The following is a 72089-nucleotide window of genomic DNA, read 5'->3' as shown; positions in this document are numbered from 1 at the left end:
GCAAAATGCCTCACATCTCCTTCAAAATGAAACACTGCATTCATTCGAAGCATTTGCATCAAACACTTTTTTCATAATAGTACATTTTTGGATATACCATGTACACACTGTTGTTCTAAATCTAAAGCTCTCTTGTCTTTCATAGGCTTATATCTACATTTACAATGTTCTAGAGTGAAAGTAATCTGCTGAGAGGGGTTGAAAAGTGCACTGTAAACAACAATGCAATGTTACAGTAAAACAGAAAATATTTAGTGGGCAAAACATTACGTTTGTAAGAGTAGCACAGTGTTGTATACAGTAGCATGAAACAAGAAAACAAAACTACAACCATATACTGTATGTAAACCATAGGTATCATTTTTAGAATAAAGAATGTGTGTGTCTGTGTGTGTGTGTGTGTGTGTGTGTGTGTGTGCGTGTGTCGGTGTGTTGCATTGTATGCAAACAAAGTCTGATTGATTTATAATGCTGAAATAGTCATAGTTGTGTCAGTTATGCATAATGTGTTTGCACATGTAAGGAGTGTGTGTGTGACCTGGTAAATAAGTGTAGCATTTTGACTGGTTGTGTTTGGAAAAGGAAGGCAAGTCACTTCCTGTTATATTTGTGTGTCTTAGGTAGAGAATTGTGTGTAGTGTTTTGAAAAAAGTGTTTTATGCAATTGAAAACTGAGTGAAAGGCTGAGAAATAGCTTATGGTTTTGGAGATTTGGTTTGTAGTTTTGCACTTTGAGTGAGTGTGTTTAGTGTTCAGTGTTTTGCAAATCACTGTGTGTATTGTTTTGAAAAAAGTGTGAGGCTGACATTGGGCCAATGTTTTACTCCTTGAGTGTAAGGTTTTGATAACTGTGTAATAATTTTGATTTCAGTGTGAAAGCAATCGGCAAAAACTGTAAAGGTTTCTGTAGCCTGTGTTTTCCGTTTAAGGTGAGAATGCAGACCCATTATCTACAGTAGCACTAAAAAACTAATTATCCAATTTCTCTGCTGCAGCTTGAAAATGTAAGTAAGGTAGCAACATGTGTGTGTTCTTCTCTGTCTTTATAACAGCATTGTGGCTCATCTATAGGGTCATATTGTTAGGTTGGGGTGGTAGTGCTGATGGTAAGGTTTAAGGTTAGAGGGGCAAATTAGTGAATGAAATGTAAGTTATGTCATGAGGTTAAAATGCATCTATGTGCTTGGACAGCGTCACTCTTCCTACAAACTGCTCAGTGCTGTTGCAGAGAAAAGATAAAGTTAGTTTATAGCTTCACACAGAAAGCTGCCCCTATAGGTGACTGCAAAAAAGGCCCTTTTTTCAACCTTGGTAACTCTAGTCTCTCCTTGATAGCTTGATAGTGGTAACTCAATCCTCCTTTTAGACAGGATGTGTGTGGTTTTAATTTACTTTCTATGACAAATGTATTACTCCCATCATACACTACGTGAGAATAAGCCTGTCTTTGTTTGTTAGTAAGACACTACCACCTGGCCTTTGGTGACAGTCGTGAGTGTGTGTGTGTGTGTGTGTGTGTGTGGTGGGGGGGGGGGGGGGGGGGGGGGGATTCACATGTCTGCATCAGGAGTACAGTTGAGACTTCCCTCTCATGTAAATCCTGAGGTAAGCGTCTTGAGCACGTAGCACTTCATAACAAGGGCATTGCCTTACAGACCACACGCGCGATCGGCACCCAGCTAAAGCCTCACAGAGGGTAGAAAGTCCCGTCAATGTGTCTCTGTGTGTGGCAGAGGAAGGGACATGAGGAGGAAGGTCTGGTTTAGTCCTCAGTGCAGCTGTCCTGACCGGGGTGAGGGCCGAGCCATTCTGCACTCATCCAGTCAAACTTCACACACATTACACATATGAACACTGACACATATACGGCACTCTATGTGCAACAGGTTCTAATAAAAGATTGTTTACAGTAAAATATAATTCAGTTAGATAAGTAAATTGCACTAAAGACATTTGTGGAACTTATACTGTATGTGCCCTGAACAAGGATGTTGTGACATTTTGTAGCTCAGTTCTCTATTTAACAGTATGGTAGTAAGTTTGTTTGAAAATAATTTTCTTTTCACCCTTAAAGTTAATTTGCCATTATTTATGTGATTGCCTGTAATTTTCAACAGCAGTGCAGAGGGAGCAATTTGGCCTTATTGCCTTTGGCATCCTTTCACTGATGATATTATCTCTTTAAATGCCTAGTGATGAATCAAATGACCTTCTCTTGTCATGGAGACTTTGTCAATTACCAGTCAATGTTAATTTGTCAATTAACATTCATTAACTGGAAATTTGGCTGGGCATTTTTTTTAAAATTAGTTTCTTTTGTTCATGTGATGATGTTGGGTATATTTTTAGTCTGATTGGCCTTAAATTCATGAGAATGAGTTGCCTACGCTTACTCAAAAATACATTATTTTAAGGAATTAAAACAGTTAAATTTGTAATATCCTGTAATCTGTCTTAAAGTAACTGTATGCAACTTTTAAATGTTTCTGAAACTGTGTAATCGTTCATCTGATGATCATAAATGACATGTAAAAGCAACAGTGAAAAGAATGCTATTTTTCTATAGTTTTTATTAATGCCTTTGCCTGGGTCCAATGTTTCCCACGAAGACACAAAATGATTTACAGCAGGCAGACCCGCTCTACAGTAACACATTCTGACCGGTCACAGATTTCGGCGTAACACCGGAAAAGCCTGTGTTAGTGAGTATCCAGCCAGGTAAAGGTAGCAGGAGATTGCTTTGTATATGCCTAATTCTACTTTAATTTGATTTTACAAGTTATCTGTTGTAGTTATGTAACTTAAATCTACAAAGGAAAGTGACACACAATGGGCGAAAACCCGAGTCAATCTCGGTCGGGCTTTAAACAGATTAAGACAATTACGGGATTGTAAATGATTCAAAACCGACCCTGAATTATGTCTATTTCATTCATAAAATAACTTTACAATGCGGTTGTATGTCAGAAGCTGACATTAAGTTACGTTTTTATTCCAAAGCAATTTACAGTTGCTATATGTCAGAGGTCACACACCTCTGGAGCAACTAGGGGTTAAGTGTGGGAATCGAACCCTGGTCTCCCACACCGGGACTCCTGCACCAAAGGCAGGTGTCATATCCAATGCACCATCAGCACCCCTATATTAATCTAAATTATTATTATTATTATTATTATTATTATTATTATTATTATTAATAATACGTTGTTTGCTACATCAAAGGCTTAATGCTTTGGCTCGTGACACAGTGACAGTGATACCCGGTTAAGCTTATGATACATCCAAAGTAGGCTAAGTTACTGTATGCAACACTTGAAATGCAACGATGCATCTGTAACATATTATCTTATTGTAAATGAATGTTTTTCTGTCCGAGCAAAACATTCATTGCAACTATATGACCTCCCAGTAACGCTATCTCAGTAAAACAGTGGGCAATACAGCACCGTAAAGAAAACACCTTTACAACAGCAGGTGTGGTAAAAACACAACCACTTTTATCCAAATCGGCCGCTAGAATTAACACAAACTGAAAGTTACATATATCCACTTTAACTGAAAACAACTGCAAATGCTAACTAGAAACCCAGGAAGACAAATTTTGTTCTTTATTGTGTGTATTCTAGAACAACAAACTAGCCAGAGGTGAGAGACATTAAAATATATTAATAATTGTATAAGTCTCTACTATTGCTGGTCACTGTTCTCAGCGTATAGCTGGAGGGCCAGAAGTCCCATTTGTTGCCAGGTGCTGGTCGACCATACTTGGTTCAGTGGTTGTGTAAAAGAGTCTGCAGAGCACAGCTCTAATGCCGCATTTCTGGTGGTTAATGGCCTCCCATGAGCCTGCTCCTGTTTTACTGCCCAGCCTGTGAGAGGGAGGATGGGAAAGAGTGATTGCGCCTGAGGGAAAAAGAAGTACAGAAACCCAGAGAAAGTGAGAGAGAGAGAGAGAGAGAGAGAGAGAGAGAGAGAGAGAACAGAAGTAAGGATAGGGACAGAGTTCACAGAATGAAAGGAGAGAGGAATTATGCATTGATATGAGATGGGGAAGAAAGAGGTTGAGAAGGGTAAAAAAGTGTAGCGAGGAACAAGGATTGCGGTGTGAGACATGGTGTAAGGTGACCCAGAACCTTGTAGCCAGTCTGACTCCTGCTGATGGATGGGCTGTTCAACAGGAGATGTCTGACTACTGGAGCTAAAAAGTTGACATTTATCCACACAACATCCTTATGTAGTAGGAAACGAGCATTACATATCAAACAAAAACTGAGTATGTGATAAGTCATTTTCTAGCAATATGGACTAAAGTTATTTTGCAATGCTATCACAAGCACAAACACAAGTAGAAATACAACTCTGACTGCACACAGTCAGCACCCTCAAACATGAGCTATTTATTTCACACGTTCCTGTACGTGTGCAGTGTGTGTGTGTGTGTGTGTGTGTGTGTGTGTGTGTGTGTGTGTGTGTGTGTGTGTGTTTTTACTGGTTTCTGTATGTGGCCTCCAGTGTACAAAGGTCCACCATCAAGTTCAGGGTCACATTTACACCCATTAATCACAGACGAGGCGCCAGATTACTGCCTCAGCTTCTCTGCCATTCTCTCCCATTCAGGCCAGCTGAGGTTGTGGTTTGCCCTTTAAGGTTCAAAATCTACTCATACTCTAACTGCCCACTCTGAATGCTGATCAGCCAGGTCAGCAGTGAACCCATGGCACTGTGGACCATTTTATGGATCCATCGCGATAAACTTGTTGTGTGCAGACTAACATTGCTCAAAGGTTTTAAAAGTTTTTCTAAACGTGTATAGAAGTATCCACAAGGAATAAGAATATTCCATTTCATGTACGGGTGCAACTATAAAGTATAGTATCTTAGCTATATTTCACATGATGAACTTTCGATGAAGTGCTGTAACAAGCGGAGCAGAATATATAGGCAATGTCATGTCTTTAATCTTTGATTTATATGACCACATACTTGCTTATAGGAAACAAAAAATATATTAGAGATAAAGTGATTTTTTAATGAGACTTAAATGATAGCAAAGCTTTCTGTCTGTTTAGCTTGGGCTTTAATAAAAGCCTACAGGAAGCTGTGGTTGTACTTTAGTACCTTAGTTGTCTATAGAGTTGGAGTCAGTTATAGGGCAGAGAGATGAGCAGCCACACCAAAGCACCCTCACTGCAGTTATATATAGAGTCTGTTCACCCCCACCCTGCTCTGGATGTGAATGAGCTGTAAGCAAACACATTCTATACTGCTTACATGACCTGTTTTCACACCCACCTCCATGGTTTGGCTTTTATTTCCTCTTCCCATTTTCACATCTCTTACATCCCTTGTTTGTAGTTAGTGGTTTGGCAAAGCAGTACATCATGCGGTTAAAGAGAAAATATAAAGCACAAAGTGGTCTAGTGGGATAGCTATTAGCGTAACATATCAGTTCATTCCCTATCATGATTGTTGCCTCAATATGTATTAAACATGCATAAATATACTGTTTCCTTTGCAATTTTGATTTACTGTCTTAACAGAAACTTCCAAATGTACACCCCGCTGCAACCAACATTTTTTCCCCCACATATACAACTACAAGGACATTCTAGGATTCCAATTTACGCTGGTAATCTAATGTCATCCTAGGGCTGATGGTCTACAGTTCTGAGTGACTGCTGACCTGTGTTGCTTTCACATTGATTTACAAGTTTTTATTTTGCATTATTAACACTGGACTGACACTCTGGGCCAAACAGCTTTAGTTCTAAAAGTTAAAGAGGAGCAAAAGCAGGAGAGAGAGAGCGAGAGAAAGCAAGAGAAAGAGAGTGGGTTAGAAAAAAGAAGAGATGAGAGGGGGGGACGCTGACAGCAACAGGATGCATGGACAGTGTCAAAGGCCAGTTCAGTGTACAATTGGTCGAGGTCTCCCATGTCGCCGTGAGTGTTTTCTACAGACTGTCTGTGAATGTGTGAGAGGCCAGAGCTGGATGGACACTGTGGCCATTGTACTGAGATGGCTGACCACTCATTTCCTCTCACTGACCAGGTGCTGAGGTCAGACAGATGACCTGCAAGGAGTCTCTCTGTGTTTGTGTGGAAGCTCTTTCACACATGCTGCTTTTACCATGAGTAAACATTTTACTGTTAATGGGTCAGGATATCAACAGCAGAAATAATATACATTTATGATTCAACGTGTGATATTATTACTGCTAAAGCTCCATACTTCAAGAGGTAATGCAAGGACGCTCCAATTTCAGTGCCAATTTCAGATTCCCGCTGAGTGCAAATCACCCCGCATGTCTTGAGAAAATGTTTACACTATTTAAGTTTCCATCTTTATTGAGTTCATGCCTCTCCCCTTCTCTTCCTCTATACAGAGTTAGCTCACAAGGTGTTGTTTATATTGCTCTTTCTTGGTTGGTCCTGGTTATGTGGAGCTCCTGCTGTGTGTATAAATCAACACCTTGTCGCACACACCAGCTTATAGCCACCTGTGACAAAACGCCCAGAGAAAAGAAAAGGGTGGAGTAACATGAAAAATCTGTAAAAAGAGAGCGAGAGAGAGAGAGAGCTCTGTCTCTTTTTTGTTATGCTGTTCCCTCATTATGTGACTCATCTGTAACTGAATAACAAAAACAGTGCCAGCGGACACTTTCCACTCACACACTTTCCATATCCCTGCGATGTACTGACACACACACACACACACACACACACACACACACACACACACACACACACACACACACACACACACACACACACACACACATAAAGACACCAGTCCGCAGTGTCACTAACAGCTGCTGCCCCACCACCCTTGAAACAAAAAAAGGTGAGGACGGGTTAAGAGAAACTCAAGAGTGGGGAAGAATGGGAGACCCGTGTTTTCAGAGAGAACATAGTAGCTAATGTGAATGTGGTTGGAAAGACTAAAACAGAGCAGATTTTTTAAAAGACAATGTGTCAAATTTGACTGGTTTAGTGTGGCCTCAGTAGCACTGTGACAAACCAAAGACACACTCTCTCTCACACTCTCTCTGTGGTCCAGCTTCTTTTCCCATTATGGACCAGCCACCTGACACTCACCTGATCAATCTCATTCGGAATCACAAATGTCACACATCAGCTATCATCACAACACATTATCTTAATGATATACTAATCACAAACATTAAATGGGGGACAAATTCTTAGTATTTTACCACTGGATAGATGGTCTTTTTAAAAAAAATGGGTGGTATGTGCAATGGCGCAAACATATTTGAAATTGGTGCTACATGAAGAGAGAAAACAGAGAAAATGAGCTGTGACATTCCCTTTTTTTCTTTAAAAGGTAGAAAACCTACAACTACCAGAATGCACTCACAAAAAAACACATCACTTGGAGGTTTTTCTGCTGGTTGTTGAGTAGGGAAATCTGGGCACTGGTAAGGTGGAGGAAAGTTTAACATTGTTTATTTACACATACTGCCAACATTATAACGATATAAAGTTGGCTGAATATCTGCAAAGTATCCCTTTAACGATTCTATCTGTCTTGCAATCACTTAAACAAAAAAATATAATAATTTTCGTTCTGATAACTCTCCAGGGTCGGAAATTCCTGTCTCAGAGTATTATATATCGCTGTGCAGTGTTTTGGCATCGGAAAATAATTCAAACTCATGAATCTGTTTCCCCAACTCGATTTCCTGGATCATTTTTCATATCTCACCTACCATATCTCATCTAGCTGAAGCAACACAGCCTTTCTTTTATTTTTTTTATTTTTTTTTACACAGGGCTGTTTTCGGTCTGAACGCCTGCTCAGGGCCCAAAATACGCAGGTCGCAAGGGATAATTGCTAGCAGTGCTCGTGGACACACCTATCTGAAGGTCCTCATCTTCTACAGTCACCTACAGTCCACGCAGTCGTCAGTCCAGTGCAGGTCCAGTTACCAAACATTTCCGTCTCAGTTAGAAATAATAAATAGCAAGGCTGGGCAGGTCAGATTAGAGAGACCGCTGTGTATTTTCATGCAGCTGAAGACAAGGGCCGCATACTAAAGCTCTAATGCCCTACAGATGGTTCCACTCACTTTAGTCATCTACAGGACATATCTTCTCTCCATCCTGGCTATATGATATGCTAAAGATTGACAAGACCTCCGATATGCCTGCGTCAACTTTGTGGGAGGATAGACTCTACAGGAATTCGTCAGGGATTTACCATGTCAGATAATAATCTGCATGTCATAGTCTACAGCGTGCAATCAAGATTTCTCACTAATTCAGAAATGATTAACCATTGACTCTTGCTGGGTCAAATTCAAGGAAACTTTCAGAGTAAAGCAAATACTGTTAAAGAACTGGTCTTAAGATATTTCCAGTCAACAAAAGTCTCTAGGAGAAAACTGTCATTATTACAAGGGAATGTCAAACGTAAATGATTTTCTTCCCAGACTGACTGTTGACATTTAACAGTCACATGGACAGAAGTCCAGCCAGAATAAACATCCTCTCTTTCCATGATTATGACTTGCGTTGTCCTGCTTCTGTAAAACCAACAGCTGCAACAAGTCAGGGCAGGTTAGACATGGATTGAGTAAAATACCTAAAATGATGGTGACTAGACTGTAGTAGAGTCCATCCGTTTTGGCACTGTTTTTCTATTTAAACAGGACGACCTGGGATTATATAACATTCTCTCTCCATCTGATATGCTGAAGCCTGAACAGACGTCTGATAATGTCTTTCTAGACATTCTTGGAGAAGATACTTTATACAGCCATTCGTCATGGATTTACTGTGTCAGATAATGATCTGCCTGTCATAGTCAATGTGCACACAAGAGATGTCACTGGCTCAAGCTGTTGGGAAAAACGTTCATTCAACCATTACCGAGGTTGATTTAATTGCCACCCACCTTGCTACTGTAGGTCAACTTAAAGGAACAAGCCACCATTTGCTATGTGGTGGTGTTTGCACCTATACCTAACACACAGCCATGTGACAGACCGAATGATGTGTCATTTAAATGAAAATATGATATTAATAATAGACTTAATATAATATATAATATTATTATTTTGTAGGTGTTACATGTCTGCATGAGTGCTGCTGGTGGTTAAAATCAGTGACCAGAAAATGTCAAACTATCTAGAGTTTATTAGAAAATATTAAAGACAGAAAAACTGTTTAAAGGAAACACACGATGGAGTGTGGTAATCATGTTATATACTGTATAATATCATATATCGTTGCAGTGAAAAGTGAATGTGGCCATTAAGGTGGTGGATAGATGTAGACTTATTTGCTTTTCACATTGGCATATTGTATTTTTGTCCCATTCTAAATGTTGACCTTTAGTTAACCATGCCCTCAATCTGTCAAATAAAGCAACACATTTTAGAAACAGTTTAGAAACTATTAGAGATCCTTTCCTCCAGACAGTGTTTCCTTGCTGAGAGGTTGTGAACAGGATGGTGACACAACTAAGCGGTTTACTATAAAGACTGTCATTTTGGAAGATACCATTTGATTTATCTAACTCAGACTGAAGCTTCACACTATGTATAATCTTGACATTTTATGTTGTTCCCCTTCACTACACATTAGGAATGGATTTCCTAATGTTGGCACCTGACTAATATGAACTAAAAAATGAAGCTATCCCTTAAAACACATCACTTTTTGGGTAGATAATGGAAGACTAATGCACTGAACGGAGTCACAATAATGTAATAACATCCAATATTGGGATTTTCTTTAATACAATTTTAGATTTTTTTAGAGTACATATTGTAGATTGAACTGCAGTACTGTTAGACCTTTTTGGACTTGTTTTCTTTTTGTTGAAACAGGATGACCTTAGACTATAAACATCTTTCCACTCATCAACTGGGACTAGGTTAGACATTTTTTCATCAGAATTTTATTCCCTCTTTTTTAATAACACACACATCCGTTTCTCTCCTCACTTCTGCATTACCATGGTGCCGGTTGCTAAAGGGCATCTACAGCGTCTCCATTGCGCCGTGCTCTTTAAAATGGAGGTCAAAGCAGTGTCACATATTCGAAATGGCTGAACGCTAATATGCTTGATTACTGGTGAAAGGTCTGTTATGGGCCATGCATGTGGATACCACAGAGTGCACGGAAGTTCACATTTACATCCCAACTTATTAAACAGAACACTCCATTCATTTACTCAAATCTGCTGAATTTACAAACTTTTTAGTTCTTCAGTCGAGCTTCACTGAATTTGAATGAAAAACCATACTTATAACTTTGATTGCTCAACAGTGTCCAATTAAGGCTATTAAGTTTAAATTCAAGCCTGTAAACAGTATAACGTGGTCCACTGCACTTCTGTTGTTAAGCCACTAATCACACTGGAGCCTTGAATAACTGTTTACCAAGTTCACCAACAGTATGCTAATCTGTACAGACACATAATTATCTCTTGAGACGTCTTTCTATCTCTTGGCTCTACTGTTCCTTCAATTTTCTCAGACCAGCTCTTTGGTCAGGCATAATTGTCTTGTCATTTTGACTGATTTAAATGAGATTTTGCTGATGGAACGGGTCATGCATCAGTTCAACCATTCCTCATGTACTTTATTCTATTATAATAATAAAAAATACTTTCATAACAGAAAAATTATTCATCCATGTTGTTTTATGTAATGCTATTTGAATGGGCCAGTCTGTCTGGCTCTCTCCCTGTGTGAAGACAGACAGGAGAGACAGTAGAACACTTAGAACACAGGGACTTTGTTAAGGTAACACACACACATGCGTGCACCCGTGTGCACACACACACACACACACACACACACACACACGCACACACGCACACACACACACACACACACACACACACACACACACACACACACACACACACACACACACACACACACACACACACACACAAACACACTTTTCAGCAATGCGGCGGCAGTCAGTCCCACTCTGTTAGGGGTAAAAACACACAAATTAAACACTGCGTGCTTGTGGTTTTTAATTTAGCGTGCTGACAGCCATCCAATAGTCCTGTGGTGGCACTGGATAACTTTACGACCCTGGTGAGCACAGCTTGGGACAGGGATCAGGACTGACACCCACTTCAGGTTTAACCCCTAAACACACACACACACACACACACACACACACACACACACACACACACACACACACACACACACACACACACACACACACACACACACACACACATTGAATCTGGAAGATCTGAACTACTACTGCAGATGTTGACCATCAATCAATCATTTCAAACACTCATTAGGGGGCATAATGGAGCTCTTGATCATGCAGTCAAAACATTTCTGTAGTAAAATAATAATAATATTGTCAAAAATAAAAATTCAAACAGTTACTCACACACAATATGCCAAGTCTGTATCAGTTGCTGTGGTCTCTCTAATTGACTATTTTAGAACCAAATACCCACTTTTCTGGACAATGTCAATAGCAACCACACACAAGTGCATTGTGTGTATGTGGTTGTACTCTATGCATTTGTTGGGACTTCACTATTGTGCTGACTGCATAGTATTTGAAATGGGTCCTCTCCGCTTTAAATGCTCTGAGTGAAAGGCAGACGATGTATGTGAAGAATTTATGGTTAAAAAAAAAAAACATCTCTTGTATCAGATTACCATAGTTCCATTACGAGTTGTTGAGTAATGAAAGCAGATCTGACTATGTGTCTTGGTGTGGCTTGGTGTCTTTACTATTGATTGGCTGACCCTGTGCTGAGTTGACAGTATTGACATGCTGTCAAGTGTCTCACTGCCATTTGGCTATACTCAGTATGACCTTGGTAGTGTGAGCTGAACATCACTGTGAGGAGAAAAACTGTGTTCAGACCAACATTAGCAATGCATAAAAAAATGTGGCTTCCTCATTACTTTCAGTGAAACCAACACGGGCCCCGTAAAAAAAAGAGTTGACAATATGCAGAAGTACACATAAAAATTGTACTTGCATATCAACTGTCGAGACAAATAAGACAATATTTGCTGCTGGGATAGCTTTCCAGAGTTGTAAAATCATTTCTCATAGTAATATTATAGTATATACTGTGCATTATTTGTCATTTAAAAAACCTTCAAATTATTGGATGTATTATTCAAACTAAGCTTTTTACCTGAAGCAACACACCATTTGTTGTTTTTGTGCACTGCTGTTTCTGGCCTGAATGTAGTCAAATCCAGCAGGAATATCTTGAGTGAGATTTAGTTTTTTGCATTTACTGGAATCTGCACATAGAGCTGATGGATGATATGAGAACATACACATGCATGGATTAATTTACAGTCAGCTGTGGAGATAGGTCTGGCAATGCACGACTACAGACAGACACACACAATGTACATTGTGTGCATTGTGATGATGTATGCTGTCAAATACACATTAACGTACACTGAAAAGAACAGCTATAGGCAGAAAGAAAAAGCACATGGTGTGGTCCACGTGTTTTGCTTTATGATTCTGAATACAGATCAGATGTTCAAATATATGAATCAAGGGAAGTACTCAGAGGTGGCCTTGAAAGCTCCTGTTTTTAGGTGCTGGTTATGTGGCTGTTCCATTGCCGCATGGTGGTTACAGTGTGTGTTGATTAAAACCACATGCAATGCCAAGACTGTGGTTCCATTTCTCTCTGTGTTTTTATGGAAGCTCAATATAAATGGATTGTGGTCTAGGTGCAGTGGACATCTTGTTAACAGGCTCTGACAGTGAACTGCATTAATTTGACGTGATGACACGTGTCTCCACATTGATACTCATTGATATGTTGGTATGTGTGTGTTTCCTTAATGAGGACATACAGTAAACGGGTCATATGAAGTCATATGTTGGACTGTTGCAAAGGAAAGATTTGCTGATCTTCTGGAATAATCTGAATGGTTACCAGGCAGGCTGTTCTACTGTGTACAGCACTTTGGAGAGTTGTAAATCTTTGTCATTTGGGAACCGTAGGCTGTACGTACTGAAGCCTTTTTATGTGTCTGTGGCATCTGGAACACACACACACTCAGTCACACAGTCTCCATGAATGAGTCACGGATGAGTGTTTCTTCGTCGCTGGATTTCTGCGGTACGCCGTTAGTATCCCGGTACATCCTTTCTCCGTAGGGAGACATTCACATCTGTGATTCCCCCACGCACACACTTCATTCACTCTGCATACCTGCCTACCTGCTCTGCCTATCTTGTTCTCACTCCTTGCCAAATATCGCACACGCCCAGGTTCCCCACAGAGGCAGGCAGCAGGCGGGCATGCCTATTGCCAGCCCCTGTGCTCCTCTGAGAGTGGCTGACGTCATCGCCCTTCTCCCAGGTGATTCTGTGAAACACATCAACACTTTTACACACCAATTTGATTTTTCACATCAGACCAGTAACTAAGGAAGTAACTACACACACACACACACACACACACACACACACACACACACACACACACACACACACACACACACACACACACAAGCACAACTGTGTTCATGTTTGAAAGACACAAGGAAAGAGAGAGAGAGAGAGAGAGAGAGAGAGAGAGAGAGATAGAGATATAGAAATGTTAATGATCAGTGGTTGGCAGATGGTAGAGTGATGTAGCGAGGACTGATATTACTGCCCACTTAAACTCATCTGTTGTTACTACAACCCCCAACACTACTACAACGCTGGATTCAATGCACACTCATGCACAGTCTCTCTCTCTCTCTCTCTCTCTCTCTCTCTCTCTCTCTCTCTCTCTCACGCACCCAAAGGCTCTCACTCTCATACACACTCTTTCAGATACACGGAACTCTATAAAAAACATCAATCTGGATTAATAATTGTAAGTGTACACCCTTTTGTTTGTTTCATCAGCATTCTTCCAGTATTATTACAGGGGATTTGATATGTCAATCTCAGGTAAGAGACAGGAAAGTTGTTGTTGGTTATCCATAGAGAAGTCTATTGTCTTCTCATCGCTGATATAATGTTGTCAGGGTAAGGAGTTCAGTGATCGCATCTTTTGTCATGGCAATAAACTGAGTCTCCTTTACAGTTTGTTGGTGTTGTTGGGCTGTGTAACAGATATGGAGACACAACCGGGGGGCTCATGTAATCTCATAACACAACCTGGTGTTTTTGTGTACAACACATCGATGCAGTAACTAGGACAGCAACTCTGTGTGTGCTTATGTGTGATTTATGATGGCAGCCCAGTTTATGGAATTATGAAGTAATAAAGTAAAAGCTTTTATGGAGTCTGTAGAGTCTCATATTAGCATATTGGTCAGGTATTTCAGCAGAATACTCACAGCTCTTGTGTTTCATTTAGATGTGACGCTGGAGGAAATCTTTTCAGTGTGATGTTTGTTTTGCATTTAACATATCATTTTTTTTGTGGGTTTCTGGGCCGTATGTCAAAGTTGCTGTATTTATTTTAGAACTAAAATAAATTACAATTCCGTCAGATATAAGATGACACAGGCGATGACTGATGATCAAATTACTGCATACTTTAGTTTCTGTTGAGCAAGTTGGTGCACATGTATACAACACACACACACACACACACACACACCTGCAAGCACCCCCCCACACACACACCTACTGTATACTGTATACCTTTAGTGACTGAGGATATTTGATCAGATATCCTGCCTCTGTAACTTAAGGATGCATTAAATGACCCCCAACATAACTCAATGCAGTGCAGTGCAGTTCATCTTTACCCAAACATCAGCAGACAGGGGATAGGTTACCCAAACTCCTAAATATCTGCATCAGTGAGACAGAGAATGCATTATCTGTAATGACATAAATGATTCAAATGAGCTCTTGGGGTGGATTGTGATGATGTATGCTATCAAAGGTTTGTTACTGTAGTTAAAGTAAATTTACCAAAGAGTGCTTCAAATAACTTGTGTAAATTGTGCGGTACTCTAAGGGATGTTATTCCTTATGTCTGTATGTGTTAACACACTGATCTTTTAAGTCCCTAATTATAAGCTATGTACAGGGATGTGTTCTCTTAAGTGAGAGGCTGAAAGGCGTGAAAGCTTATTTACTGCCATGCTGCACTGTGGGGACTAGTTAAAGGTGCTGACAGTGGCTCATGCTGCTCCAAATACTGTAACACATACACACACACAGTGAGAGATAAATAGTGCACAGCTGCCCTGTCTCAGGAGAGAGACAGGGAGAACAGGCTACTCTCCTCAACAAGACCACTCCGTACCTTACATGTAATGACAAACTAATGGAAAAAATGAAAGAGAAAAAACAAAAAGAAGGAGTGACAGATTTTCACATTTACTGATACAGTATTAAATCAAAGCCGCACACATGATGCCGAATTACACAAACAGAGAAAATGTCATTTACAGTGTCCCAGCTCCTGCAAAGACGCAGTCTGCTTTCTTGGATACACAAAGTGCTGAATCTCTGTTGAGGCATTATATTTGGGCCAGCTTGAACTGAAAATGCATTGTCTCCTGACAATAAGTTGAAATGTTTCCCCTCACTAGGTCAGCTGTTCCAAAGCTAGAACCATGCACATGGTTTTTGTTTCTCTGGGCACAATGCAACAGAATACCTCTCATTAAGTGTAGCTGACTGTTACCACATGGAGGCAAGGTTAAGATGGGTTGGCATAACTCTTCTGCTACTGCTCAACCAGATCCTGTAAAAATGTGAATGGTTTCTAAGAAAAAAGAGCTGAATGTTTGAACATGAAGTGTGCAAAAACACAACTGTAGCAAGACAAAACAGCTTCTGCTTTTACAAGCTTGGAAGGGACTGAGAGAAATTAGTTTGGTCAGGGAAGTTATGTTATTCTTCGAAATTGCTCTCATCACACTGTGAAATGTCTAAAAGAAGTTGAAAGAGCACAGTCTGAATATCTCAATTTTACATAAATATCTATATACTTGTGTTGCACCAGTGAAACATCTCTGTTGTACAACTGAAATGTAGCTTCCTCCCACCGTCTATTGTCATCAAGCAGGGTGGCAAAAAGCATGGAGTCACTTATGCTATTTCCTCTCATTACACCCTCTTCACACAGTGTTAGGGTCAGCGAGCAGAAGGCTAATTGAGCCTTAAGATAGCTCAAAAGAAATGTGCTACTAGTTTACTCCTACCACAGTCTGTCATGGCATGAACACCATATCCTGAGTGGCTGTTATGGTTTCATTATGAAACAGGCATTCCTTTTGAATGTTTGCTGGCAGTTAAATATTTCTCTCAGCAGAGACTAAGTATCCAGACAGAAAGGGTCATCTGTCAATAGTCTGCTTGGTGTTTTCTAAATGATGTAGACAGAGGAATTCCCAAGTAAGCTTTGCGGTTTTGTTATACTGTACCCAGCCGCACGGGAACATATTTTGACCAGGGGGGACTGCCTTAATGTGACCAGCTTTACGGTGACCAGACGTCCCCGTTTTTGGTGGCCTGCGTTAATAACACATAGCATTGTTATTTTGAGTAAAATGTCTGAAAAAACCTGGGAAAAAGAGTTGATGTCTCATGCTCTTTTTTTATATGGTAGCTTTCTTAAAGTGTTCATATTACAGTATGCTCATTTTCAATTTCATAATTGTATTTATAGGTTGTACCAGAATAGGTTTATGTGGTTTAATTTAAAAAAAAAATATTTTTGTTGTACTGCACATTGCTGCAGCTCCTCTTTTCAATCTGTGTGTTGAGCTCTCTGTTTTAGCTATCGAGTGAGGCATCACACTTCTGTTCCATCTTTGTTGGGAGTCGCACATGCGCAGTACCTAGGTAAGGGACTGTTTGTTACTTATTTCAGGGGCCACCGGAGAAGTTTTGGGATCTTTAGTCAAAATAGACCTGAACATCCCTTCACCAGCAATTGATTTTAAGATGACCCTCCAAAATGACACTGCTTGTTGTGGTGGCCATTTCAGTAGATTTACTCACTTACATTGTTGTGGAAACACAATAAGCATGGAAACTAAATGCACACTTCCTGCATTACTGCATTACTTCAAATACTAAGTTACTCATCTAGTAAACTTAAAAAAATTATTCTCATGAAATAAAACAATAAAACATTGAGACCATTCAGCAAAGCACACTGGGTAATAACAAATTTAACACTGGTTGCTATGGACTTGTCACTAGGCTTCCTCAGTCATTGTATATTTTAGCATAGGTAAAGCTGCCAAAGCTGAACATTATCCAAAACGCCATTTCTCAGACGAGCGTCAATTTGGGAGCTTTATATATATATATATATATAATATCACCGGGGCCAAAAGGATATTTGAGTCGGGTATGGCTGGAGACCTCCCGTCTCAAGCCCTCCTGGCTTGGTGCAGTCTGCAAGCTTTGAGTTTTCAAAATAAAAGCTTGCGTCTGGTCCGTTATGTTTTTGTACGGTGTTTTGGATGTTTTTGAATTAAACAGTACGGCAATCATGCTAATGAATAACATTATTTTTTCATCAGATGTCTTAGTTACAACACAATGGAGCAAGCAAAGCAGATTTGTGTTTATATGTATGCGCGAGCGGGATTTATTAAGTTTGGGAAAGTCAGTTGCAGAGTATGAGGGCGTGCCACGCTAGCAGCTAGGCGAGCATTATAACGTTTTTATAATGCTTTTTAACATTAGCATTTGTCACGGAAGTAAAGGCTGGACTACAATAGAGCTGTTTGGAGCAGTTTGTGAACAATGTTTCCTCTGGAAGATGGTAAGATGGTTTTTCACTTTGTAAACCTATAACATGCACAAAAAAGATATATAACACAATAAGCTTTAAGCTTTAAGGTGAATCACAATTGTAATATATAAGTTCTCTCTTCATCTCTTCTGATGAACTATACTTTAATACAGTGGTCTATGTATGAATAAATTACTACTATAGCTCCCTGAAAATGTCACAGCTGGCGGTATTTTCCACAAAAAGTGAGAAGAATTTATCAAATTATGCTTTCAATGTGCCAGTGAGGACTGACTCAAGGCTGAGACTACGGCTGGGTGATTTGTTGAGAAGGAAACTGGTAAAGCATGTTGCACCATAATAGTTCGCAGTAGGTGAAGATAATACTGTAGCAGTGGCGATTTTAGACCCTTTTTATGGGGGCTCATCCCCCGTAAAACAGTTTAATCAATTTTAGCGCTTCAAGTTAGAGTTTGCAAACTTGTCTGTTAGTGATAGATGGCAAACAATTACAGGTTCAAAGAAACAGGTATAATAGCCTGTGTCACTGTCACCAATGCTATGCACCTGTAACCTGGTCAGGGAAAGTTTTATTTTTTATTTATTTATTGTTTACACCTCATTATCATTTGATTTGATTTTGGTAATCCATAAAGGGACTTTTGTAGTTTTTTTCATATGTTCAATGTTTTGCATTTATCCTCTGTTATAATAATAAATACATATTGTATATTAATTGTTATCCAATGAAATTAATGATTTTTCAAGGCACTGTATCCATTACAGGTCTGATCCTAGAATCGCCCCTGACTGTATGATAGCAAATACACAGAAAAAAGAAAGGAATCTGCAGTATAACACATAGGAGGGAGTCAGCATTGTTATATTTAAAAAGTCACATGGATCCTACTATTTGCTCTTGGACTCTTTTTTAAAACAATGCTGTGTCAGTGTGAATGCTTTTGGTATCAATCTGCCCAACAGGAGGTGCAGACATCAGACATGAATGTCCTCAAGTTATATAACTATTTTCATTCTTAATACAACACATGTTTTTCGTGTCATATTGTACTGATTTCTTAGTTATTGTTGAAACACAATCCTGCTTTTAGCTCACATCAACGTGAAAATGTATCTTAACTGTGTCTAAATCTCGGACCCACTGTCAGTTACTATCTCCAAGGTTATCTTAGAACAACTACCCCCTTCACACTGGCTCAGATTTCGTTCAAGTCACTCCTGGATCCGTCTCAAATTGAGCAACATAGTACACATCCTCCCCATCCAAAGCCCTCCCAGTGCTGACACAGATGGGTGCTCTGCTAGTTCATGCTAGATGACCCATAAGGTGAACCCTTCTGCCCCACCGGACGCTTCTGTTTGCAAACTGTGACAAAGTATCAGATTTACCCTTTTCTGTAGGTGCAGGCAGCGTGGAGGAACAGGGGATCTGGGCATGTTCTTCCATATTATCTATCACACCCCCATCACATCCCTTGGTGCACACATTGACTGACACATGGACATGCCTGCGCGTGCTCTCGCACTCTCTCTCACACACACACATACACACACACACACACACACACACACACACACACACACACACACACACACACACACACACACACACACACACAAACACCAAACACACATTCCAGGAAAACCGGGTGAGTGAAACCCCTCTGTGGTTAGACTGCTGTTCTGAATTAAAGGCAGCCTATGTCATTGAAGGACAAAGCCTTATTAAATTAACTTAAGCCATTATTTGGCGTTTGCTAAAGTCGCTCCAAGGCACAGAATTATATACACACACAGATATCCTAATTAGCTAAATGAACCATTCATTTTGGCGGAGCTTTATTAAGATAAAGTTAATGAAGGTAAGACTAATTAAGACATGATGAATCGACATGTCGGTTGCACTCATTAACACATAATCTAGTGCCTCTCTGTTATCACGCTTATCAGCTTTTACTGCAGAATGACGCCTGGAAATTACACATTAAAGTTTCATCCGACTGTTTTATCTTAGAGATTGACATTAACTGGGACTTCAAGGGAAGTTAGTTTTCTTTAGCTTTCCTTAGTACTTTTACAGATCATCATCATTATTTTTAATTCTGTAACAATGTCTTACAGACCTGCAGAAAAAGAGCAGTGTGCAGCGTGTTGCTTTAGCTGCATAACACAGCTAACAAAGATATGAAGTGGATGACTGGAACTGCTGTTGCCAGAACACAACACAGAGGTCCAAGATTCGTATGACTCCCATCAAGAAGGATTTACCTGAACCAGCTTGACTGAAGAGCTGATCGATACACTAGCTTGCTACTTACTGTTCATGTGAAGCAACTAATCTACCCAGGGTTATGGAGAAAAACAATGTCATTCATTTAAAAAGTGTATTCAGATTTCACTTCATAAGCCTTGAGATGGGTAAGTTTAAGATGAAAAGATAAAAAAAATTATGTTGAAGAGATAGTTGGGGTAGGGTAGGTTTGATGCAGCTAATGTAGCAGTTTCTGATTATCAATAAACATTTCACTGTCTGAAATGATAACTGGAAATGACTTATATTGCTTCTGGGTGGGACTGAACCTGTCAGAGTGTACCGTGAGCTGCTATCTTCAATAAGACACTCGAGCTGACAAGTAGCTTGTTAGATAGCTAGCTTAGATGAGCATTATGTATTTACTCCCCCTGAATTAGTTCTCCTTTTGCATTGAGCATTGGATTGAACATTGGACTCTTGAGCATTACTCCTTGCTGTAGGCTACTTGTATTTGGTGCTATAACATTGCACCATTAACCTATTATTCCTCCTTTGAGCTTTATCTGAATGATCTAGCACACTGAGCACCACTGTTTTAATCACACTTTTACAACTTGCAAGCAGTGGTAATAGTAACAATTACAGGATAAGGCTGTGTGAAAAAAACACAGCGTAGTGTAGACAACAGAGCCAGAGGGGAATTTAATTTCCCTCTACCTTGTTTAGGAAGGGTGGTGACAGACTTTGAGCTGAGTGTCATAATGACCCTGATGTCCTGAGGTGAGTTTCACTTTGTTTTGAGAAGACTCTAAGTATGCCATTAATTCCGGCTCCTCCCCTCCATACTGCGGACCTTTCTCCCCATGGAGTGCAGGGTAAAGGGGTGGGGCCGGGCTATAAGCTTGTCTGTGCAGGTGTGAGTAACAGCAATTAAGGTCACTAAAATTCTCCAAAAGCTCCGTAATACCTCAGTTTCCAGTCACATAAAAGTCAAAAAGTCGGTCAAAAAGGAACAAGAATAGAAGCATCATGCAAAGGCTGCGGCATGAAGAAATATTTCAAATCACAGATATAAATCATAAATAAGTTTGAGTGTTTTTAACATTATTTTAGTATATCCCATGAGCTGTAGTACTTCCGAGATAATATTGAGTTGGAGTTGAGCCGCCTCTTCTCATTTACTGCTAACTCCAACACAACGCAATATATTATGCAGCAGCATGGCAGATCACATACCAGAGAGAGAGAGCCAAGAATGGTAATACACTGCTGCGGGTTTAGTTAATTACTCAATTTAACAATGTAGCTTACATCGTGTTCTCAATTATGCTCTGTTACATATTTAGATTGCTGAAGCTCAGTGTGTCCCTTTTTCCACTCAATTTGATTGTTTTAAACAAACAGGGCAAAATATTCCGTTGTGGTACCAGGTTTGGTACTCGGCGAGTTTGTAATGCATCTTCAAAAGAAAGCATATTATTAACAGTGGAGAGACTGCTGTCTTTTACACGGAGTGGTTATTCACATGCAGATGGTTCCATAGATACGAGAAAAAAAAATGGACAAAGGACAAACACCATAGACCACACGTGTCAAACTCAAGGCCCACGGGCCAAATCCGGCCCCTTGCTAATTTTGATCTGGCCCCTATATACATTTAGGTTCACAATACATTTTGGCCCACCTAATTTTTGAATTAGAACGTTTTTTTTTCGAAATTTTTTATGCTTTTTCCAAACATTTTTGGCACTTTCTTTGACATTTTTGTTGACCAAACTGTAAGTGAGAAGACTATATGAGACATGCAATAATACAGACAAAGATATTTGACTTTTCCCATGACATAAAAGCAATAAACTCTATGTCTGGCCCTTGGTATGATTCTCATTTTCTAGTGTGGCCCTTAGGGGAGTTGAGTTTGACACCCCTGCCATAGACAGTAAACACTGACTATACTTTTGCGAGATCTCGAGTTTTATTTGCGAGATCTCGAGTTTCATTTGCGAGATCTTGGATCCTTGGACCAAAGAGATGTGATCATTATGTCGTGCTACTAGCTAGCGGCTACTAAGGTTACTAAGGTTAGCTAGTGCTAGCTAGCTACTAAGCTACACACACACACACACACACACACACACACACACACACACACACACACACACAGATGCAAGATAAGTGGACCCGCAGCCTAATGTAGTGTAATCATCCCAGCACATCCATCAGGGGCTCCAGTAGAGGAGTGCTAGCTAGTGGCGCTAGCTAGTAGCACAACATAATGATTACATCTCCTTGGTTGTCTAAATACATCCATCGTTTATTTTGATAAGCATTACTAATTAATACATGCCAATGTGAAGTGTTATTATGAACATTGTCGTTGACTGTTGATGTAAATTACTGCAGGCTAACCTTAGTAGCTAGCGCTACTAGCTAGCTACTAAGGTTAGCCTTATTGTTTGTTGGATTTGCGAGATCTCGCAAATGAAACTTGAGATCTTGCAAATAAAACTCAAGATCTCGCAAAAGTATAGTAAGTGTTTGTCCCCAGTACATGTTTTTTTTTTTTTTTTTTTCCTCCATTTTTTTTCTTCTTCGTTTTTTTCTTTTTTTCCCCCTCCATGTCACCTCCGGGGCTCCGTACATAGCTACAGTATAGCAGACAATTAAAACAGGTAACACTGTACAGACCGGCCAAAAGTTTTCAGGAGAGTGGCTGGCATCTCCCTTAGAGATAGGGTGAGAAGCTCAGTCATCCGTGAGGAGCTCGGGGTAGAGCTGCTGCTCCTTCGCGTCGAAAGGAGCCAGTTGAGGTGGTTCGGGCATCTGGTAAGGATGCCCCCTGGGCGCCTCCCTAGGGAGGTGTTCCAGGCACGTCCAGCTGGGAGGAGGCCTTGGGGAAGACCCAGGACTAGGTGGAGGGATTATATCTCCAACCTGGCCTGGGAACGCCTCAGGATCCCCCAGTCGGAGCTGGTTAATGTGGCTCGGGAAAGGGAAGTTTGGGGTCCCCTGCTGGAGCTGCTCCCCCCGCGACCCGACACGATAAGCGGACAAAGATGGATGGATGGATGGATGAACACTGTACAGAACTAGATTAGAAAACTAAGCCCTTGTTAATAATCATTTAAACCCATGTTTACAATACTCAGAGTTGTCATATTCAATGGGTTCACCATAGTGATAAAAACAAAATGATGCATTTATACAATGTTTCCCAATTGGACGGCACATGAAAGATGCAGAACACTGTGGGATGATTAGAGATGGCAGGTGGATGGGCACTCTAACCCTGTTTGATTGCGGGCAGTGGGGCAGATCCATCGAACATAAAAGCCAAGGGTGCACAGGCAGAAATACAATGACTGTGCATGTCGGGATGGTTTTCTGAGTTCCTTTGTTTGTGTTTGTATGCTATCAGCAGCATTATCATAATGTGTCCGCTTACTGTAACAGTGGTTGCCTTCATCTTCGTTCACCCGTGGGTCACTTAAGGCCATTTTACAGACTATACATCTATTGGGCGCCATGATGAGGCCCTTAAGCAGAAGAACACAAGGCTTGGATGAGGATGAGATAAAGGGATTAGGGACAGGAAGGGTGGATAAATGAGATTTTAGACTAGGAGAGCTGTGGCTGTGTTGTGTTTGATGCCTTGGCAAAGACTGTTGTCTAACTAATGTAGCGTGATACACTGGGTACTGAAAGCAGGGCCAAGGGTTCCTTCCTGGGCATGAGTTTCTGGGTTGGAGCTTCTGCTTAATTGGACAGCTGGACCATTTTCCCCACATAGTTTTTTTTACAAAAGAGGATGCTGTAAGCGTCTCTTCTCTAATAATTTCTGCACTCCTCTTTGCGCTTCCACAGATTTGCTCGCCCAATATTGGCATTACTTCAGACAGTGCTTGCTATCTGTTCTGTAATCAGAGATTGAGAGTCAGATATATGTTGTTTCTGTCTTCCCTCCAGGTAACAGCCTTTCTCACTAGACCATGACTAGCCCGGCAGTTATTGATACTTTAGCTAAGGGGGTCATACAATAATACCCCCTTCTCTCTCTGTAGGTTGCAGGGGTTCTCTGTACCTAATATAGAGCAGAAAGTCTTCGAAGTCAGTGAGTGCCCTGTATTAACTTACAGGAATGCAGGCTTTCTACTTAGAAGTCAAACTAAACACACTGTCCTTTCATGATGACTTGTTTTTGTCTGCGGGGCACTCATTTTGATAAATGCTTTTAATGTGACATGAAATTTGATCTGTTAAAAACATGTTTGAAAGAAGTGTTTACATCGTTAAATATTAGGGTCATTGCAGGGCTCTGATAGTGGTCAATTATAAAAATGGAACATGAATCTTAAATGCTACTTGCCACTAGATTATTTATGAGCCGGATGTTAAAAACCTTGTTAAATTTATATAGCTGCACCTGGCAGACTGCAGGAGAAGTTAAAGCATGTGTGTCTTAGGACATACCTGTGGATGAGGAAAAATATAGGAAATAGGTGGAATGAAGGGTGGAGTTGTTAGTCTTACAACAGCAACAAAAACGATTCATAATGATTAATTCTAGTGAAAAATAAATATAAAAAATATATTCTTTTTTTATGGGACTGTACCATGGTAAATTTAGAGTCACCCCCTGGGCTGACTGGGCAGGATAAAAGACATGTTGTGTCACATTTCTGCTACGTGCCCAGCAATAAGCCAAAATGAGGTGCAATTTCCTCTTGACTAATTAGCGTGGAATTGGTGCTGTTTTATTAACCTCCCTCGGGCCTCAGCAAAGTGAGCTTCTAGCTGGAGCTACAGGACACTAGACGTTGTCTGGATGGGTATAGACAGACACAGACAAGACAGGGGCAAAAAGGTGTGAACAAGAAAGGGAAGAGTGACAGAAGACATCAGCCAGATGTTGTTTTCTGTTGGTTTTATACGGGGCAATGTGGGCTGAAACACAAGCCCTTTCTTTGGTCTCATCACTGTCAAAGCAGCAACACATAATGACCTGAGAAAGATGCTTCTGACTTCAGGTAAAGTTAAGATCACGGGCCAATAATCAGCCTTCTCTAAGCTATGCTTTTGCACAATGACAGAGTGAACGCAGTGTTGATTGATGTTCACTTGAAAACACAGATTATTCTCTTTCCTCAAAAACATCAAGCAATGAATGATCCTGTCCTCTGGTTCTTTCTTATCAACCTTTCCTTTTTCACACCTTTGCTTCTTCTTTTTGGTCAGTTTTGTTGCTGTCCATGTTTGGTCCTCCCTTTACGTCTCCGTCTTCCTTTGTCTTTTGTGGCCTTCAGTGATTTAGAGTAGGTAGATTGTATTCAGTCAGGACAGAGCAGTCCAAGGCTGAATGGAGATTATTGGGTTTGTGTCATAGTCAAGGTTCTGATTGAAAGTATAAATCTGGGTGAAGGGATGGAGGCTCATGGATCTCTTCTGTTTGACCTCAGCTTAACACCAGAAGCCCCATTAAAAGAGACACCCCAGATCGATTGATCATGCTCCTCCTTCCCCTGGACTCCCCTGCTATTGACAAGGTCAGTTAATCCATCGTTAAATGTCCGAACACACAATGTTTATGGGCTCAACTGACACTGCTGATGTGCACATTCAGGGGTCAGCTGCGGCAAACAAGGTGATTTAATTAAAATGCACAAAGGAGCATTACAAGGGCATTCAACATGTATAGTCTTTGGGAAGAAAAGTAATCAATGCACTAATGTATTCATTTAGACAAATAGACTTTGACACGGGAGAGCCCATCTCTTAACGTTGGTTTCGGCTTACCATGACCAAGCAGTTTACAGTTATCTAAACTTGACCAAACCTTAACCATGAAGGTGGCGTATCAGAAATGCTCATATGAATCATATACGTAATGGTCATATGAATCATTTTGAAGGGAACAGACACACTATGTCGTCCTGGTGATTGGGATGAACTATTAGAGCTATTCTGACAGACCTAACAGGACTAACTTTAGTTCTGTTCATTTTTTCACTTCACTGATGAGAGATATTGGTTTTCAGGCAACTGGAGTTACAGGCTTAGAGGTTAGGCTTAACCCGGAGTGACACAAGCTCTAAGCCGTCCCCTTTATTTTCTGATCAAAGACTCAGCAGGGATGTGATCCCAAGTCTCCAGTGTTTGTTTTTAATGAAGTCTAACCTTTAACCGCCAATAAGCCCGAGCATACCATGACAATAGTCACTGAGTTTGGCGGTGATTTTGGCTGTTGCATAAAATTTCAGTCAGAGAGTGAAAGAAGTTCCCTTTAAACAGTTTCTTTTCTAGCAAAGCCAATAGAAAATATTGACCCATGATTATTATTTCTAGGGTCTGTGTGAGTTGGCAGAAATGGGTAAGCAGGGAAAGATGCCTCTGTCCTAAGAATAGTGTATCAGCAGGTTGGAACTTTTTGTAACTGGGGAAACAGTAGCTCCTGTGTGTCTTGTGAACTACTTTGCCATTGGCACTGCCCGCAGCGAGGGAAAAAAGAGGTTTGAGTCAGTCACATGTTTTCCTAGAACAAGTTATTGTTATGTCTACTTCCAGAAGGTATACCTTTACATGCTGAGCTATGGTTTAGTGCTTTATGGTTCTCTCTGTCTCTCTCTCTCTCTCTCTCTCTCTCTCTCTCTCTCCCAATCTTTTCCTACTCACACCTTGAGCTATATGCAGCTAACTGTGGTACCCATCAGGAGTGTGACAGAGAGGCAGATAGAGAAGTGTATGGTCATGTCAATTTGGTTTGTTATAGTGTGAAGGAAGTGAACTGTGTGATGGCTAGACCGCTGTCACTCTGCTAAGCCGAGTCAATAAACAGTATCAGTGATGAGTTTCAGCTTGTCTGTCTCCACCACACACAAACACACACACACACACACACACACACACACACACACACACACACACACACACACACACACACACACACACACACACACACACACACACACATTAATACACAAACTTGTGCACACAATATTAACAGAAACAAATTCTTTCTCTCTCTCATTATTAAATCTCATTATACCCTCTCCCCCCTCCCTGAATAGTGCGAGACTCTGCTCTGACACCTGAGCTTTGCAAATGTTGCTGTTTTATTCCCAAGTTATTTATTACTTTTGTACAGTAAATGTGTGAAATTGCAGCAGTTTTACAAACCTTGTAAAATATACAATTTATGTGACAGATGTTGGATTTAATGATGGAGTACAACAGCCTACACAACATAAGTTATAAGTTTCCAGAAAGTGCAGACTGTGTTTCAGGTTTGGTTGTCACTGATGTCGCATTGCTTCTTGGCAACAATGTATCTTTGTTGTAAACTTCCTATTTGTAGTAAGATACAGGGCTTGCTTTGTTGTGATAACATCACATTTCTAAATAACTTTAGAAAAGGCATGCACGTGTCTAAACTGTGCCTGCATTTTTCATAAAAAAATAAACATTGTTCTGTGCTGTCAGGATCTGTGCAGACAATCATCAACAAGCCATTCAGTAAGAGGAATAGTTTACAAATTCAGTTTATGAAAATATATCTGGACAAGTCCTACAGGATCATAGAATAAGTGTGATGGAGGAAGCAATAGCACTAATATTATTCTCCAGTTGATTATAGATAGCTAAGGCAGAAATGGTGCATGACTTAAGCTGCACTGTACGTCTGGTTTGTATCTCCCAACCTTAAAAGCTCTGTTGGGATACCTACAGTTTAGAGCAGGAGCTGATTCACCATGATAGCAGATTGCTATAAAGGGAACACCTCCAGAAGCATATGGAAAACTCTGTCAAGGAAATTAAATATGTCTGCCAAGTGGTGCTGCACAACTTCATCAGATACTTGAAACCACAACTGGAAAGGTTTTGGTGTTGAGCATCTCTGCCTATCTCCAAATATCATTAATACATTTGAGAAAGGTTGGAACTTTAGAACATACAGTGCTTAGAGAGAATATCCTGCAATGAGTCCACACTGATGAAATATTGAGCAAAACCCCGGCTGTGGGGGCAGCGTACTGCAGCTGACCCTGCACTCTAACCTCCAAAGAGGGTAGACAAAAAAATCACATTACATTTATTTCTATTAACAGTGTGGCTTTAGGCTTTCTGTGAAGTCATCAAAAGTTCTATTCTACTAAATGTAATACTGTGTTCATATGTCACCAACTGTACACTGATTCTGCTAGTCTGTACTGTTTTTCACATGGTGAAAAGATGTATTATTTTACACACCAATATGTCTTGAATGACTGCTAGTTATTTTCCACACTGTGTGACTTTATATGACCTATAAGGTTCTGTCACAGCCCCTGTCCTTGTACTGTATGTGTAATGTCTGGGGTACTACATGTGAGTCAGAGAGAGGGGCTTTTTGTTTTTGTTGTTCCCTGTGGACATGAGAAGCAGGTAGCCTGAAGGTTGAAATATTGATGGATGATGATAAATTCATGTGGCTGGTGAAAGAGTGAAGCACATCCACACAGATGCTGTGTCTTTCTTATCTTAGTGTTATTGCCCATTTGTGGAAAACTTGTATTGGAGCGATGTTGTGAATGAAATTGAGTTGGCATTATCGTCATATGTAGCAAAATTTGAGAATGCTGTGTGACTGTATTCGTCAGAGTTTGATATGCTTACAGGATGCATGTTTTCCCTGATATGAACTGGCAGACTCTATGCAGACTCAGTTTTGCCATAGGTGACCCTCTATGCCGCAATGATGAAGACGCTGCACTGTTCCCAGTAATTTATTCATAGCTCTGAGGTTTTTTGCTGGATTTTTCATCCATTTTTCATTAAGAAAGAGTAAATCACCAACAGCATGTAGTTTATTTAGTCATGAATAGTGCAGAATATACTCTGTCTATTTATGCCATATTCCCATGAGTATGCTTACATAGAAGAGTTGGAGTGGAAAATAGTTTTTCCACACATTGTTTGATGGCAGCAATGACAGATACGCTCAAATTGGATTATATTCTAAATAGAACAACTAGCGTTTAGCAGTGGTCAGACAGGATTTCTTGTATATTGTCTCCCAGATGTCCCTGGAGTAAGTAGTTTAAGGCTTGATCCCCCGCTCCCAAGTAAAGAATGGCCTTCCCTTTTCCCTTTCCCTTTATACCAAGACCTGCTGGCTTACACAGCTGGCTTTCATCACTGCATTATTGTGTGTGTGTCTCTGTGTGTGTGTGTGTGTGTGTGTGTGTGTGTGTGTGTGTGTGTGTGTGTGTGTGTGTGTGTGTGTGTGTGTGTGTGTGTGTGTGTGTGTGTGTGTGTGTGTGTGTGTTTTATGCCAGCAATAACCACAATGCCAATACATCAGTCCTGTCATAAGCAGCAACCCAATATCCATGGCAGTGGGGCAAAGCGTCACTGCATTGTATATGTCATCTCGTCTGGGGCATGAGAATAAAATGTCATTCAATGGTTTTTAAATTCTCTTATGGTAATTTATTCCACTCGGGGAACTAAAGGCTGATTAAACACGAAAGCCTTGACGAATCCTTTTCTAAGACCGTTCTTAACAGGCTATTCCATACTTGAACCTGTAATGTTACTCTTAATAGTCTTTATTCATGCACTTTCTCTTTTTTTCCCTTGCATGCTGCCTGTTCCAGTCACTCAATGCTTCCTGTCATGAAGCTAATCTTAACTACAGCTGGGTGGGTGGATACAGGGGTGAACTACGCAGGCTGGTATTGTAAAGGGTAGGTGGGCGGCAAATTTGGTTAATTTGCTTGTCTTTGGGCTTGTGGTTAATTTTGCTGAGCCAAATCCTCTCATTTAGAGGATTATGTTCCAAGGCTTGCGGGGAGTAGGTGGAGGTCAGAGAGAATAAAAAAGAGAAAAGGAGGAATGGACAGAGAAATGGAGAAAGTGCTAGAAAGAGTTTTCGGGGTGGGGTATAGTTGTAGAGGGATGGAGAGACATGGCAGCAGATAGGGGTTAATGTATGTACTGGTGTGGAGTGGGGGGAGGTGATGCTCAGAGAGAGACAGAAGAGGAAAGCAGCTTGTTTGTGGAGAGATCTGAGGATTGGGGGTGTACTTGTGTGGGCAGGAGATGTGTTGAGGTGGGGAGAGTATTGTTTAAGGAGGGCTGAGTGAACTCTGTTGGGCTCCATGAGTATCGACAGATCCATTGCCATTCCTACGCCACAGGCCTGATCAGCCCCACTTCCAAACATACCATGCCTCTTCACAACTTAAAGAAGCCGCCACCCACACACACACACACACACACACACACACACACACACACACACACACACACACACACCCCTTGCTTACTGCACTTGCACATAGGAGCTGATGAACTCTGAGATGGTCAGAGTACTCTGGGCCCTCTGTTAGTGAATAGAAGAGTTTAGGCCATGAGGCTGAATTGGTGCTTCAGCAAAGGGGCATTCTCCTTGAAACACACAACTCCTTGGGCTCTGTAAAAACCCACACATAGTCAAGGACGTGTCACTCTTTTTTATTGGACCAATGTTATTCAGTATATTTTTTAACCATAGCTAGGCTGAGAGGTGAGCGGCAAAGGAAGATACTATTCAACAATTTTACAGGACTGTAAAGCTGAGTTAAATGTTGAATCTGCAAAGTAGCACACAGAAAACTTGTTTCCCGGCCATTCAGAGATAACTGAAATGTTGAGGGTTAGTAAAGAGCAAGGCTAAAGTAGCGAAAAGTTAGGGAGAGTGCATAGAATGGATGACTTAGAATAAGATGTGAATATGTGAGGGTTCGGTGGAGAAGTGGAGTACACTTGAATTGGAAGCTCTGAATACCTCCCCTATGTCAGGAACTGGGACATTCTCACCACCGTCTTTTTTTCTCTTTAAGGGGGCCCGGAGGATTTAACTGCCAATTTTCATGTCTGCATATGCATTTTTGATAAGAATCAAACAAAATCATACATGACAGTACTTCAACTAAGAACTTAGATTGCATCATTGATGTGACAAATAGTACAAGGAGCTATAGTAACTGTTATCCACTTGAACATCAAATGCATGAAAACACTTTGCAGTTATCAACATGCAAAGAGTATGGCCAGTAGAAGTGTGGAGGAACATTCTCAAGTGGGCCATTCACTCCTAATTCACCTCAAACAATTGCTCCGTCTGGCCTTAGTTATGGCAGATTGTGTTACACGATCCTTGGAATAATGAACTGGTACATCAACACTGCCAATCCCACATAGCAAAGAAAAGGATCAGTCTGTTCCAGCCCCTAATCCAGTCTGTTTGGGAAGCAGAGACTGTGGCGTGACACTTGTTCCCCGTGGTGTTCTCCCTGGAACCTCCAAGCGCCAGCCCACATTAGCATAACCGTGAGGCCCGTCCACTCACTACAGGATTAGTTCAGCTCTCCTCCCACTGTCTGATGGCTCTTTATCCAGATGGATACAGCCTGTTAGAGGTCCTAACCAAACCATTGCCACCAAAGTCATTATCATTCACCACGAGAAGGAATCAGCTCACTAAGGGTCTGCTGTTTAGAGTGAGATTGACATCTCATTTGGGATGGTTTAGGAGAAAATACAAGGAACTCCCCTTCAGAGTATGATGGAGTAGCCAATAAAAGCCCAATCAATCTGCCTTCATACTTTAGTGACTATTTAGTATTTGTTTTTTTTATAATGTTTTCAGAACACCGTATTGATGTAAAATGTGACTTATTTTTGTTGTCATTGTTACTTTTGTCACCAAGACCAGCTTAATATGTCAGTAGATTTATCAGAGATTTATTGTTGTAAATAGAGATTTGTGCATTGTGTAAGATTTTTTACACTTGTTTAAGTCAGTGCCCAAATTAAACTTGTAAACTTGCAGTACTGCATTTCATTCTGGGAATTACGTTATCTGCTCAGTACGAGAATTTGTTTTTGTTTTTCCCCAGAATGAGATTTGTTGCACTTTGACCCATAAAACAGACTCTTAAGCTTGAAAATGAAATATGCTTGAAAGTAACTTCTTTCTAGAAACTTCTGTGTTCACCCATGTGACTGATGCAATTTAAGTGGCGCTATCACCAGACAGATGGACCTGACAAGATGTATTTGCCTGTTGTCCAGTTTAATATAAACCATAAACTGTCATGTTAACAAACACTGTCATGTAAGCTTCACCACTAATCCATCAGTCTCAGGTAAAGAATGTCGCTGATGTTTTTACGTTGCAAAGGAGCCAGTTAAATAGCATGCAGTTGGTATAGTCTCTTCACAGTCTCACTGTCTGGCTTCTTCACCCAGCAGAGAAAGCGGACGAGAAAAGCTAATCTGTAATGGAATCACTGATATTCTTTCCTGTTACAGTAAATAACAGTAAACTAAAAGAAGTGGACATTTAACCACACAACACAGTGACTCCTTTGAATTGACTAATACCTTTGAGCACAAGTCAGATTATAAATTATGTATAATTTTATTTACGGTTGGTCTTCTGAGAAATAAATCATTATGAAATGGATACCTTTCAGTATTATGCAAGTCTTTAGAAAAAGAAGAAGAAACAGATATAGGAACAGTGCAAGAAAGAAACAGCAGAGGGGATTCAGCTGATTTAAAAAAATGATTTCCAGCAGTTAATCCCTAATACCTGCATAATGCATAAATACTGTAGAAATGCATTGAAAAATGAGAACGATGTGTGCACAGTGAAGGACAGAGGGAAGGAAAACTAGGAAGCAGAGAAGTTTATCTTAAAGGTAAATTAGAACACAGGAAATCTCATATGCTGTTAACAATATATTGATAGAGATTCAGTGTACTGTACACCTGGGGAATCTTCTGCATCGTTTGTATGTTCTGTTTTGTTAATTGTGGTACAAGTCTCAAAATCTAATATACACAGTGTACTATATTTGAGAGATTCTCAAAATCTAAAATTCTGTTTCTCAGAATGTTCTGCCGTATTTTTCTGTTTTCATGCTCTTTCTAACCCCCTTGCCCTAACCTTTCCTCTCCTACTTCTTTTGCTTTCACTGTTTTCTTTTCTCTCATGCTTTCTATGCGCTCTCTCACCCTCTCTCCCACCTACACTGCACTCTTCTTTTCTCAATCCTTCCCTGTCTCTCTCTCTCTCTCTCTCTCTCTCTCTCTCTCTCTCTCTCTCTCTCTCTCTCTCTCTCTCTCTCTCTCTCTCTCTCTCTCTCTCTCTCGTCCTCTCTCCGTCTTTGCTGTCTGCCTCAGCTGTTCTCAGTTGCACTGTGTGCCTTGTGCTGTGGGGACAGGGCAGAGCTGCGCTGAGTGGGGCTGAACTAGTCCAGAGCAGAGTTAAGTAGAGTGAGAGTTAGATAGAAAAACAGAGTGAGAGAGAGAGAGAGCGAGAGAGAGAGAGAGTCAGTGCAGATTGTGCTTACCAAGCAGACTGGATTAACAGCTGAAACAAACTGGACCAGTTTTTCTCTCTTTCACTAAAGGTAGAGACTCAGTGACAAGGTGGATGGCTGTTTAGACAGAGCTGCATGTTGGTTAGGTACCAGGACAGAAAACTATGGCAGTCGTACCAAGACCCTCTCACTCTTCCTCGCATTGAGTATGGTGAAGATCTCTTCTTTGTGCTTAGTTTGGTCAAGTTTACCTTGGACTTGCTGGTGTTGGAGGCTTACTTGCTGTGACATTGACCCGTAACCCACAACTCTGCTTCGCAGGTTCTGTCTCCCCTGGAGTTGGACTCTAATTTTGGCTTTTGACCCCTGGAACAGAAAAGGATTTTTGATTTGGCAGGGGACGAGACCTGCTGAGAACCAGTCTGGACTGACCCACCAGCATTTATTCATAATCGCTGGAACAGGAACATTTATTCTACTACACAATATTTGAGATTGACTGCACTGGAGGCGTGTATTTAAAGGACCTCTCTGGCCTCTATTGCCCCAGGACCATGGACTCTCTCTGGGGCAGCATTATGCTGCTGTGTGGGGTGGTTCTGCTCAGGACGGAGGGCAGCAGAGCCCAACAGACCAAGAACAACGTCCCCCGGCTAAAACTCTCCTATAAAGGTGAGTTCTTTGCATTTGTGCATTCTGTGATGAATGGTAAATCTCTAAATGGTTCAGCTTTTACTATCTTGTCTGAATTCATGCCAATATGTCCTAATGCCTTGCCTCTTGATCATGTAGATTTAAATCCCCGAACCAAATGTGCCCATAATGTGATTAGAAAAGCTTTTCTATAGAAGTTGTAGTAACTGCAAGATCCTAGATGTCACTGTGAGGCAGAGATATGTGTTCTCTTTGATTATTTGTAAAAATACCAGCAACGCCAACAGAATTGAAGCAAGTAGATTCTTTACAAGGCTTGTCAAATGTTATTGCTTATCAGATGTACCCTCTGCTTGTGTGATGGAATAATGCATTTGTTTTTTTCCCCCTGATTTTAGTCAGGTAGTTACAATTAATTTTCAAACATTAAAAAGCTGTTTTATATGGTGTTAGATCACCGGCAGGTCTCTAAAGCATGTTCCTATTTAATGTTCACTCAGTTATGCATATAACTCTTCCAAATATAATATATCCATTACATTCAGTTTAGCTGGAAAAAAAACCCTCATGGCAACATTATAGGTATAGTACTCAAATGGTTCAGTAAATCAATCAGCTGGGAATGATACATACTGTAGGAATTAATGGGAATAATTCCCTGAATGTACGGCTATGCTGAGAAAAGAGCAGTTTAGTGGTGAAGTATTTAGGAAAGTAACTTTAGTTGCCTACAACTGAATTGTTTATAACGAAAGTCTTTCTCTGATGCACTCTATCGTCCTATCTCTCTGTCCCTGTTTTGATCAACTGCTGTTGTCAGTTTTGCAATGAAAAGTGGTGCCAGACATGGACTCCCTGGCAGTTGAGCGTCATTTATCCCTCTCTCCCTTTCTTTTTTCCTGGATGTCATTTTTCCGCTCCGTTCTTTCCTGCATGGTAATTATACTCAGGATGAATGGTGCAGGTCTGTTTCAGCAGATGGCTTTCCCAAAGAGAAATATTTCTCGCTCAGCACTGGGAGATCCATAATTATACACATGAGCATGCGCATACACACATACACACGCATGTCTGCACACACACACACACACACACACACACACACACACACACACACACACACACACACAAACATAAATACATGGCCATCTGTAGTTAGATAATGATACCTGTGAGCGTATCAGTCATTTAAAACAACATGCTGTCAGTTTGGTGAAACACGCCCATGCAGTGATATCTCTGTTAGAAGCCAGGCTTTCAGGTAGCAGCCCGGCCAGCTCGGTTATTTGGCTGCCATCTCCACATTCAATATTTCCATTAGACCTCATTCGCATTTTGGCTGTTGGGAACAATATTTGGCACCATATCTGGCTGAGGAGTTCTAGCCAGAGGATAGTGGGCAGGTATAATTTTCATGCCTGGAACATGGTGGAAAATTATTCATATAATACTGTAGAATTTCATCAAACTGTATCCACTGAAGGTCCCATTAGGCAAGTGACATGGGATTATTGCATTATGAATCATTTATATCATATAAATTATTTATTACCCCTGTGATAGGTGAAAAAGACTCTCTACTGAAGACTTAAATCATATGAACACAGCAGGAAGTGTTTCTCTTGAAAGCGTGAACCTGAGCAGCAGCCTGCTCCCCCACAGTATGAGCCCCTCATTGAACACAGTACATACCAACTTCCTTGACCAACCACACCACGCACACACACGCCCCGCTGAACCCCAGCAGATTCCAACAGATCTTTGAAAGCGAGGGTTGAGGGGCAGAAGGGCAATGGAGTAGGGGGAAAGATCACAATGGTACCCCATGGCTACCTAAACACGAGCTAAGGTCCAACTGTATAAACAACTAAGTGACTGGGTGATAATGAGATAGTGGGAGGCCATGGATTTACAGTGCACTGCAGCACCATAAATTTAGGCATTTCACATATGTTATACTTTGACATTAATTGATATGAGATTGATTCACACCCCCAGGGTAAATGGATCCTCTTGGGAATAAACAAAGTTCCATATGGTTTTGCAAGTTTATGGGCCACAAGAAGTAGAGCACATGTTGTTTGCTGTCCAGGGAAGGGAAGAGAGGGGTACTTTAGTTTTATAGGATGTGTGTGTACTGCCAAAAGTAGTTCTTCTCTTCCCTTCTCCTTCTCATTGACCTGTCCACCCCTTTCCTGAGCAGAGCCAGCGGCTTGCACACACACATACACACACACACACACACACACACACACACACGCGTGCACACACGCACACACACACACGCACAGACACACATGCACACATACACACACACACACCCACACACACACACACACACACACACACACACACACACCACACACACACACACACACACACACACACACACACACCAACCAAAATTCTTACTCTTGAATACCAAGTACGAAAACTGCCAAGAAAATTTAAACTACAGTAGTAACTTCTTGGTTTCACAGTTTACAAAAGTCTTCCTCTAGCAGTCATACATTCAGCTGTTTGTGTTTTTGTGTTATTCTTATTTTCATGGTAGTCCGAATTGACTTTTACTGTAATCAGAGTTGGAGAATGGAGAAGTTCTCTTAAAGACCTTTAATCCATAAGCACGTTAAGAATCTTCGGAGCGGAGTTGGGTTTCTCGGGGTGTGTTTTGTATAAACTCTGAATGGCCCTGAATGGCCATGGGAAGGTATCCTATACACTCAGAGAGCTGGATGTTTGGAGGCTTTCTCGGGTTCTAAATGGTCTCTCTTCCCCTCCAACTGGAGTCATGTTTAGGATTTGTTTGCCAGTGTTCAGATTTTGTTTGACTTGTTTCAGGGGCTCTAAGAGGAATCTTTGTAGTTTTTTGTCTTTGTATCTGTACCAGCTGCAATGTAAAATGTCTGCTCATCATCTCCAGTGCCCATAGCAATTGGCTAACAAACTGGCATAGTGACATGAAGGGTTGGGCAATACGGTTAAAATGCATATCACAATATCAATGAGAGCATTTTCCAACATTAATATAAATCACAATATGGCAAATGTATAAAAACACACATTTAAAATGATCAAACTCAAATGCAGTGAACTTTGTTCCACTTTGATACTTTACATCAGACACAACTGTGTTATACAAAAACATTTGTAGTTTTAATTACATTAAAATGACAATACATTGCAATTTTTTATTGTTGCCCAACCCTAGACATGCAACTCAGATATTCTTTACACTAACTTTATTGCCTGAAAAATGCAACCACACATCTTGAGTATACTCTTTCATTTATAACTAAAGCCATCAGCTCAAACCATGCAAGTTTGCAGACCAGTCTGCAATATGTGAGAGTTGAGGTTGAGAAGGTGTTTGCCTGCATTTCTGCTTGACACCGAACAAATTATTCGACTGTGAAGCTTTGTGGTGTTTTCCCTCAGGCGTGGATGAATCAGTGACTGTATACACTCAAAGTTACGCAGTGATACGTTGTGTTTTGTCAATGTGCAATCATACAGTCAGCCATGTGAAGGATGAACGCAAGTGAAGCTGCTGAATCAGGGTCAGACTTCAGTGTTCCCACATATAGTGCGGCCACACGTGGGTTATTGTTAAGACGTGTTTCTGCTTTTTCTTAGGAAGCACTTATATAACGCTCTCTGTACCCTCCAGTCGAGAAATAGAGAGAAAGATGGAGAGCATGTAGGGTAAAAGAGTTTATTTTTATAAGTCTCACAAGGGACTGTTGATTCTTTGCAACCATTCCATCTGCCCCCTTATCTCTCTCTTACTCACTCGCTTTCTCTCTCACTTTCCACTTTTCCCTCTTGCTCTTCCGCTTTCACAGAGAGAGAGAGAGAGAGAGAGAGAGAGAGAGAGAGAGAGAGAGAGAGAGAGGATAGTAAAATAGAAAAAGAACATGAAAGAAAAAGTAGGCAACAAACAGCTGGTAAAAAGTGACATTTGCAGGATTCTTGACAGCCCTCCCTCAATAGTAATGGGCTAAAAGAGAAAATTTGTAAAATATGGCAGTGCAACAGCTGACACCTGTTACGGCCACACATTTTAAAATGTGTGCCTATCCACCTGTTTTTATGTCTCGGCATAAAGACATTTTCCTATCCACCTGTCCTTATGTTTCCGTCTTTCTGTCAGCCTGTTTGTTTGTCTGTATCTCTTTAAAAACACCAAGTACGTTGTATGTAGCACAGAATTAAAGACACACTTTAAACAGTCTTATTAGGCTACTGTAAAAATGTTGTCACAGAGCTTGCAATGTATCAACACTTTTAGTGTGAAGTTGCAGGATAAACAGGAGAAAAACCATTGTTGCTCTATCCATGCACAGAGTGTTAACCCATTGTATATTTAACCAGAAGGGACACTAGTTCAGACATGTATAGGCTACTACCTCTGGCATGGCTTGGAAACATCCTGTTTCTTTCCAATAACACACATCAGAGCATGCTTCATAAACACACACAAACACAGATCCACACACAATACCCATAGAGTATCTGTCTCTGGATGAATAGCTTTTAATAACTTAGCAGTAGTCTCTATTGAATGGTCTGTTGCCATGGACACTACTCCCATAGACAGTTTTCACAAAACAGAGAAGTGTGTGTCTGTGTATGGTGGGTGAATGTGGTGATGCTGATCTCTATTCTCTCACACAGGGATGTGGTTTGAGGAGAAGTGCAGTCATCACGTCTGTGCAGTTGCCCTACAGATCCTTGACACTTTGCTGTTTATAAAACAAGTGTATTATTCTGTGGGCTAATACTTATTTCCTTTAGATGAACAGATTGTGTAAATCACAAAGACACACTATGTTATTGGCGGTTTACAGAAGGCAGAAGGGATCCTTTTTGCTTTTCCAGGTGACTCATGAGTGTGTGTGTGTGTGTGTGTGTGTGTGTGTGTGTGTGTGTGTGTGTGTGTGCGAGTGTATTATTACCTTGCTGGGTGCAAAACCAGAAGTATTTCCTACTTCTATGGAGCAAAAGTAAAACTATCATATGTGGAGGGTGGCTTCTCTCTGTCTTCGTCTTTCACTCCCACACACAAACACTTTACTGGTGCAGGTGAAAAAGGGTCTGAGGTAGCAGGTGCTGTAAGTGAAGGGATTACAGTGGATCCACTAATGATTGATCACCAAGGTTACAGCAGGAGCATAAATCTGGGACACAGCTTTGGCTAAGCAATACTTATACTGCCTCTTTTTATGACCTTGAGCTTCTTTCCATTCTTCGGACAGAGGCTGTGCTATGTGCAGCCCAATAATCTCTTTAGAAAATGTAATTACTAATATTCCAAGAAAACATCCCCAATAAAATACAAAGAGTGTAATCTACTGGAACTGTGTCAATTTACAGACACATAAATATGCATACAAGACACAAGTTGATACTGTAAATGTCTGGAAGCATTTGTTGAATCATAATTTAAATTGTGCAACGTATTCATGGATAAAATTGCTTTGGCTTGCATTGCTACTGTCTTAACCGGCTTTGGGGTTTGGAGCGAGTCATATTATGTATCTGAATGGCTACAGACTAGATCTGTTCTTTTCTGACTTCAAGAATACTTTTAAATCCTTATGGACTTATTAAGTCAGGTTTAGATGTCAACTTCTCTGGCTGGGTCACACAGTGCAGTGAATTTATACTTAGAAGACTAAATCTGTCCCCATCAGCGCTGAGGCACAGGAAACCAACTAAATCACCAACACAATGACAATAAAAACACAATGCCAACTCATTGTATATTACCATCCTGTGTGTACAATAGTGTGCATGTGCGCGCACATGTGAACGTGGCATTCACATGAGTGTATATGCATTAATGTCAGTGAAAAAAAGGTTAGTGTTTGACAGAATAATAGAGGCAAAATGTTATATAAAGACAAGGACATGTGTAACTGGAGCCAAAGGGTTCTCTTTTTTTTTCCTTTGTCTCCCACAGCTGTGTTTTCTTAATTTTTAAAATATTTCCTTTTTCAAATCAAGCTTTTTTTTTTTTTTTTTACATTAATCTCATCACCCTTTCTATTTTACACTTCCTGTTAATGGCTAGTGTTACCAGCACATCTAATCAAATCTCCAAAACCCCTTAATTTAAAACAACGGAACTACATTATAATGCAGTAATACAGAATGTTGATTTGATTTTAATTTAGACAATCATAATCAAAGAATCAAACGGCTTTCATGACCCATGTTTAAATTCTTATTAAAATGAGAGGGTTTTATGAATGAATCAAAGCAGTGTGATGCCCCCTCTGCTCCAATTTTCTTTTCTCTTTCACCAGTTAGTGTGCCAGCTTGTGTCTTCTCACTCTCTTGGGTTCTGACACACTTCAGAGAGGGGGCATTCTCCTTGCTAAAACATTTATGAACGTTTTTGTTATTTACTCCCAGAGACAGAGAGACAGAGAGAGAGAGAGAGAGAGAGAGAGAGAGAGAGAGAGCACCAAAAGGAACCAGTTTTCCTCTGTTCCATAATTCTCCACCCTTTTGTGTGGGTGGTCAATGGCAGGGCGGCATAGTTAGACTTTGTGGGTGAGAACAAAATGTGAGAAGGACAGAGCATGAATGTGTGTTTGTGTATGCACATGCTACACAAAAGGTGTTATAATGCCACAGTCATAATGCCACCTTTAGAGGTCGTTACGGTAATGAGAGCCTTAATGTCTGTTTGTGACAAGTTTGGCTTTCTGCTGTGAAAGCAAATGACGCTTCTTTGCCAGACTTGGCAGACCATTGCATTACACTGCAAAACGTGAGCTGTAGCCCATAGTAACATGTCCGGATAGCTGATGTGGTTTAGAGTAATCCTGCAGTTTGGACAATGAAATATTAGCACAGTCATATATTCCTTCCAGTTTTCCACTGTGAGTGTACCAAGTTCTGCTTGGCTGCTCTGGTCAAGGTCACTTCCCCATGCAGACAGTTTGATCACTGGCTCCCAGTGCTGCCATACCTGCCCAGTCCAATTTGGCTTGGCAGTGGTTCTTCACTATCTATCAGTTGCCTTGCTTGGCAAAGCTGTATCATTTCTAGTCCTGAGAACATTTTGTAAAGGGAATAGAAGCTTCAACATTTACACGAATAAAATAAATACACAAAAAGCACATAATAAATAAAAACACATAATAAAAAAGCTCTGAAGGAGGGTTTGATAAAAAGAAAAAACAGACCAGTCTATTAGGGACATAGCCAAAACAACCTAATGTAACACTTTTTTAACTTATCATTGAGTGTACCCTCACAGCATAGAGCAGTGAACAGTCTGTGTATGTGGAACATTACAACTGAGCAGGCAGACTATGAATGGAGAGGTGAACCTGTGGTCAACCAAGTGGCTGGAAATGTTGAAAGCTTTCTAAAACCAAAGCTGTGTCTTTCAGACACCCATGGAAATGTAATAAAATCATTGAAATATTAACCTGATGCATTCTCTTTAGCTTACATGCTGGCCACAGTTACTGTGCTTTTTACAAAATGATTATCATATTAAGCTGATCATCACTTTTCTATGCAGACATGCTGGAGTCTAACAACCTTGAGACGTTTGAAGGCCTGGCCAACAGTTCAGCTTACCACACTTTCCTGTTGGACGAGGAGAAAGGAAGACTTGTAGTGGGAGCCAAGGACCACATCTTCTCTTTTAACCTCCTCAATATCAGCAGAGACTACACACAGGTAAAAACAAGGTTTGATTTTCAATCAGTCTGTCTGGTGGTTTCATCCATTTATCATGATTAAAGTTTGTGTGCGTTTCTGACTGACTTAATGTCTGCCTTGTGTGCATCTCTATCCAGAGTGCCAGTCAGGGGTTCAGGTATCTCAGGACATTCTTTTTTGTTTCTACAGAAAATAATCTCATGAATATTTCAGACCAGGGCTGTCGCACACGATCACACGCTGTGGCAGGCATGTTAGCTGCTCTCTGCACACCTGGATGAATAATAGAGTAAACTGAAACAAAGTGGATAACAAATCACACTGTGGCTCCAACATCCCTCAAATATACACATGCGTGCACACAAGCAGTAGCTGTATAGGAGGAGTGGAGGAGGGTGATTCTTCTCTAACATGCACAGGAACTGTGTGTGTGTTGCAGATCCCTTGGCCGGCTTCTCCCACCAGAAGAGATGAATGCAAGTGGGCAGGAAAAGATCTTTCGGTAAGAGCTAAAACCATCCATCTTGCAAGTGGGTGTCAGCATTTTGCCCCCACACTCCCACAGATGTTGTTAAATGTCTTTGTTCTTTTGTGCTATGAAAGAAGTGCAACTCTGCATGACTCAAAGTAAACCTCTCTTGTAGTTAAACTGGGATCACATGGTATGTGTGCTCCATATAGATGACATTTAATCTTATCTTTCAGCTTGTTTATTCCAGTGTGTTGACATATCCAATCATTCAAATGGACAGCACACCGCCTAGCTCATTGTAGGACTGATCATAATGTCAGAGCCAAGATTTAGACCATCATTTTACCTTAATCACTTATCAAGCCTCTGGGCACACCATTTAATAGAGGGAGGCCTGGGAAATTGTTGTGCTTTCTGCCAGACCTATTGGTATATTACTGCAGGAATAACAACTACTGTCACATATTCAAGGATCATAGGCATTATTGTTCCCATGTTATTAGACCGAAATATTTCATCTTTGTTCATACATTAGAAAGAATTAACCTCAGGGAGCAAATAAAAACCGGTCTTGGCCTGGATTGGCTTACTATTACAGGATCCTTTCAGACAGATTAGTTTGCAGTATTTCAAGTAGAAAGGCTAATTTTCCCCATTTGAATTAGACAAACTGGTGTCACCCAATCAGAGTACATTATTGTGGCTGGTATGCCTGTTAAGTAATTCATTTAACTAATTACCTAATTGCCTTTTCCAAAATTACATAATGAAGAGCATTATTCTTATCCTGCACCCGACAGTAATACGTTTTCAAAATGTTGTTGTGGCATTATGATCCAGGGCTTTTTTAGACTCTTTACCTCAGTCAACCCTTGCATGACAAGCCAAGCATCACATCTCCCTGTTTGTGGCCGTGTCCAGTTTTAAAGCACCTTGTGTGGTGTGGTGAAACTCTGTGTAAACACACTGAGAGGTTGTCTCTGCTCCCTTTAAGCTGTGTTATGAATTCTATCTTCAATAGAGCCTAAGGCAATAGCTGGAATGTAAAATCATGGCAGTGCTGTTTGTGCCTCAGTTCTCTGCCTGGGTATTGGCCAAGCTCTCCTGCCCTTCTGTATGGTTGATTCAAAGCGCCATGAAGTCCTTTGTGTGTTTTCTGTAAACATTGTGGCGTGGATGAATAAGGTGCCCTGAGGGGTGGTCTTTCTGTTATAGAGTTGGAAGAAAGTGAGAATTAAAGAGAGGTGGAGAGAAATGGAGAGTGAGTCTGCTGATGCCCCCTGATGTACTGTAAGCAAACACTTCAGAAGATAAACCATGGAGGAAAGAAAGAGATAGATGGCTGTGAAAGGTGTGACCATACACCCACAAAAGAAAAAGGAAAGCAGCAGCTATTGCATAGCCTAAGAAATGTGCACTAAGTCAATTCCAAACATGTAAATCCCTGAACAAATTGTTGTCCATGCAGTAGAAGGGAAAATATATTTTCTGTTTAGGTGCAATATTCATATTTCGTGCTTCATGCAGCAGATTTAGTTCCATATGTATAATGTGTGCGCTCATTTTCTCATCTGCACAAAATCTAAAATCAAATCCTAGACATTTCTGTAACAACATGTGGATAACATTCGTTGAATTGTAAGTGTGATTGTGTTTTTAAAGATATCTGCATGCTATTTTACTATTCATTACAAACCCGCTAATGTAAGGTATGGCATGTTGGACACACCGGTATGGTTGGAGTCATCTTGTCTGCATCACCATGCTAAATATGCAGAGGTATGACAGGTACAACGGTGCAAAGACATCATGCACAGTCATGTGTTATTGCTTTTGCTTGTAACAACGACGTTCATCACTCAGATAAATTCACCCACATAGGCTATATAAATCCAAAGACAGCTGCTTAAATGACAACAAAAGCTTATGCAAACAGAGGCTGCTATCTGCTGATGACCTAGTAAAGCCAGATGAACTTAGTCATGCATTATGTGTTGCGCTATTCTCTTTTTCGTCTTCTTTTGGAATATGTGATGACACATTCAGTTTTATTTGAGGTCAGGTCTGCTCAGGCATGTACTGCTAAACACAAGGAAATAAGCCAAATGGCAACAGAGCAATGCATATAACACATACAGATGCCTGTTGTGCCACACACACACACACACACACACACACACACACACACACACACACACACACACACACACACACACACACACACACACACACATTACAGTCCAGAAAAACACTTGTGATAAATGTTCCTACAATAATCATGATCATTAAACAAACAGACATAAGGTCCCAGTAGAATGCAGAAAGAACATCACTTTTGTATACTCTAATGACATAATAACAGTAAGCCAACGTTGGACTGCATTACTGTGATTGGTATACAGTGGGATTATTATAGTTGACTTTTGTCTACTGCCTCTTTTGTTATTCGACTATTCTGTTAGTCTAAATCCCTCCTGTATGGATTTCACAATTATTCCATGGGAAATTACACAGCTCATGTGCATAAAATCTCTGAAGCCAGCAGTGAAAGACGTCACTGAGTTAAAGAGAGAAAGACTGTAGTGTGTGTGTCCGGGTGGAGATGGGGTAGGGCTGCCGCACTGTATGAAGATGAAGTGAAAAAAATACAGAGTCATGGATAGTAAAGCTTAGTCTGGTCATAATATTATTTCCAGATTTATTACTCAGCACAGTGCTAGAGTTCGTATGTAGACCATTTTCTGGGGGATTACAGGACATTACAGTAGGCTTTGCTCTGTTATCATTACAGATTTCTCTATTTAAGTATCAAATTTTCCTCTGTGACCTGTGCTCTTAGTGAGGTCTGACCTGTTTATCTATCCGTTTCACCACTTTTTTACTAACACAATAAGCTACGGTGGCCCTAAAGACTGTAAAAATTGTGACTTTACTGTAAAATAGTTTTGTGTCAAAAGTTGATTATTCATCCTGCTTTCTGTTCTCTATCTCTGATCAATCAGAGGGAGTGCTCAAATTTCATCAAGGTGTTGCAGCCGTTCAACCAGACCCATCTCTATGTGTGTGGGACGGGAGCCTTCCACCCTGTGTGCTCCTACCTGGAGGTGGGCAAGAAAACAGAGGTACAGGCACATGTTACAGTTTCTTTACTGCCTCCACTAGCTGTCACACACAATGTAATGCATGTTAGTATTACAGTACAATAAAAACCATAACGGGTTTTATATCATAATAAAGTTTAAGTATTTCAAGTTGTGAAGGACCATGTGTAGTCCGGTGTAAGTACATTCTCTGATGATTTGCTAAGTACATAAAAATGGTTTCATTCAGCAAAACGAGGTGGAAAATTACACATAGGGTTTCATAGTCTGCAAGATTTCCAATTCATCACTCTAATATGGAACCGCTTTATGTGTGTGTTAATTTCAGTATGCGCAAAGGAAATTGCTCTCTTCTCCTCCAAATGTCTGGTTTATAAATGTGCGTTTCCTATTCATTAAACAGCTATTTACAGACAATTAGACACAGGATCTATCTCTGAGAAAGGCCATCTACTGTATATAGATCATAATCAAGAAATGTTTTTCATCTAATGGCTTTCCTATGAGTGTTGAGGTCACCAAGTCATAGAGAGTGATGAGATGTATTGTTTTCATTCTCAATCCTTACCTGAGTATATGGTGGTGGAAACATGATTTTAAACTGCACCAATACCTCATACCTCAGATTTGTCTTTAACATGTTTTTTACACTGTACAGCAATGTCACATAATGTATTCTTTATCTGCTCCATGAATAAACAATTTAAAAAAAACATAAAAAAATAAGGTATACATTTAAAACCAAACCCATGTGTTTGATAATTTACTACAACTCCTGTAACTTTCTGTCTCTTCGTGTCCAGGACAGTGTGTTCCGACTGGAGCCTCTCATAGAAAATGGCCGAGGGAAGAGTCCCTACGACCCCAAGTTGCTCACTGCCTCCATGTTAATTGGTGAGTTAAGACCGACACACTGTGCTGCTCTTCTGGGTGTTAGAGCGAGGTCAAATAAAAATGTGGAACTCCTGAAAATACCCTCTGCCTCACTCTTTCATTTCAGCAGATATATAGGGTGTAAAATGTGAATAACAGAACAGGGCATTCCTGTCATTCATTACAAGTGGATCTGCTCTGTAGTTTGTATTTACACACTGGAGACCACTCATTGGCAGGACTGTAAACTCTATTTCAATCTGAATATACCTCCTTTAAGTGCTGGGCGTGCATGGCGGATGACACTATATTAAGCTTTCTTTGCACTGAATCCCCACTTTTGGCAAATTAAGCAGGACTATGTGAGCATCTTTCCTCTCTACCCCCAATTATTGCCAGTCACATTGTGTTATATCACACCGTTTAATCTAGCAGATGGCCATTTTCCAGCCCATCACCCCTCATCTCCTCTCCCCATTCTCTCTCCCTTCTCACCAGCATTATTATGTACTCCCCCAGTCTCACACCTCTGTCCTGTCCCTCCTTGTGTGTCACTTCATGCGTTCACCCTTCCCTTGTTTCCCTTCTTAGCCCTGCCTACTGTGTTAATGTCAATTTCACACTCCTGATGTTCATCACATCCATCACTGTCTGTGTTCTCCAAGGACTCGACGTCTACCTGAACTGCTAAGCCCCTGAACACTTCTTTAGATTTTTACACCTGCATCACAGGGGGGAATCACCTCGGACTGGTTTATCATCCAGTGTTACTAAACTAGCATGCTTCATTCTTCTTACTATCAGATGGAGAACTGTATGCTGGGACATCAGCTGACTTTATGGGGCGGGACTTTGCCATCTTTCGCACTCTTGGAAAGCATCACCCAATCAGGACGGAGCAACATGATTCTCGGTGGCTAAATGGTGAGAGAGAAGAGGAAAATCACTGTCCAAGTTTGATCGTATTCATGAGCAGTTTTAAATATGTAATATTTTTTGGGTCCTTGTCTTTGTCTGTCGGTTAAGTCTTTAAATTTACTATGTTGAACATTTTCAGTGGCGGTTGGTGATGTCAAGTCTGATGCTGCAGCTCTGACCTATGGATTGCCTTTTTTATTTTCTATTTATATATTGCCGCCAGGCCTTTTAATTAGTAGTTTTAAATATAGCTTTCCACTTTTATGCGGATGACACTCAGCTGTCCTTGTATATTAAACATGATGATCTTATTATCAGCAAACAAAATACCTAAAGGATCACCTGGGCTCTATGGACAGTAATACATAGATAAAACCGAGGTCCTTGTTATTGTCAACCCTGCAGCGGTCTCTGGGAATTGATTTATTCTTGTCTCCATGTTTGTCTTTTCATATCAAGAGACATATTCTACCTTTTGAAAGGACTGAGAAATGAATCAATGCTTTGTGTTCAGCCAAGGAGTTGCATGCCTCAAAATATTGCAGCCTGTTTTCTAACAAAGAGCAAGGAGCACATTACTCAAGTGTTGGCTTTTCTCCATTGGCTGCCTGTGGAGTTTAGAATTCAATATTAAACTTGTGTTATTACTTAACAGGCTCAATGTGGCAAAGCCACTTTAAATGAAAGGATACCATTACCTGTCCTTGTCCATTGCTCTTGTGTTTTCTAACCTACCTGTTTGATGTTTGTGTGTGTCTCTCTATGTGTTGCAGATCCCAGGTTTGTTGGCGTTCATCTGATTCCAGAGAGTGACAATCCAGAAGATGACAAAATCTACTTGCTCTTCAAAGAGAACGCTTTAGATGGCGAGCACGCCGGGAAGGCCACACATGCTCGCATCGGACAGCTCTGCAAAGTACGCACACACACATTAACACACACAAGCCACATGTCCATTTAAACACACACTCACACAAGCTGGCTCTCACAGAGAAAAATTCAGATGCACACAAAAGGAGAGAGACAAAGACACACGTAATCTCACATCGACATTATGTGAAATAGCTTCTGTATCTGGAAAAACACTTGACGGGTGTCTGAGTGGCTTTCATAATGGCAGGTTTCAGGGGCTGTTATCTGTGGTTATTTTTAGCCTGGAGAAGAGTGGGCCTTGTTGTGTGTGGTACAATCAGCCCCTGAAGACAGAAACCTGAGCGAAATGTTAAATGTCACCAGAACCTGAGAGGCAAAGGTGCTGTCAAGGCCTGCACTGTTATCATAATGCCAGGCTTTGGCACTGATTGGGTCTGCTACACACTCTGGCTCCAGGGGATGGTTATGTTAAATCTGGCCGTTAAATCACTGGCCTTCTATCAGCTTTTATGCTCCAAATCCTATTCTTATTCATTAAGCAGGAATCCACCGGGCTGACTGCAGATCAGCGAGTAATGTCCAGCCTCAACCTCCCATTTAGCTGCATATCGTGACTCTGTCATAACAGCCTGATTACCCAGTATGTCAGGAATCTGCTATGCTCAACGAAAGACAAGCCATCCATTATGCAAGATGTGCTATTAATTTGGCCCAATGCATATTTGGACACATTCTAATTTACTGTCATAAATCAACACTAAGTGGGATTAGTTTTTATGAGCCAGCACTTTGTGCCTCTGTGTTTGTGTGCTATGTTCTGGAAAACAAGCACTTAACTGTGAGGCACACAGGCATATATTATTAGGGAGGACTTTAGAAAGAGTCATATTTCTTCACAACACCTAGAAAATCCATTATTCATCATGAGAAAAGCATTTTAAAGTGGATGTTTGGATGAGTGACAGGCTTCTTTAGTACTAGCTGTCTTTTGTACACGGAGCTGTCTGGGTGTCTTCTGTAACTTTCAGATCTATTTAGTGGAAAGAATTCATTCACAAGTTTCTTCTGTAAATCCATCTTCAAGACCAACAAATGTAATCATTTAACTGTGTATTATCATTACCTCATAAACTGACTAAAACGTCTAAAAGCTATCTACTGTGTCTTTGTAAAGAAGATGCATCCTTACATGACTTCTAATCTGGAGGTCTCTATAGGTTCTTTGATAAATCATGACTACATTATGAACCATCCAGACCTCTCAGGTCATCTGGGACACCTCTGCTTTCTGTCCCCAGAGTCAGAACTAAACAGGGGAAAGCAGCGTTCACTTTTTATGCTCCACATATCTGGAACAAACACCCAGAAAAATGCACGTCCGCCGCAACTCTCAGTTCTTTTAAATCAAGGCTGAAGACCTTTCTTTTTGATGCTGCCTTTTTTTAAATAATTGTTCATTTCTTATACTGCACTGTAACTTGTATTCTCGTATTTTATCTGTTTTTATATTTTTAATTGTTACTGAAGTTACATGGTTGAAAATTGAAACTGTATGACAATCTATGTCAGCATATAAAGAGAATTAAAAAGTAAGACTGGTGGGGCTGGCCATTCTGGGAACAGCAAGGATTGCGGGTGGATTACGTGTATAGAGCAACGTCTTATACATTGTCCCATACTAGCGTCCTAAAATATTGTATTTTATCTGTTTTTATATTTTTTATTGTATTCAACTGCTCTTTAATGTTTTATGTGAAGCACTTTGAATTGCCCTTTTGCTGAAATGTGCTATACAAATAAAGCTGCCTTGCCTTACAAGTTAAAGGTTTTATATATTACATTTTTCACCAATCAATGAAGGGATTTTGGCCAGACATTGAAGATCTTTCTCATTTTTTATCATATCTGTTTTGTAATATAAATGACAAGATCACGTCTACAGAATGCTCTAAAGGCGTAGGAGAGGGAAAACGACAGCATAAATTGAACAGGGTAGGCAGTTCTCATGCTCTATATCCAGCCAGTATATCCACCACACCTTATTCAACCAGAGAGTAATGAGGCATACATTCACAGCTCAGAAGTAGAGTATGGAATTAGGCAATCCAAGCCCTCCATCAACATTATATAGCTTGTGCTCTTTTTAAATCTGTCCAACAGAATGACCTGGGAGGCCACAGGAGTCTGGTAAATAAGTGGACCACCTTCTTGAAGGCTCGACTTATTTGCTCTGTGCCTGGCAGTAATGGAATAGACACACACTTTGATGAACTACGTGAGTGAATGCTCCCGCACCTTGAAACGTATTTCATGCATTATTTCCTGAAGATGAAATGCTTTCTTTTCATTGAAGAATATAACATACTTTGTCTGTAATATACAGTGTACTCTCTTTGGCTTTCAGAGGATGTTTTTCTCATGAGCACAAAGGATCCTAAGAGCCCGATCATCTATGCAGTATTTACCACTTCCAGGTACTGTGGCTGACATGGAAATAGTTTTGGTCATCATCATTACGGATTGCATGACCCGTGTTTTCAACAATAACCTGACTTTTCCTTAACTGACTCATTCTTTCTGCCCATTAGCAACATCTTCAAAGGTTCAGCTGTGTGTATGTACAGCATGACAGACATCAGGAGAGTTTTCCTGGGTCCTTACGCTCATAGAGATGGACCCAACTATCAGTGGGTGCCCTTCCAGGGACGTGTTCCCTACCCCCGGCCCGGCACGGTGAGTGCAGTACACTCTTAACTGGGATGTCAGTGTGTTATGATCTGATATTGACAGTTAATTCTCCAGTATGTCCTACTGTAATTTTCATAACCATTAACTTTTTTTTCCCCCAGTGCCCAAGCAAAACATTTGGCGGATTTGATACAACCAAGGACCTTCCTGATGAAGTCGTAACCTTTGCCAGAAGCCACCCAGCCATGTTTAACCCTGTCTACCCCATTAACAATCGACCAATCATAGTCAAAACAGATGTGGACTACCAGTTCACACAGATAGTGGTGGACAAAGTAGAAGCAGAAGATGGCCAGTATGACGTCATGTTCATAGGCACAGGTATACACTTATATTTACATTTGCATACATGTATACTGTAAACTAACCTGATTTATTGACCGATTTAAATAAATAGATCACTCAAGACATGTGTGCTTCCATTGTGTGCTAGACATGGGGACGATACTGAAAGTGGTATCCATCCCCAGAGGCTCCTGGCACGACCTGGAGGAAGTACTATTGGAAGAAATGACTGTCTTCAGAGTAAGTCATTCTCTCATCACTTAAAAGTTAAAGGACGACTGAAGAATCCGCAAGTGTTGTCTAATCAATTTGTTCATGTGTCATTTATTATTTGTACAGGAGCCAACAGCCATTACAGCGATGGAACTGTCAACAAAACAGGTATTTATTGTAGTTCTTATTGCTATCTAAAAAGAAACTATAGCAACATGTGTAGCAGATCAAAGGACTGTAGCCAACAAGGAGAGCTCAAGCTTGTATCAAGATAAATCTGAAACGAAAGAATATGACCTCAGTAACTGATTTCAGTGAAGGCTGGAGATAAGCCTCCGGATTGCATTAGGGAAATATGTTACAAAAAGAAAAATATTATTTTTATTATATTGTTTTTTTGCATGTGTCTGAAAAACCTGTCTGTTAGAGAGTGAGAGCGTTTCCTGATAGGTGACACACCTTGCTTAAATACAGAACAAAGACGCGCTTGTTTAAAACATTTTGAGATGAAGCACTTTATCGCACAAAGATCTCAATTGTTGGCTTTTCAGCAACAGTTAGCACGTCAACTTAAATGGCAGGGAGAAACAAAACAAGACATGTAATTGACAGGTAGGAGGGTACTGAGGTATTTTTGCTTCACTAAAACACACAAGCTAAGCATATTACTCAAAGCACCGCTCATCCAAATGTAAAATCTAAACTGAGATACTAAGACATAAAATATCAGATTTGGAAAATTAAGTTTTTTTCTCTTTTACCCTCACAGCAACAACTGTACCTGGGCTCAGACATTGGTGTGTCCCAGATGCCTCTGCATCGGTGTGAGGTTTATGGGAAGGCTTGTGCTGAATGTTGCCTGGCAAGGGACCCTTACTGTGCATGGGATGGCACTGAGTGCTCCAGATACTTTCCCATGGCTAAGAGGTACTGAATATATACTTACACATTCATATCATGTCGTTTTTTACAAGCTGCCTGACACCTTGTACACAGCGAATAATTGGCGCTTCAAAACACTGAGCCGGTATTTTTGAAGTTTGGCTCAAATGCAATATAATACTTCCAACCAATAGCAGGTAATTAAACACACAAACTTAAGGTATACACGTTGGATTTGATGCATCCTTTGGATAAATCAGAACATTCTCAAAACTAAAACCGATACAAGTAGCACAATTAAGATGTGCAGAGAGGTGTATTTGTGTATTGCATAAGGTCAACCTGCTTTAGATTTGAACATGTACAATGTGCAACACATGTTTTAATCATGCTTGTTTAGGAATTACTTGTGTTTAACATATTGACTATATTTTTTCAGGGGTAAAACCGGATTATATACAAGGCTTTTAACGTGGTGATTGAGGACATATGCAGTCAGACTGAAATAAAATGCAGGGCTGGAGTTAGGGTACACTTATAGTGCAGGCTTTGTATATTTGCCAAAACCCCCTAAAGGTAGAGGGTCGTGTTTCTACCAGAGAGCTAGAAATATAACCTGCCTCATGTGTTTACTGTAAATGAGACCCAATGTCTGTGATGTCTGGAGGCTGTCTGGGTGAACCAGGGGTGAGGTCGGTGTTAGAGGTTTGGTGGTAGCGCGGTTGGAGTAGTGGACTGATCTGAATGTGTTCATGTATGTGTGTACTTGTGTGTGCTCTGTGTGCAGCCTCCCACTCATAGCTCCATGGGGCTTATTGATTTGAATGCTAGCTGCACAGTATCCTGTTCACGCAGTTAGTTGGACTCCAGAGTCCTACATTTAAACATAACTAAGCCAGAACAAACTCGTACCTCCAATTAATAACGCTGGGTTAGAACAATAGTAAGCAGAGGGGGGAGAAGTTACCAGTTTGCTTTTGGTGTCTCCATAGCTTCTTCATTTATTGTTTACAGAAAATATCCTAAGGGTTATGTTTCACATTTTACTTGAAACTCCATCTCTTTCGCATCTGCAACCCAGAGAGATGACAGGCTGAAATGATTGATAAGGTTTGAATTCCTCTGTCATACACGCCGTATAATTAAAGCTTTTCTACGATGCTATAGGCTGCCTGCTGCTAGTTTACTTTTTTGTGTTGGCTTCCACTATTGCTGCACATCAAAATACCATTCAAACACACACCTACCCACACAAACTCCCTGCAAACAGTTGTTCTTTCTCTCTCTCTCACACACACACACACACACACACACACACACACACACACACACACACACACACACACACACACACACACATACACACACACACACACACACACACACACACACACACACACACACACACACACACACACAAAGAAGCCAGTTTGTCTGCTGACTCATGAAGGTGTTTATATTTGTGTTTCTGCAGGAGAACCAGGAGGCAAGATATCAGGAATGGAGACCCACTCACACAATGCTCAGATCTGCAACACCATGGTACATAAAAGAAAAGAAAATGTATTTTACTAACTATGGTATAATAAGGGCAATGTGTAATAACATATTTTTATGTTGGTTTCAGTACAGACATAATTAATTTGACTAGTAGCATATATGATTTTTTCCAAATTATAAATTGAGAAGAGCTTTTGTTTTTCTTTGAACATAAAAATGGTCCCAAAGCTGCTGCTGGCCTTTCCAGTAGCGATGTGAACCATAGAGAAGCCAGTTGAATGTGTGTGTTTTATGTGTCTCTGGTGGTGTGAAGATTAGAGTCAGTCCATGTGAAGCTTCTAATTAACATGGTCAAGCCTCCTTTCTGATGCCAAACCCTTCACTCTACTGCCCTGTTGGTGGTCTTAGTCTAAAAGCAGGACTCACACTTGTGTCTAATAGACTGTGATTATATGTGTCTTTTATTTAACTGTAAAGAACAAAAGAAAAGAAAAGTTATTGAAAGCTGTTACAGTATGTTGACAAGGAGGAATTCAGACACACAAAAATAACTGTTACCTGTTGCTACCCATTTAGTAGTAGTATAACATTTTTGATTATACATTTTAACCAGCTACAGCACTCTACATTATAAAGAAAGGCTACAAATAAAAACAATATACTGTAGCAGTAGATTCAGGAGATCAATCAGAAGAACACTGACCTTGGTTGATGCTCCCTGACTGAATAACATTACACCTACTTGACTGTATAAAACCCAGATTTTAGTTACAGCCCATTTCCTCCAACTACTGCCTCTGTGGTGGGAGCTGCCTATTCTGCACATGATTAAGTGTGATAAGAAAAGAGACAGGATAATGTGACAAAATAATGTAAAATGCAGTCATTGAAAAAAGTAAAAACCAGGCCCCTACCTCAGGCAGTAGTTAGAAAACAAAGGATTATTTTTACATTTCAGTCAAAGAAAAGCCGAAAAGCAGAGATAGTATCATACAGAAAATCACTAATAATCACAAAAGCTGGCTGTAGAACATAACATTCAGCCATTACCACAACCGATATCTGCAAAAACAACCTGCAAATTTCCTTTAACTAACTTGGGTGACTAATATATTCTCATTTTTCATCTAGATGAACTAAGTGGGCAGACGACTCTCGTGGATAAAACTGTGTATGGTGTGGAGAACAGCAGCACTTTCCTTGAGTGCAGTCCCAAGTCCCAGAGAGCTCTGACATATTGGCAGTATCAACGCTCTACTGATGACCGCAAGCAAGAGGTTGGAACTACCTCAGCACACACTTCATCTATTTTGTTGAAAAAGACTCAGATACAATCTCTCTGCAGAGCAGATAAATAATGATAGATGGTAATTCATGATGAAGATTGATTATAGATAATACAGTACCATATTATTTATTAATATTTAATTCATATTTAATGCCATGGTTGATTCAAGTGAAATAAATCAAAACAGCCATGAGGCATAATTAGATTTATATATAAGTCCTGTCTTAATCTCTTTGTCTTTCACTCTGTCTCTATCATTCTGTAGATCAAATCAGAAGAACGTTTCATCAGGACAGACCAGGGCCTACTGATTCGCACACTCAACAAGAAGGATTCTGGGATGTATCTGTGCCAGGCGGTCGAGCACGGCTTCATGCAGACACTTCTGAAAGTGAACTTAGAGGTCATTGACAGCGAGCGCCTGGAGGATCTGCTACATCGCGATGAAGAGGCCGCAGTCAGCGTCCCCCCCCAGGATCTTTCCCCACCTCAAGAAACTCCCAATCAGAAGCTGTGGTATAGAGACTTCCTGTCTTTGGTCAATCACCCAACTCTCAACAGCGTGGACGAGTTCTGTGAGCAGGTATGGAAAAGGGAGAGAAAGCACAGGAGGCAGAAAGCTCACCTGGTGCAGCAAGTACAAATACACCAGCAACAGCAGCAGCAGCAGCAGAAGGTTGTGAACCCTCGCACCCACATGCATGCTCAAGGGCTGGCAGCCAAGTGGAAACACCTGCAAGAGAGGCAGAAGGGACGCAACCGCAGGACCCATGAACTAGAGAGGGCTCCCCGCAGTGTCTGACTTATAAACCTTGACTTTTAACACCCGAACCTGCAACCACACCCTCATTCTGTAACCCCGATTAACCTACCCACTTTTTTCCTTCATACTGAGAAACATCTTCCACAAAGACTGGCTAGAAAAGTTAAGCTGGACATAAAGGTAATACTAGCCTAATCTGCCGGCTGGTGTTTTCTGTGCGTGGGCAGCCATGTTTACAGTACGACAGTACAGAGGACTGTAGGAAACGGGATGTTGTATCACGCCAGACCATTCAAGCATATTATCTCAGCTGGCCTATGTAGCCTGAACACTGCAGATGGACAGTGTCAACCGGCACAAGAACTGGATACATTTACCCATCCTTACAGCTATCACTGACTCCACATTGAGATGTCAATGGCATTGTCTCATGGCATGCTAGTTAGGTGTCTTTATCAGTGTGAAACCAAGTAGATGATCATTTCTTTTTTGACTTCACAAATATGAAAGAAGAGGAGGTGTGATTGTATTAAAAAAACAGTCTGGAGAGTAAATGGACTTGCAGTGCAGTTATAAGCACAAAATAAGTAAAGCTCATGGAAAGCACAAATGGGATGTTTGGTCATTTTTGGTATTATAGATGGATAAATCAGTCAACACGAGAAAGAAAAAATGCCCAAGCACTGCAAGAAACTGGGAGCAACGGTCACCATTTGTCAACAAATACAACTCTGTAGCTAAGATGTGTAAATACTGTATTCATATAACGTAAATATGATGTATCCTCATACTAAAGGGAATGGCTTGCAGTTGTATTTATCATTTATTTAAGAAAAAGTCTTTGGAAAGCAGTTGTATACAGGGTGATTTTGTACTAGCCTGTGTGTCTACGCCCTTCATAAGCTTTCCAAACAAAGTCAGGTTTTATTATTCTGTTTTTCTGGTTTTTTTTAATCATCAGATTCCTTCCAGTGTCAACAGTCATTGACTGTCACTTTATATAGTAGGGATGTCTGCCAACTGCATCATCTCAGTGCATGAAATGTCACACTGAGTTCTCTTCCCTGTTCATTTGATTTGTATACACTTTGTTTCCACTATATGTGTATTTATTGATATACAATTATGTACATTGTGAAAATATGTTTGCGATGTGCAGGCTTTTTTTCTCCTTGGTTTAATTAATCTGACAGGACCAATCTCTTAAAATAACTGTATTATCACAAATACTGTAGTAAGACTGGACATTATTTATCAATATTGGTCAATATTACATGCATTACATATCAAATGCACTGAGCAATAACCCAGTATCCTTACTGTATTTTTTTCTGCCACATTCATTGCCTCATGCTCATATTCTTCACAGGCAGCGCAGTGTAACAACCTCATTTCACTGCATGTGACATAACAAACTCTAGTTTTTCTGATTATAACAATCCTTTGTTATTAAATGCACACACAAAACCACAAACCTGGAATGTAGCTGTGAACATTATGTAAATATAAATAATATGGTCTATGTTTGACAAGTATGACACTGTACTAGTGCATGTGAATACGATAGTGTTCCTGTTTTGCTATAGCAATGATATACTAGTCTGGTGTTGTCACCGTTATTCTGTTGTTTGGTATGCAGTACACAATATTAACTATTTCAAAGATGTACATACTATTTCTGTTAGGACTCTAAACTGTATAATTGATCATTCCTGAGGTAGGTATTCATAAAGAAAATATAAACAAGATCTAAACAGGATCTCACTGTGGATTTAAAGGTCCACAGACCTGTACTAACAATGAACAACAACATTGAACAATGTCAGTTGAGCATTGCAACACATCAGTATGTCAGATGACCTTGTGTAGTGAGTGTTTGCAAACCTCATCTGCTTTTGGAAGCCATGATAGAGGAAGATGAGAAACAGCTGGAGTCGCCCCTTGGGAAGCAATTTTAGGCTAACAAGACAAGTTCAACACCAGAGTTGTGGAACTTTCAGTAGAAATGGGAAATGATAAGATCATTATTACAAAGAGAAAATATAGAGTGACTCGCTGCATCTGTCTTGGATGTACAGTGAAAGTGAGGAAATGAAGTGCTGCTGCTGCTACTGCTGCTTTTTGGCATGATGGTGGTGATGTATTCTACTGATCTAATAAATGTCTCTTCATGAAGTGTTGGTTTCATTAAATCTATTTTTAATGTGCTGTGTCCTGCTGCTATCATGGTATGTGGTTAGTGAAAAGAAACTGTAGCGTAGATGATCCGATTAGATTTTGGTCTACCTTGCTGTATTCATTACCATATTAATGAGACAAACTTTTATGAACCTGTATACTTTATCCTTAATATTTCAGATTATTATTTATATTATGCTGTATTTTTGGTTACGTTAAGACAAGTAAAGTATTTGTAGTGCCAAAGCAAAGAGAATATCTTCAATACTGACAACGCCACCTCCTGTTGAGGGGCAGGAGGAACCTTTTAAACCCTTAATATTTTCATTAGTGTATCGTGTGACCAGCTCTGATTAATGATGACAAGTTTCACTACAAAACAACATACAAGAGTTACTACAAATTATCATGCAAGATTGCACACAAAATATCATGCAGTGTCGGAGTTAAGGACAATTTATGCTTCTGCGTTAAATCGACGCCGTGTCAATGGCTTGACAGAACTTCATTTCAATAGATCCTTCGACAAAATATGAAGTGTGTTTCATAACTGCCCTCTGGTGGCTATAATAGAACAACACACACACACACACACACACACACACACACACACACACACATATACTGTACATATATCCCTGGAAAAAAGTGATTTCACATTTCCCATCTGTTTGTATAGCATATAGTAACTTCTATAGGTGCGTGATGCATATATGGTAGTCCTGAAGCTGCAGCAGACTTGGTTTTTATCACAATAGAGCTTCTGTTGACACATTTGGTCACCTTTGATCCAGTGTCAAAGGTCAGTGAGCATATATCTCACCTGGGCTTTGACCTTGACCTATGTAGTCAATCCAACGGCTGCTGTGGGAGCTCATGAGTTTCAGTCTTAACTTCCTCAGATGCTTCAAAGGGAACATTATAGAGAGGTTTTTGTGTTAATAGTGTCAGCTCGGAACACACACACACACACACACACACACACACACACACACACACACACACACACACACACACACACACACACACACACACACACACACACACAAACACACACACCATTTGTGACCCTGCCCTTGGCCATGGTCTGGCATCGCTACACTTTGATATCACAGGGTGGACACAAGTGTGTGTACTATATCACACCATACTACAGTATAACAATATTTCAGAATTACTATAACATTATTAGATTTAGGCAGTGACATTTCATTCTATAAATCACAAATGCAAAGGATGCTTGAGCAAAAACAGATAGACAGAGATGAATGAAAAATTGCAGCATAAAGTACACAGTATGATCATGTTATTATCAAAGCAAAGTAGAGCTTTTTCAGAGCTTTTCCCCAACTGCTTCCAAACACAAAAGTCCTTGTTAGGATTGCTCTTTGGCATAGTCATACCTGTGACACAGAGCATGACTGCCCTCCAGTGGCTGAAGGGACCTCTTTGGATACGGTTCAGCTCCAACATCCCACTCTGTCAGATGGAAACTAGCAGCTCCCCCTTTGACTCCAAGCCAAGGCCATGGATGAGTGAAAAGGACCGCCCTGATACTCACACAAAGGACCACTAACACTCAATGGAAAAAGTGACACATGAGTGACAGAGTGGAGAGCATGAATACAGAGATTTAGGAGACGCTAATAACCTTCTTGCTGCTGTTTTTATTGCACTCAAACTGCTATGGTACTTTGGGGACACTGTGGAGAGTAAAGTAGTAGAATTTTCTTTTGTGAGCTCCATTTGTGAAGGGGACACATACTATACCAACACATTTAAAACATCTAAAATATAGTACACTTAATGGGTATGGATAACACAATAATGAGATTGAATGTAATGTAGAAATGAAATAACTGGAGAGAGTTTCAATGAAACTTGAGTGTGATTACTTAATTGTTTCATTATGTGAAACTCATCTTGCTTCGGTATAGACGCTTCAAAAGAAAGGTGTGGATTAGGAGTCATCTGGCAAGCAGCTGATGGAATGTGTCTGATCACATGTTTGCATGTGCATGTGTGCATTAGACTCTTTCCCTCAGACACCCATCATCTTTTACTGCCGCTGCATCCTTCACTGCCGCTGTGGGGAAGAGCCATCGGTGCATTCCCGTCTATCAGGAGGCTTGGAAAAAGTGAAATGGAGCAGAGATAGAGTCATTTATTTTACACTAGTGACAATACACAGGGTTGATGCTTCACTATGGTATGGAGTATGGTTCTACTTGAGACATGTACATACATATCACTGGTGTGTTCCAACTGGTCTGTTCTGGGGCACCCCGAGAGACAACATGTTGGTTTTATCTGGAAGATTAATGGAAAATTCCAAAAGCAGTAGATTTAGAACCATGTTATAGCATGTACAGCCACATATTTGTTGATGTTTGGATAATAATGCAAACCACAGATATGGATACTCCCAACATTTGATCTGTTTTCCTGAAAGAGGACACGCCACACAGCTGGGAGCTGTGGAGAGAGCTGCATCTCCCTCAGAGCCCCAGCGCAGACAAACACGATCCACTCAGCGACAACATGTCTGACATTTACACAACTAAAGAATGACCCATGACAGCATCCAGTCCATTAGCTAGGCGAGAAATAACATTCATATGGCATACCTCTGTTCTGCCACCTTATAGCAGAGAATGGTACTGTGTATCACAGCGCTCTCAGTGTGAGGTAATAATCTATTCTTTTCCATCCAGCTGTCACTTATAAAGGGCTTGTAGATTTATGGCAGCGTCCCTGTCTGCGTCATTGAGTCAATACTGCTGGTGGAAGTGTGTGTATGTGAGTATAAGTATGTGTGTGTGTGTGTGTGTGTGTGTGTGTTTGATTGGGCGTGGGTTATTAAGTTATTTTCTGGAAAACTTAATTTTGTAGGTTTGGGGGTGGATGTACAGATCATTGACGGATAATGCTTTGAAACATGGTCAGGTTTGTGTGTCTGTTTGAGCTGCTCTCCATCAGACTTTGGTAGCGTGTTAGCGCTGTGTTAGCATGCTGGAGCACATTCCTTGCCTGCGGTAAAATAGAGGACAGAGTATTTATGTGGCAGCTTGGCAGCGGTAGTGCTGGTAGTGTGCTGTACAGTTGGCCTCTCTGCTATGAGTGACAGCATGGCACAATAAGTTTAGACTGGAGGTATGACAAGACCTTTAGCTCATTTCCTATGTGGAAAAGACCTGCCTAATGTTTGTTTTCTCATCATACTCATATTGTATTCTACTTACTCTTATGGAACAAACATGTATTTTACAACACTTTGTTTATTTGTGCCTACAGGCTTCTCTTAAATGTAGCTACATTTAGCATTAGATAGTGCCTTATTTGCATATTTAATATGTATATATGAACATACAAATTTAAGAAAACTATATGTAACTATATGTAATACAAAAAATAATTGTCTCAATAAAAGTAATTAAAATGTTTTACCTTGTTCACCTGTGGTGTCTTCCAAAATGTATGGAATTTTACAATTCGATCTTTAACGGCCGTTTTCTAAGCCAGAAATCTTCACTTAGCATTCAGTAGCGCTTACATAGACCAAATGTTGTAGTTTCATTCCTATCTATATTCTGAAAGGTTTGCACAGAGGACTTATATAATGAAACATAATCACCTGTTTTCTTTTATGCAGTTATTTCAATGGAAAATGTGCAAGAATTCTTCTTAACAAAATATTAAAAGGACGCACAGGCTGAGCATACACACACACATAAAAAAGAAGACAATTTCCACGTCACATACAATATAACTGCGAATATGATGAGTATTTGATCAGTTTCCTTTTTTTTTTATCAGTTTTTTTAATTATGATCTGTCAGTTTATCCCACCAGACGTTTGATGACTCGAGGCAGTTTTGGAACATCTTACAGATAAAGTAAACAACAAAAAAGAAAGAAGTCTTTTTCTTCCTTCACCTTTACTAGCTCACACTTGACTCATGGAGCACACTTATAAACATGCAATTACATTGGAATAAACTTCACCATGAATGGTCAATCACCGTAAGTCTGTTTGTAAGCTCCTTGAGTTGTTTATCCAGTGGCAATGATGTACGAGCCCAGTGAATCAGTTTATGTGTACAGTACTGTGTAATGATATTGTCTAGACTGTCCAATATTAGAATTGGCAAGAATGTGAGTCTGGGTAAATATGAGTGCTGATCTATCTTGGTCAGATTGATGGAGGACAATGTGGGTATGAGTCTACATTAAAGACAATCCTCACATCTTCATGTTTACGATAAAATGTGTTATTGGCCTAAAAGGCATGCATAAAAAGGAAGAATAGAAGAAAAGATACAGGATTATCCTCTAAGACTTCAAAAGAAAAGGGTGTTGGCCAAAGCAGATATTATGTTAAAGGGACAAGAGGGGCCAATGTAAAGAAAAACATGAAAATTGCTGACCCAAGTTGATGAGATTAGATCAGACAATGGATGAATGAGGCACCGGGCTTGACCTTAGCTGACCCTGAGATCGGTCAAAGGTGTGTGCACCAAAGAGCAGAGGACTGTTGTCTGGCTGCTCCCTTTCACATGTCTAATATGTAACTGATTGAGGTCTGCTTAAGTGAGGTTTTGCTGGAGCTCCTGGAACACATCACCCAGTGTAAGCATTAGCTCAGTGTCATTCTGGCTCAGCCCTGCTTTCAGCGTATCAGGAGGATAAAGAATCAACAGAGCCTAAATAAAATGTCTTATAAAGGTCTGATTCTGAGTTATGTATGTTAATATAAAAATGAACATTTCTTTTTTAAGATTGCCACAACTTTGCAAGAATTTCGAAGTATACAAAAATAAATCCCCATCTCCATCTCTGCTTCCTTCCTCGCTCCATGTGAAAAATGTGTTCATGTAATTTACGATAAATTACAGACATGAAAACTTAAACAGTCACCACTGAAATTCATCATTGTCAGTATAGATTAGCCATTGCAGCCATATGCTGGAGAGAATGTGCAAAAAGACATGCTGCTTACCTTATATATTATGCTATCTTAGTCTAGATGTAGGCCTAATCAAAATCAATATTTGTCAGCACACATTTGCATTTCTGAAGCTACTGCACACAGAACGTTATGTGCTTACAAAGCAGCACTAATGTGCTAAGAACATTTATATTTTATTTCCTTAATGGTTTCTTCTGTCTTCAATTCTACTTTCAAGGTGAAAAAAGGAAAAGCAACATAGAGGAGTACAAACAAAACTGTCAGTGATCAAGTTTCACTCCTTTAGCATTGAGCAAAGACATTCCATACATGTTATGCAACATGCCCTTGTGCTTGTTCGGTATATTTGTTGCTTAAATATAGTATATTCACAAACAAGTCCTTCAAACTATACGACCACATACGTTGTTTATTCGTACCTTCTAATACGACTCACAGGAGAATTTAATTAATTATTACCCATAGAGGTGGCAGGAAATAAGACCCACAGGAGCGTTTTCCGTCCTTGTATTTGAACTACAGAATGTAGCAGTCGCGGTTCTAAACACGTCATTGAAGTTGTGAAATGGTTGCAGTTTGGTTGGGTTTGAACAAAAACTACTTGGTTATGCTTAGAAAAAGATTGTGGTTTGGGTTAAAATCACGTTACTTAACTTCCGGTTACACACATGGCGCAGAACATGGCGCAGAACGTGACCCAGTTCCGTTTGTTCCGTAAAGTTATAAAAAATCTTGCCGTTTACTTTTATTTTCAAATGGGACATGATCCTCAGTCTTCTGAGTAAAATTCCTGTTTTGTCCCATCTCCCGAGCTCCCACACCAACCTACCTTCTTTTGTGAAATTTGGCGCTCTTATCCTTCTTTACAAAACTTCCTACTTTGCTCCCATAATAATTACGGGAGGTCACTAGAGGGCGCAGCCACTAAAAACGTAAGTCTTAATTGCTGCTTGAACAAATGATTTTCGCACAAAGCGTTTTCCGGAGGACAGTCTCGTATTCACGGTTCTTTTTCCTGTTTCCTGTCACACAAAAATTCTTCATCAATGTTACCAAGCTTTAGCTTTTCTATCTTGTTTTACAATAAAAGAAAAATGTATTGTCCTGCCACCTATTTGGACATAATTGTTTTCTCTCTGCAGTTTGCATCACAGGAACAGAAGTACATATGTTATTGACAGGTTAATAGATACTTAATTAATACTTTGGGAAATTGTCTATTTACAGCAGCCAAGTCCTGTCAATCACAAAACAGAAACAAGACCAAAAAGAGATGCTTAAGGCACAAAGTACAGTCAAAATAGACATGCCATCTCACACAGACCTGACAAATAGTTATATTCAGGTTCTGTGATGTTTTTTTGGCTTAGTCAGCTTTGAGGCCTTGGTCTTGATAGCTGTCAGTATGAAAAGATAATTTTGCAGCAGAAGTGCTGTTTAACAGGAGCTTGTATGCAGGTGTTACCTTCAAGGTGTTTTCTTATATATTTAACCATTATCTTATGTTTTCATGTGGTGAACACATGGAAATAGCACATCTGTTTTGCACTGTTGATGCATTATCCAATTAGTGGTTGAGGAAAGAAAGTTTTTCACCTACCGCATAATGTACTTTTTACAGTTCATGCCAGTTGTGCGAGACTATGTTGATGAGTGACACTGGTGGCTCAAAATATGTGACCCAAAACAAGTGTGTTTGGTTCCAGGAAAATTGTTTGTCAGTTGACATGAAGTGTTGATTTTATTGACTTTGAAAACCTCAGTGTTTACGTCCAGTTCTCCTCGCACAGTTAAGGGATCTTGCCTTGGTTTTTGTGGAATTGTTAGCCCAGTAATTATGGACACATGAAGTGACAAACAAAGGCGGTGGAGGTTACAGAGGCATGAAACAGTCAGACAATTGAGACACCAGCCTTACTGGCATTATTGTGATTAGTGCCATGCTGGCGTCAGTTTGAAACTATAACTTATTAATGGTTTATATTTTACGGGTCTTTCTTTTTCATTTTTAAGAATTCATTGGTGGAATACTTTGGGGGATGTTTTAATCGGAGGGGGGCACAGGTTGACATTATAGGAATAGTAGGACTATATTTATTTATTCATTTTATTTGTTAGGGACCATGTACAATTTTTAACATAAATGTTGCCATTTGATGCATTGTACCAGAGTTAGCCTTAGGCTAATTTACATCAGCAGTCCCTAAGCATATAATTGTGACGCTACCGCCAGCAGCCAGTTATCGTAGCTTTCCACAATGAGGAGTAATATAACAACCTGCAAGACCACAACTTGTCCTTTTTACACTTCAGTTTTTGTAGAAATATATATACATATATTAGTGATCTTTAGAGGTGGATTTTGTTACATATGGATGGAGCCAGGCCAGCTATTTCCAGTCATTGTGCTAAGCTAAGATAGCCATCTGCTGGCTGTAGCTTTATATTTTTTGTACAGACAGGAGAGTGCCATAAAACATTTCTCCAAATGTCAAACTATTCCTTTAAGGTTTTGTGTATTTGGCCCAGCTGGGGAAAAATGCAAAGGCTATCTTTTTTTTCAAGGTTAAGGTACTACCTCATTCTTGTGTGTACATGTGTGCATGTGTGTACAATATACACAAACATTATATCAGTGTGCTATGTTTCTCTGGACTATGTCTCGTTGTGATCCAAACGATCGCTCAAAGTTACTGATTAACAGTTAGGGAGACATGTAAACTTCATGACATCTGCAGATGGATTAACAGGAGATTTTGACACAGCTCACTGATAGTGCCATTAAAAGCGGTCAGTGTGATATAGTGTAGGTTAACAGGTTAAATGATAGTTCTGCCAGAAGGAACAGAACATCTGTTACAAACATTAGCCCTGATACCTTCCATCCAATTCTCATCTTCCCACTCACATTCTTACTCATGTTTGACAATGACAGAACACATACTGCATGTCGCTGTGTGAGCAATGGGTGGAGCTGAAGCACAGTGAAACTTAGTCAGTATTGAAGGGCTGGCTCACACCTCTTTCCTCTTGATAAGTAAGGAGTTCAGACAAGGACGAATTGTTGATGTGACAATTGCCATTGTGTCTGGCATTTGAAATGTAAGTCACTGATTGACATGTAACTGTGCTGACCTGGACACATTCAAAACACTAATCAAAACACACCTCTTCAGATTAGATTTAGAAAACACACCTCTTCAGATTAGCTTTCCACATACAATAGTCTTACATGTCTCACCTGATAGTTGATTGTTTTTAATATGCTTGTTTTATGTGTTGGTTTTATTGCTTATCTGTTTTTAATGTGCTATATGTGCTGGTTTTACTGTAGTTTCTTTGAGTACCATGTAAAGCGCTATATAAATAAAATATATTATTATTATTATTATTATTATTATTATTATTATTTGTAGGAGAAAAACATGGAGGAAACAACAGACACTAGCTCATAATATACTAAGAAACACATACCAACTAACAGATACACCCAAAGTACAGTGTGACTCACACTCTTAATTCACAGATGTGGATACTGTATTTACTACTTTTTCAAGCATTTGGATTGATTTAAACTAATTTTGTTTTCCGTTTATGTTTTTCTAGATCAAAAAGGGATTTCTGTTTTGTACATGGTTAAATGTTTATTTGTCAGATTGGTTGAGCAATTAATTCCAGGGTTTGACCACCAGAGCAGGCCTTTATTAGTCACAGACAATCAATTCATATAGGATTTTGAGGGACTCTTACTGCTTCTGAGCCACTTCAAAGCAGACTTTCAAAAAATGGAGGCAGGGAGAAAGTGCCACAACATTTCCCTGTTGCAGCAGCTCATGGTGGTCCTTCCCTGGAGCAGGATGGGAGCACTCTGATTCAATTTACATGTCACTATTCATATTTCATAAACACAGAGGGGTACGCATCAATATATGCACGGCGTCTCGCACACACACACACAGACGCCATGCACTCACACACACCGACGGGAAAGGCGTACATTTGCACACGCAATCACGCTGCGAAAAGTTGTTTTGCAAGTTTGGTCGATTTTATGCAGAGGTTTTTCAAAATGTTGTCTGAATTGATGCAATTTACAACACTGTATTTTCCCCACAGTGATCCAAACTGTTTTTTTTCGATGTACAGTATCCACACTTGTGTTTTAGCTTTGGTCCTGAATGAAATGTTTCTGACATTTCTGTGTGGGAATAAATCACAAACCAGTGAGCTAACAAAACCTGTTGAAGATAGTTAGTCTATACTGTACTTTTCACTCACCATGATTATTATATCCATCTCTATTTTGTCTGCAGCGATAAGAGCTAAGCGTGATTAAAACAAAACTAGACTACTTAAAAAAAAGCTTTTCGAACCTGGTTTTTCAATCCTAAACTTTTCTACATAAATACACTCATGTCACTATGTCATGCATGACAGATAATGCACAGGAGGATAAATGGGTACTTCCACATGTCTTTAAGCGTTTTCCTCCTGTGCCTATGTGCAAAAACATGACAGAATTTACCTGAAAGCATATAAACACATGCACACAATACATGCATTTACAAGCAGACATCCACCTGTAGATTATGTGGCAGTTACCATGAAAATGGATGAGAATACACATGAGGCCAGATGGTCACTTCCACATATCACTCCAGAAGCGTAACCCATTCTTCCTCTTCACCATCTGTGACTGCAGAGCACTGGCTTACGCTGCATTTCCCATTACTAACCCTATAACTAAGAAATATGACTGAGAGCTGAATCACAGGAAGCAAAGAAAGCCAAAATTTTTGATAGCGAGATTGTAACCACCTGATCTGGATGATACATTGTGGTTTCTGACATTGTATTTGGCAGGAAATGTATTTACCACGCTCTGTTGCCATGGACACTCATGCGAAACGTGAACCTACTTAGGGCCTCACCTGAGGGTTAGCAACTCTCAGTAGGAGAGATTTGAGGAAATAATGGAGTGTAACAGAATATATTCAAAACTCTTTCCACCTCTCTATTAACATATGTTAAAAGTGGTTACAAGTATGATTTCATATGCATGAAGGTGTGCAAAATAATGTTTGCACTCAGCAGACACATCTATAGCCAATCATAACACACCTGGCTTTTCAGTCAGAGTAAGGCCTACACTTCTTCTCTCCTTCCTCTCTCCCAGTTTGTTCATTTGTGGCTAACAGTGACCCCCCTCTCGCTGCGTGGTATCATACACAATGCAACATGGGCTCCCTAATAGAATCTCCAAACCGCACAAACAGGATAAATATTTGTGTCAGTATGGTTTTGTTACCTTGCCACTCGAATTATATCATACACTGTGATTGCTGAAGTATGGCAAGGAAGCAAAGACTGCTATCTGCCGGCAAATTCTGACTGATATAGTGAGTGTGTGCTGCGGGGATAACCTGGCCATATGATAGCCACCTGTGTAAACTGTTGGAGTATCTAGTGGCTCTGAAACACTGGATCCTCAGAGTGCTGCTTCTGTTGCCGCGGGAGACCAGGGGTCTGACCTCTCTTTAGCAGAGGAGCCCAGCAGGCAGTCAATGGTAGACATACACTAACATACACACAGTTTCATGCATAAATGCATACTCACCCACTTAAGTCTATCTTGCTTTTAATCTATTTATTTCCTTTGCTTTCTTACTCTCTTACACTGTAACTCTGCAGTTCAGTGTACATAAGTAGACTTGCATTGGTAAAAACAGTGTGTGGAGGGCAGGACGAGTGTTTGTCTCTGCGGGTCAAAACAGGAGGCGAGGGGGGCTACTGGTGAACAGGGGCGGATATTGACACAGCATTAACATGAATGAAAATATTTTCTGTGTTCAGAAAGCATGAAAGGAACATTGCCAGACGTTTGGACATGGCCTATTCAAACAAACGCCAGACATCAGCACTCAATCAAACAGTCTTTTCACACACCGGTTTCCTAAAACAGCAGCTAATAGAAGGTGGCATTTAGTGATGTGACAGGCTGCACGCAAGATTTTGTGACTGTGACTGTGAATGTTACCATCTTTTCAATGTGATGCATTCATAGAACTGAGACAGTGCAGAGCAAATATATCTGCAGTGCAGCATATGCTGAATACATATTCTAGGTATTGTTGGAATTCCAGGGACGCACGTAAGAGGACAGAATTTAAATGGAGCCGGAAGAAAGTGGGTGTATGGCTGTGCTGCATGACAGGACCCTTGGTACAAGCTACTAGCAAAGTCAGAATCATACTAATGGAAACATCAAGGGCAGAGAGTACAATACAAATCAAGAAAAGGGGAGGGAAGGGAAGCATGGACAGAGGGATAGTTAAAAAGGAGTGGGAAGGTTTGGGATTGAGCTGTTGCTGTTTCTGGTCTGAGTCAGATGTCTGACTGATTACTGCTATTAAACTGGGTGAAGGAAGGAAAGACCCATTCAGTCACTGAGGGGCCGGTGTGAGTAAGTGGATGTTGTGCCCACTGGCCTATGTACATTAGCTTCCTTAAATGGCTATCAATCTGAGGTAGTGGCTTAAGAGATCGGAAATGAAGATCTTCCGGCGCATCTTTCAACGGGATGCAAGGCTAAAATATGCTCTTAGGTTCAAACTGATGAAATTGTGTGTCTCAATAAGTCAGATAGTGTCAGCTCCATGGGAAGCTGACGCTGAACAGTTGTCTTACCCTCAACAACAGATGAGAGTCTATAATTGCACCAGGCAATGGAATAACAGAGATAGTGTATGTTAGTAGACCTCCACAAAGTCCTTCTGTTCTGGCAGGGAACAGGTGCAACGTAGGAGTTGGAGTCATTAGATCTCAGGGTGGTGCAAGAGGGTGGGGGTGCAGCTGCTACAGCCTAATGGAATCATATCCAATTCTGTATTACTGTATTGTCTTAGCTTGCCATTTTTTAATGGGTAGCCTATACATTCACACTCACATTCCCACTGTGCATATATCTCTCTTTCACTGTCACTCCCTTCAGCATATCCATCCTATTTATTCAGAAATATAGGTTTGATTTGTCTGTGCATGAGTTTGTGATTTTGGTGCAGTTTTATTTTTGCTGTTAATCAAAATCAAATGAATAAACAGTTATACCACAAAATGAACCACACACAGATTTCAGAAAAACAAAAACAAACTTTTTTGGCAGACTGATGGAATGCTTCCATGTAAGGGATCAACATGACTTAATGTTGGTGTCACCACACAGCAATGAGAAAGAGACAGAGAGAAACAGATGTATTACAGAGGGCTTTACGGGAGACAGACAACGCTCTGCTTCAGTAACTGGACGCCTGTGGGACTTTCCTGTGGGATATGTGCAAATTCAATAATGACTCCAGTCACATCTTGTGCATGTTTTTCTTTTTTAATGTGTGTGGTTTCTAATCAGATTCAGAAAGCTGTGGACCTTGAGACAAAACAAAAGACTACAAGGACACAATACAAGACAGCATGTCAATAGGTTCAACATTAATATTTTACATGTTACTGACAATACCTGAATATACAAACAGGTACACATACAAAAACAGAGATAGACACTAGTAAATTTAGACAGACTGCAGTAGCAGAGTAAGAGAAAGACAGACAAATGAAGTGAAAAAGCCAGGCATGGTATGATACATTGAGGAAGGACAAACTAATAACTAGGTTTTACAGAACTGAGGAGTAAGAGAGGTGGGAAGACAGATAAACAGGAGAGCTTAAATGGGCATGGCATGAAAGAAACCTTGTACATGGAAATCCATGGTAACAGTGATAATGACTATCCACATGGAAACAAACACAAAGAGGGCAATAATTGAAAATGAAAGAAGTGCCAGAGTTAAGAGGCTGAAAACCTTGGCTCATGTCTATGTTAATGTAGTGGAAGTAGGAGCAAAATTAAGGTGGTGAAGGAGGAGGGCAAGGAGAGAGGAGAAGCAAGGGGTGGTCTATAGAGTGATATGAGAGGCAGTATTTCTTAGAGGGGAGTCTTACAGAGCCTGCCTGGGAGACACAGCACACTTAATCCAGCTGCCTGGGAGGGAGAGAGAGAGAGAGAGAGAGAGATCTCAGGACAATCTAGAAGAAGGAGCAGCCAATTTTCAGCCCTTCAAGCTGATACACACTCCACTCATTACGAACCACACAAACAGGCTTTTCATCTCACACACACACCACACCTTGACAGGTGGCCTCTGCCCAGATCAGTAGCTGTGGTAGAAGCCATCTTAACTGACTCACTGAGGTTTGAGCTGAGGTTTGGATCCTCGCTGACTGTTCGAGCGTGAGCAGAGTTAGGAGAGCTCAAGCTTCACTTTCTTCTCCAGTGCAGAGAGACGGCACGCCAGGCACGAGGCTCCCCACTCCCCACTCCTCCCCTCTCCCACTCTGCCTTTTTGCTGGGCTCCAGTCCAGAGAATGACTGGCTCCAGTGGACCCAAGAGGAACGCAGCCTGAGGATACAGTGCAGCAGCTCCAGCCTTGCCTGCCTGCCCACCTGCCTGCTGGGACACAAATGCACTGAGGTTTTTACAAATCATCTCCAACACCTTTGTGGGATTCACAGGGTAGATTTTTTCTTTCTTTCTGTCAGATAAGAAAGACTGGATCTAAGCTGGGCATACAGACAGACAAACAAACAGACAGATTGACATATGGACAGAGAGCAGTGGGCACTGCGGCGTGAATCTAGCAACTGGACTTCTCTTCTCCCTGGTTACTAAGACCAAACAAGGATAACAGCCAGAGCACTGTCCACCGAGGTAGTGGGTGGATGCAGCTTTCATCACACGGCTATAGGGGAAAGCAGATACTGTATAGAAGCTGCAGAGTATCTAGTTGATTCTCACTGTGGTGATCGTCAGAAAATGGACTGTTACCTCCAATAGACTTTTGTTGGATTGCTATCTCTTATTAAATATTGTTTGAAGGACCTTGTAGGGCAAAGACTTTTTTTCTATTCATGGACTTTGTTGAGTGGACTTGCAGGATTTCGGTGTATATAAACGGGGAGTGTGTGTCTCAATGAGGATGGCAGAGTGCATAAGGACTGTGTATCTGACACTGATGCTGCTGTATCTTGTTCTGTTGGGCACGGCTCACACAGCTCACAGCATATACCCAAGGATACGGCTCTCCTACAAAGGTAAGAAATACAGAGTGTGTATTTCTTTTATTACCTTTAATCTACTCCGGCAACACATTGTTATGGTGCACAAATGCAATCACTTCATTGTGTTGCACCAATATAAAGGCAAATACAGTGTTTAGGTGATGCAGCATAGTGTGTTAAACTGTCAGGAATAGTCAATGCAGCCTAAACCGAAACTAGTATTCTCTGTTCAGTGCCTTCAGT

General features: G+C 40.4%; 2 protein-coding genes across 3 annotated transcripts in view; both read left to right on the top strand.

Moving 5' to 3' along the window:
* The first annotated feature begins 33230 nt into the window (after positions 1 to 33230).
* On the top strand, positions 33231 to 57700 carry sema3ab (sema domain, immunoglobulin domain (Ig), short basic domain, secreted, (semaphorin) 3Ab). Its single transcript, XM_078256848.1, has 17 exons — positions 33231 to 34003; positions 41529 to 41689; positions 42111 to 42173; positions 45146 to 45265; positions 46048 to 46138; positions 46922 to 47041; positions 47809 to 47951; positions 50069 to 50183; positions 50313 to 50382; positions 50497 to 50641; positions 50758 to 50977; positions 51090 to 51181; positions 51281 to 51322; positions 51924 to 52081; positions 53511 to 53578; positions 54668 to 54813; positions 55090 to 57700. The coding sequence occupies exons 1-17, from the start codon at positions 33886 to 33888 to the stop codon at positions 55624 to 55626; spliced, it is 2409 nt and encodes an 802-aa protein (XP_078112974.1). The 5' UTR covers positions 33231 to 33885; the 3' UTR covers positions 55627 to 57700.
* Positions 57701 to 70760: 13060 nt separating this feature from the next.
* sema3e (sema domain, immunoglobulin domain (Ig), short basic domain, secreted, (semaphorin) 3E) overlaps positions 70761 to 72089 on the top strand; it is a 20482-nt gene continuing 19153 nt past the window's right edge. For both annotated transcript variants that reach the window (XM_078256850.1, XM_078256849.1), the window contains exon 1: positions 70761 to 71879. In XM_078256850.1, coding sequence (XP_078112976.1) covers positions 71759 to 71879 — 121 coding nt within the window. In that variant the 5' untranslated portion in view covers positions 70761 to 71758. The remainder of the gene's footprint in view (positions 71880 to 72089) is intronic.

Source organism: Sander vitreus, chromosome 8 (assembly GCF_031162955.1).
Source record: "Sander vitreus isolate 19-12246 chromosome 8, sanVit1, whole genome shotgun sequence".
NCBI lineage: Eukaryota > Metazoa > Chordata > Actinopteri > Perciformes > Percidae > Sander > Sander vitreus.
The sequence above is the reverse complement of the archived record's forward strand: the minus strand, read 5'-3'. Positions and strand labels throughout refer to the sequence as shown.

Coding starts and splice junctions, on each gene's coding strand:
- sema3ab (XM_078256848.1), top strand. CDS start 33,886: ATGGACTCTCTCTGGGGCAGCATTATGCTGCTGTGTGGGGTGGTTCTG. Junction 51,323..51,923: donor TGGAACTGTCAACAAAACAG/GTATTTATTGTA, acceptor TTACCCTCACAG/CAACAACTGTACCTGGGCTC. Junction 54,814..55,089: donor CTGATGACCGCAAGCAAGAG/GTTGGAACTACC, acceptor ATCATTCTGTAG/ATCAAATCAGAAGAACGTTT.